This window comes from Apium graveolens, chromosome 5, assembly GCF_009905375.1.
Source record: "Apium graveolens cultivar Ventura chromosome 5, ASM990537v1, whole genome shotgun sequence".
Taxonomy (NCBI): domain Eukaryota; kingdom Viridiplantae; phylum Streptophyta; class Magnoliopsida; order Apiales; family Apiaceae; genus Apium; species Apium graveolens.
Genome location: NC_133651.1, coordinates 314,556,370 through 314,628,458, shown reverse-complemented (window position 1 = coordinate 314,628,458; position 72,089 = coordinate 314,556,370). Strand labels below are relative to the sequence as shown.

The window sequence follows — 72,089 nt, the reverse complement described above, 5'->3', positions numbered from 1 at the left end:
AACAAAAACAGAGACTTATAAAAGAGAATAAAATCATCACATATGTCATTAACATAATAATAAAAACACTAATAATAATATCTCATAAAATAAATAAACAGTTACATATTAACAATCTTTTATAAAAATAATACACATAATTAACTATTTTTCATATTTATCACGTTAACAACATAATTTAACAAAATCATATAAAAGGAGTTAACCAGAAATATCACATGTACATAATATTTCTTTTCACAAATCATTCTCTTTAAAATTAAAGACTACTTTTAAACAGAGCATTAAGTATTTAACAAAATATCAATGTATAATAAAATATATAAATCAACAAGCACATATATTAAGTATTAAAATAACTTGACCATTACATAAATGAATACAGTACAACAATGAGTAACCTAAAACACACACGTTGAAAAGAAAATCGAGAGAAAAGAAAAGTACCTGAGAAAGAAGAGAGCTGTACAAGAAACAAATGAACTAAATTACATCTATTTATTTACAAATCTAACGTACTGTACTCCTAAGTTAACGCGTACTTATCAGTATCACCCTCCACTATTTTCAAAACTAACTCATATCTGTATTTTTAAAGTTTAACTCATATCTTATCTATTAGTAACAGGTTTTGACCAAGTAAAGAAAACAACTAAACGTTTCAAATTATGTACACTTTTTCTTTTTCTTTTTTTAAAATAAAGTACATTAACATTTTTACTACTTGTATATATTAAATCACTAGACTTACATAAACATATATATTTAATAAAAAACTGGTTTTTACATTCTACCCTCCTTAAAAAAAATTATCCCCAAATTTTAACAAAACATAAATCAAAGTGTAACACATAATCATTGAAAGAAATTGATCGCGTACCTCAATCTTGCTTAGGTGTATGCTGATACACCCGTCCGTAATTTGGTCCAATAAGAGATGCCAAAGTGGCCTTATTTGTATTGTCTTTGTTACGATTTGGATCACGCTTTGGACATTCAGAAATCTTATGTCCCTTCTCTCCACAACTAAAGCAAGCTCCTGTGTTCCAACGACAGTCTTTATCCAAGTGATTTTTGCCGCACCTTGAACATGTCACCTTGTTCGCTGAAGCGTTTCGAGAAAAATTTCCACCATTTCCTCGATTATTGAACTTTCTCGGGGGATCATTCTCGTTAAATCCACCTGTAGGCTCATATCTCTTCTTAGCCTCAGAGTCTTTCTTTCCTTCGTCTCCCACTAGCCCCCTCTCGACTACTAAAGCCTTGTTCAACACCATCTTGTAGCTGTTTAGCTCAAAAGCAGCCACATGCCTCTTAATCTCATTACGTAATCCTTCCTCAAATCTATGTGCCCTACTAATCTCGTCCGCCACCAAAGTTGGCACATACTTAGCCAAACGGGCGAATTCAGCCTCATACTCCGAGACAGTTTGCTTTTCTCCTTGTTCCAACCTTATAAAATCGCGCTCCAACTTAGCTCGTACCGTCCTGGGAAAATACTTGTCCTTAAATGACTCCTTAAAAGTTTCCCAAGTGTATGCTCCGGAAGCCTCTTCTTCATTATTTTCAACGCGTCTTTTCTCCATTAGCCACCAGTCGTAAGCACTTCCTTGGAGTTGGTAGCTTGCCAAATTAACCTTCTGCTCGTCCGTACTTCCTAGTAACTCAAAAATCTTCTCCATCTCTTGTAGCCACTTATCCACTTCTGAAGGATTTGTAGATCCTTCAAAAATGGGTGGACTTAACTTCTTAAATTCGGATATCAAGCTCCTAGGTCCACCTTGCTAGTTCCCCACCAACGTTGCCAATGTTTCAGCCAATTGAGTCATCACGTTGTTAGTATTCTGACGAGGCATGGTTCCTACATAATTCATTTAAAACTTGTTAGGTCACACACACTGTAGAGGGGGTGAATATAGTGTAAAGTACAATCAAATCGAACTTTAATATCTCAAGTAACAGAAAACAAACTTTATTGAAACAATAAACTCTGTTACAGTATGGAACTGTTACCTCACAATGATGAACAAATATCACGAGAGCTGCTAGGGTTACAATGAATAATCTTCTCGAATATGATAACACTTCTAGTGTAAACCCTATGTCTGTGTTTATATACTACACAGTTACAAGATAATCGCTAATTGATATGGAATATAATTCTGCTTCCTAAAATATATCAATCAGATATCTTTTCTTCCAAGTATTCTATTCTTCATAGAACTCCTTCTTCATGCATATCTCTTCTTATGTTTATCTCGATCTTCTTTCCTTTAATCAGCTGTTGTCCTTATCTGAACGTCCTTCAGCACTTAAGTTCTGATATCCATCTTCTGATGATTATCTCCTGATAATATAAGTACTGATATCCTTAAGTCCTGACTTCCAGTAAGTATTGATTTATCCTGTTTAAGTAAGATCTGAAAACTAAACATAAATCATATTAGCCATGACATTATCAAATATATCTAACAATCTCCCACAACTTGTAAATTAGCATAATATACAAGTTTAATAAATATTTGATGATGTCAAAAACATTAAGTAAATGCATGAGAATTAGACTAGATAACTACAACTTACAGTCCTTAAAGCTTTACCAATATTTAACTTCTGATAACAGCTTCAGTCTGTACAAATATCAGAATTTAATCAGTTGTAGATCATGACTTGGCTTCATCTTCTGATCTCTCTTATGTCAGGAGTTGTTCTGAGATAGTTCTTTAACAAACATATCTCAGCATATCTAAGTTCATCAATCATCCTCCTTTTAGCATCTTTAAGTTCTGCAGTATCTTCACCAATTTGAAAGATTGCAGCCCTGAGATCATTAATCTTAGCTTTTCTTATATCATGATCCAGTCTGATCAAATATGTCTTATCAGACTCAAGATTGAATTCCACAGCCCTGTAACCCAGAAAGGTAGTTATAATCTTAGCAGTGTTGGGCTTCATTTCAACTATATCACCTTTGTGATCTCTGTACTTTAAAATATATGTGCTGTCAGACTTAATAAAATAAAGCCTTTTATGTCTCTGAATCTGATCCTTTAAATAGTTTGCAGCACTTCCTGTCAATCTGTCATCCACTTGAAGTAAGAATAGTACATGCTCCAATTCTTCAAAATACTTCAATGGAATGACATTTTGTCTTATATGATAAACCCTGCCATCTGTCATGAAGTACAACAAGATGTATTCTTTCAAGTAGGTATGGTAAACCATTTGTACAGATTCCAGTTGATTCAATCTCTCAGGAGTTGCTCCAATACCTGGTTCACTCAAGGAAGTTGGATCATTGGTAGTGTTCTATATTCTTCTTTCATCAGCACTTCCCAATCCAGTTTTATCTCTTGCTTCCTTTCCAGTAACTACTCTTGCTTCAAAACCACTTGCAGCAGTCTTCAAAGGTTGAGTCTGTTTTGCTTTAGTGAATCCTGGTAGGAGTTTCTTTGATCTATCTTCTGATATCAAGTTAACTTGAGCTGTGTCAGAGGTTACTTGCTTCTTCAAAATATCAGAACTTACAGTCTCTTGACTCTGAACAACTTGAGCCATTTTTCTTGAAGTCAGTGCAAGATCATCATTTTCATCAGTGATTTCTTCATTCTCAGGAGGCACATAAACCTTGATAGGTTCACCAACCTTTTCTTTACCCTTGGATCTTGGATCTATCTGCGGTTGTGATTTAGCCAATGTTGCTTCAGTATTTGTCCTTTCTTTTATCACAATGCCTTTGAGTTTTGGAAGTGTCTCTTTACCAGAAGCTTCAGATTTAGATGTGACTTTCTCTGATTTAAGTCTGGCTTCTTCTTCCATTAAACTCTCCAAGTCCATTCCTGGATTTTCCTGAAGAAATAACTATCTTGACATTTCTTTATCAAGATCTAAAAGTTCATCAGAACTTATCCTTTTACCAGTAGCAGAACTAATTCTTTTCCCAGTATCAGAACTTGTCCTGTGACTTGTGATTTCAGCTTTTCTTGATGAGAAACCTCTACCTTGATTATGACCTCTACCCATTCCAGAGTTTCCTTGATCATCCTTTTCATCATCCTTCACTTTCAATGTCTTAACAATCTTGCATTTGGACTTAATTACTTTCTCCCCCATTTTGGCATCAGCAGGTAATAGAAGAGAGACAAGCAATTCCACTGAGGCTTGGATTTCAGTAAGTTGTGATTGCTGAGAAGCTTGATTTTTCAGAATATCATCAATTTGAGCTTGTTGAGTCTCTTTGAGTCTTCTCAATATAAGCAATCCTGTCAAAGGTAGGTTGGAAGAACTTTTTCTTATCAATCTTTTGAACTTGTTCTTGTTTAATGAATTCTTCCTGAATCTTGTGTAGCTCTGCATGAGTAGTTGAATGGAGACCTTGTAAATGTTTAGTACTCAATGCAGTGACTCTAAGCTGTGTTTTGAAATTATCAGAATTTAACATCTCATCAGCTTTAGTCAAGTGCTCAGCAAGATGCTTTGCAGATGGAGCACAGGTGACTGAATTCCATTCCTTAGTCCACTTCTGTCCTGCAGGAGTTTCACTCCAAGGCACTGGTGCTTCTCTTGTAACAAACTGCTTAACAAGTTCAGATTTAAGAACAGTTTGTTGAGGGGCATGTCCTGAAGGACCTGCTGCATCAGCATCTGCATTTGGAGCAGCATCACCAGTATCTCCAACATTTGCAGCATCAGAACTTACATAATCAGTATCTTCTGATAAAACAACAGTGTGAGTAGCAATGGAGGCTTCAGCATTCTCTAATTGCTGATCTGGTTCCAAGTTCTGATCAACAGCCATATCCTGATACTCACCTATATTCTGATCATCAACATCTAGATGCAGAGAAGGTGTAGTAGATAATTCTGGAGTTTGAGCAGCATCAGTAACAGGTGTTGTTGATGGATTAATTGCTGTTGGAGCTTCTAAGAAAATGACTTCAGGCACAACCAAGGTCTGGATATCTATATCAGCACTTGTGCCTGTATTAACAGGAGATATAGACTTTTGAACAGGAGACATAGATGGTGTGTTGGCCTTTTCAGCAACAGCTTCCTGAGTTGGAGTTGATGGAGAAGTAGTGACTGTAGCAGATTCTTTTTCTTGTGAGATCAGAGATTCCTGATCTCCTTCCTTAGCTGCTGCTTCTTCATCATCTGAAACTGGCCTTTTTGCCCTCTGTTTCTTGTATCTCTTTGAAGATATGGAGTCCTTGGGAGTTTCATCAACAGTCATTCTTCTAAGCCTTTTGAGAAGCCTAGATCCCCCAATTGCAGAATCCTTCTGAGAAGTCACTTCCTCAGCTTCTTTTACAACAGGTTTTGAAGTAGGAACCTGTTCCTCACTATCAGATTCATCTCTTAAAGTAATCCTCCTTCTCTTTTGAGGTGTTTGAGGAACAGTCTTTGTCCTCTTTGGCTTGGAATATGAAGGCTTCACAGGAGGTTCTGAGGATGAAGATTGAACTTTCTGTGAAGTGGTGAGATATGATTTGAGATATTGCCTGAGAGTGGGTTGAGTAGTATGGGTGGTATTTGCTGATGGTTGTTGTAGTGGTTGGGATGTGGTTGTTGGTTGGACATCAGGATAAACAGATCTATAAGAATCAGGATCAGCATTTACTAAGATCTGTTTTACAGACTGAGGAATCTGTAAAGGTCTAACCACTTGTTTCTTAGTGTCAGCATTTACCAGGTCATTAAAGTAATGTTTTGCAACTTTGAACGGTGGAGTTAAGGTACTGGCTAGTCGAGGTGCATCAGTACAAAAAGTATATATAAGTTGACAGAATCTAGCAAAGTAGACAACATTCCTATCCTCTGTCATCCTATCCCCAATAAAACCTATTACAGCAGTTGCAAAATCAAAATGAGTTTGGTTAATGATAGCATACCCGATGTGCTGACTCATTATAGGGATGACATCAAAGTTTGAACACTTGTTCCCAAACGCTTTAGTGATGCAGTCGAAAAAGAAGCTCCATTCCCTCCTGATATGAGCCCGTTTCAACTGCCCAAGCTTAGCCAAACTCTGCTCATACCCCAAACTGGCCATTAACTCCTGAAGAGCTGATTCCTCTGGAGTTGAAAAAGTACATCCTTCTGGTAGATGTAGTGCCTTGCGTATTGTATCAGGAGTGACTGCATATGGAGAATCACCCACTTCGAAAACAATACTAGGAGTACCATTTTGACCACCATTATCAAAGTTTCCAGTCCTCCAAAAAGTCAGAACTTGTTGGCTTGAGAAGACTGAAGGTTGGGTCAATACATACCCGATTTCACTGTGTGCAAGAAGGTCTTGCATAAAATGCAACTCAGACGGAGCTTCAGCATTATCAAGAATTGCAGCATAGTTGTTTGGAACAAATTTAGCTCCATCAATGATTAAATCCTTAGGTGCCATGAAATTAATCGAGATTTATAAGTGCCCGTTAGGTGTTTGATAGAATGTCTATATGAAAAACCAACGTTAGAAGAAGAAAGAGAGTAAAAGCAAATAGAGAGAAAAAGTATAAAAGGGAATAAAAGATTAAAAAATCCTCTCTCTGTCTTACTTATACTTTTGAAAAAAAAAATGTAACCGTTGGACACCTGTCAGACATGCAGTAAAAATGAATAGTTAATGGGCACGAGAAAACAGTAATCATTACTTACCCACTTGCAATTTTTCAAGGAAAAAAAACCGTTCCACTTACCCAGTTATTCCATTAATCAAGGTAAATCAGTTTTAATTCAAAATTGAAACTGTTCCCACTTATTCAATTTCAACACCAATATTCTAAAAAAAAATTCGAGTGAAAATGACCAAAATAAATCAGATGAGCAAGTACTGATAAAGTAAGATCAGAACTTAATTTAAAACAAAATTTATATGGTCAACAGAATATGAATATGTATCAGGATTTATCAATGCATTACAAAATATCTCAGAGACAAGATCTTGAAAAAAAACAAATTTCATTAATATATCAAGAGAATACATTCATGAAATTTAAATTACATCAGAACTTTTACAAGATTGCCCTAAGCTACTAAACCTAACGTCAACAGCCTTTGTCATAGCTCAAGAAGTAGGGCAAGGCTGATGATGAAGAAAAACAGGAAGAAGAAAGTAAATCATTTCTTCTTCCTACTCTCGACAAACAGAATAACGAGTCGAATGATTCGCTCTTGCTGGCGGAGAGCTTCCAGCCTTTCCTCCTCCAATCGCTCCAGATGGCGATGATAGTCCATATAGAAGAACAGGAGGTGGGTAAGTACCTCCTGGGGAACGGAGTCCCATATCTCATCAGGAATGGCAGTGACGTGCCATTCCTGCTGCCAATCGGCACAGCTCAGCTCCATGTTAAATGTGTCATAGTTCAAAAACATATTATAATTGACCATGTTGTGTTTGATAGAAAGATTATAAAGGTGAGTTTGTGATAAAAGATTTGATGGGAAGACTGATGTGAAGTGGTTGTTTATATAGGCAAGAGAATGTCAGGAGACGCAAAGAAATTTAATGCTGACAGGTAGAATTAATTCTACCTCGTCTCCCCAGACTTGAAAAAAGAAAAACAGTCATTGGAAATGTAAAACATGGTTTAATGCGCACAAGTAGCAAGTAAAAATTGACTATGCATGTACGAGTACCACTATCCCTAAATATAGTGACTGTTAATCTTCCACTTCAACATATTCTGGTTTAAACTGAGACTATTTTTAAATTGAATCCACAAATAAGGCAAGTAAAGAATCGGATTTTAATATCAGAACTTAGACTTATATCAGAACTTAAAAGTCATCAGAACATGATTTCTTAACTCGAAAAATGAATGCCTATCTTAGTAAGTCCTCACATAAGTTCTGATATAGATTCTTCAGAACTTAATCATCAGAACGTGCAATCAGAACTTGTCCTCAGAATTTGTGCAATGTGACACAATTACTGTTCATCTAAAATAACATAGATCACCCCAGTAATTTTCATCATTCATATTGAGTGTTTAGTGTGTGCATTAAGCCAAATATCAGACAAAGAGTAAAGTCTGATTCACTTCAGTACATCTTAGAAATAAGGCATAACTAAAACTTTACTAAAAATCTGTCATTATTCTGAAACCTACTGTTGAATGAGTTCATGCTGGAGTCCACCTCAACTATTTTGTGCTAATTTTGTGCATCTTTTTAAATTCCATTTTACAGTGGCTTCTCAGTGTAAGTGAGTCACGACTGCTTATCAGAATTTATGTTATTATCAGAGTATTTCTCCAGTAATCATAGAATGTGAAAAGTCACCAAGAAAATATTTTGCTTTTCTGATGCATATTTACTTAATACCAGCAATGCACTTGGGTCGTTCCTTCCACATTTGTACTCTAGATCTCAAAGGAGTACCTGAATTTTAATCCTTGATTCTTTTTCTTTTTCTTTTGATAAGTGAGGTTTATCAGCACTTAGTACATCCAAACAGATTTACTAGCATCAGAACTCAACAGATGAGAAGCAATATTCTAGTTTGTGACTTAGTAATAAGATAGACAAAGTAAACTCAACTAAGCTCAATATCAGAATTTGCTTGTGTCAATGAATTTTCACAGAAATAATTACTTCTAACATGGGATCCCTTGATTATTGAAGACTACTAGGTCAGCATCTAGCACAATTATCCTCACAGGATTGAATAGTTACACAAACAGTCATATCATTTTTAGAGTTTAGAAACATATATCATATAACAGTCAGTACTTAAGCACATTTTTCAATTAAGCACATAATACACAAGGAGAGTAAATTCTGTAAATAATGATCATAAAGTCTGATGCATCAGAACAAAACTAAGCAGATTTAGAGAAAGAACCTGAAACCATTCCAAGTTCATTTACCAATCTTGTAAAAGTAGCTTCACACAATGGTTTTGTGAAGATATCTGCTAGTTGTTGATCTGTTGGAACAAAGTGCAATTCCACTGTACCTTCATCCACATGTTCCCTGATGAAGTGGTACCTGATGCTGATGTGCTTTGTCATAGAGTGTTGAACTGGATTACCTGTCATAGCAATAGCACTTTAATTATCACAGTAAATAGGGATTTTAAAATATGTTAACTCATAGTCCAGTAACTGATTCTTCATCCAAAGAATCTGTGCACAACAGCTTCCTGCAGCAATATACTCTGCTTCTGCAGTTGATGTGGAAATTGACTTTTGTTTCTTGCTAAACCAAGAAACCAATCTGCCTCCAAGAAGTTGGCAGCTTCCACTTGTGCTTTTCATGTCAATTTTGGAACCTGTAAAATCTGCATCTGAGTAACCTATTAGTTTAAAATCTGATTCTCTGGGATACCACAATCCCAGATCAGCTGTTCCTTTAAGATACTTAAAAATTCTTTTCACAGCTGTTAAGTGAGGTTCTCTTGGATCTGCTTGAAATCTTGCACAAAGACAGGTAGCATACATGATATCAGGTCTACTAGTCAGTTAGATAGAGTAGAGAGCCAATCATACCTCTGTAATCAGTAATATCTACTGATTTACCAGTATCCTTATCCAGTTTTATTGCAGTGGCCATGGGAGTGGATGCACTTGAACAATCTTGCATTCCAAATTTCTTCAGCAAGTTTCTGGTGTACTTAGTTTGACAAATAAAAGTGCCTTCTTCATTCTGCTTGACTTGAAGGCCCAGAAAATAGCTAAGTTCCCCCATCATACTTATCCGATACCTTGACTGCATCAGTTTGGCAAACTTCTTGCAAAGTCTGTCATTTGTAGATCCAAAAATGATATCATCAACATAGATCTGCACCAGAAGTAAGTCATTTCCATGGTTGAGGTAGAACAGTGTTTTGTCTATTGTTCCTCTGTTAAATCCACTTTCCAGAAGAAATTGAGCTAAAGTCTCATACTGTTAGATATATTTGATAATGTCATGGCTAATATGTTTTATGTTTAGATTTCAGATCTTATTTGAACAGAACAAATCAGTACTTAACTGATCAGTACTTATACTGGACGTCAGAACTTAAGGGATATCAGTACTTATGTTATCAGGAGATAAGCATCAGGAGATAGATATCAGAACTTAAGTGCTGAAGGACGATCAGATAAGGACAGTAGCTGATTAAAGTTAAGAAGATCAAGATAAACATAAGAAGAGATATGCATGAAGAAGGAATTCCGTGAAGAATGGAATACTTGGAATAGAAGATATCTGATTGATATATATTAGGAAGCAGAATTATATTCCATATCAATTAGCGATTATCTTGTAATTGTGTAGTATATAAACACAGACATAGGGTGTTATTCCTAGAGGACTAACAATGAGATTTACAGAAGGGGGGTTGAATGTAAATCTCAAAACTTTTTCAGGTTTTGAGAAGTTTATTAAAGCAGTGTGTTCTAGATGAACAAGTGTATGAATTGCTTTGAGCTAATGCAGACAGATATATATTCAAACACAAAATGTAAAGAACACAACAAACTTTAAAAACTTTTCTGGTGGATTTGTTGTTCCACCAGAGATGGTATATTAGAAAATCTGTGTTCAACAATGTTGATCACAGCTGCATCCTAGTACAAACTAGATGAATTTTCTCTCAAGATATTTCTTAACAGCTCTGGAAAATCTCTCTCTAATTACTAGCTTCTTCTTGGTTTATATATTACCAAGTGTACAAGTGAAAAACAATATAAAATTACAATAGTAAAATAAGTTCTTCACTTGCTTATTTTCCTGTTCACTCCAGTACTTTGTTGACTATTGCATCTTTGTACTAAAGAAGAACGGCTGCTTTTTCTGTTGATCCTGAAATTCGGCTGCCACATCTCAGTTTTCTCTGTCAACCCATGTGCCTCTGTCTGTAGGTACAACTACCACTTATCAACGGCTAATTAGCAGAACATCCGTTGAAGCTTTCATCCGTTAATGACTTCATCCGTTGAAGGATGTTATCCGTTGAAGCTTTCATCCGTTGATGCATTTATCCGTTGATGCTCTCATCCGTTGAAGGATGTTATCCGTTGAAGCTTTAGAGACATCCGTTGAAGCTTAGCTTCTCATCCGTTGAAGGTCTTTAAGTCATCCGTTGATACCACTTCATTTATACAAAATTACAAGGCATGAAATATTTACAATTGGCCTTCCTATCTGCATATCATCTAGTAGTCAACATGACTTATAGTTTCTCTCAACTTCTAAGAATTACATTTTAAATACAGAGACTGAAATATGCTACAATACTAGACTTATTTCTAAGTAAAGCTACACCATCAACGGATAGCCAAAGTGGTCTTATCCGTTGAGGCTACAGACACTAAATTTCTACTTAAGTATTTTGTTAAACATATCATCAAACTAATGCACATATATTCCTAACAATCTCCCCCTATTTATGTCTATAAGAATTGTAGGCATAAATTCAGGGTTAACTTGATGATAACAAAACACTTAACAAATATTTGAATTGAAACTAAGTAGAAATATAAAAGTGCTGCAAAAGTGTATGTACTAGGAGATAATTGAAGATTTACAGTATTTCCAAGGGTGCTCCTCTAGCCTGAGCAAATCATTATTTTCTTCTTTGTTCCCTGGTTTTCTTTCCTAGCCCTTTGTCATTTTCCTCAAATTGGAGTTGGAGTTGTCTGAAGAATTCAGCTTCATCTTCATCACTGATATCCAACTTAGATTGCATTTCTTTGAGAGTTTCATTGCTGGCAATCTTGAGTTGGTCTTCAAGTCTGAAAAATCTTCTGACTCCTTTGTCATCTCTAAATTCCATCAACCAATGAGGTGATTTGTGAATTTTAGTTCCCCTTTCTTGTATGAGTAAGGTTCTGGGCAAAGCATTTGGTTCCCTCCAAGTCTTCCTTATGTTGGCAATCTTGTTGAGAATTTCAGTCTTGGCTGTTCTGGTAAAGCCAGAATCCTTTTTGATGGCTGAAAAGACTCTGATCAAGGTAGAGTAGCCTTCATTTAGAATCCTGTAGAGAGGCCATGTTCTTTCCCCAGCTCCCTTATATCTGAAAACCAATCTCTCTGGTAGCTGTCTGTAGGCAGCTATTCCCCTTACTTCCTCCAGCTCATCCAGATAGAGATTAATGTCTGAAGCTTCTTTTATGTCACAGATGTGAACATAATCATCTTTAGAAATGGGTGGCTTAGGGTTAGGTTTTTGTTTTTGAGTGAATTTCTTAGAGGTTAGGGGAGGTGTAGATTTAGATTTTCTTTTCTGTTTCTTTGGTAGTGGTAGAGTGGTTAAAAAGGTAGGCAATGTGATGTTGTCCCAATCAATAGGTTCCTCTTTTGGAATGATTGGTTCACCATGGATATTTATAGAGGGATCAGCAACAAAAGGTTTAGGTATGGAAGGTAGTGGTTTAGATATAGATTTGGTATCTTCAGGGTTATCTTCACTCCTTCTGTGTGCCTTGGCCTTTCTTCTGTTTCCCTTCTTCCATTCCTCTCTTTCTTCCATATTTTCACCAAATATGCTCCCAAGAACCTCATCTAAGTTAGCAATCTTTTCTTCACCCCTGACTTCAATTCCTTTCATTTCTTCAACTTGGCTTGACTTTAGCTGTTTTTCAAGCTTTGCTTGTGCTCTTTTGTCAGCCTTGAGTTTTACAGCTTCTTTCTTCAACCTTCTGGTTTCTTCCCTTTTGGCCTTTAGAAATTTGGGATGTCCTTGCATCACACAGATACTCTTTCCCTCTCTATAGATAAAGGCCATGTCCATTCTCTCACCCTTGTCCTTGGTCTCCTTCTTCTTTATGATGCTTGCACTTAGAACTTTGTCTCCATCAGGTTTTGGAAGAGGAAAGTCTACTTCCTGCATCTGAGCAAAGTCTAGGGGATTCTTTGTGGAGTCCATACTGGATCTAGTGTTAGGCTTTAGAACCATAGGTTTTAAATTCTTGAAAGAAGTCTCTCCAACCTTATTTCTCCCTACTGGCTTGAGCTCCATGTTGATTGGTTCAATCTTTGTGCTAAATTTCACAGATGTTGATTTATTTTGTGTAGAACCAAACACCAATTGCAACCTTTCATCAATTCTCCTCCATTGTTCTTTCATTTGTATTTCAGCTGCTGCTAGCTGAATCAAATCAATTCCATCAGGTTTTCCCTTGATTTGAATGATTGGAGAGGTAGTGATGGCAGGAACTAGCACTTTAGATATCTGAATCTTTGTAGAGGGCTCTCCTTCCCCTTCCCTTTTATTCTCCCCCTTTTTGTTATCATCAAGGAGAGGGGTCAAGCCTTGTGCTTTTGCCAGCTGCATTAGGAGATTGGTTTGAGATTGTTGGTTGAGAAGAAGGGTGGCCACAGAATCTTCAATTCCTTGAACTCTGTCTTCCAACTTGGCCAGCCTTTGTTCAGTAACTGATTCCTTTTTCAATCTCGAAACCAAGTCCTGCAAAGTACCATAGGGCATGACTGAATCCAATTTTTCTGAAGTGAAGGATTTCAAGTCAGCAATATCTTTCCTGAGATCATCTAGACTCATATCTTGCTTTACTTTCTGCAACTTCATGAGATGCAGTGAGTCCAGGTGAGCTTGGAGGATAGCCTTGATATTTGCATTTGAAGTGTTCTGAATGGCCTGTTGAATAGTGATGATTTGTTTGACCAAGTGGACATTGAATTCACCTGTTCTATGCTCCTTAGTCAAGGCCCATTCAGGTAGATTAGGAATGGAATTAGGGTCTTCATCTCCCCCTATGTTCATGCTTCCATCAGAAGAAATAGAGTCATCATCATCAGAATTTACTCCAAATTCCTCAGATGGCTCACCAGCTGTAGAAGGCATCCTGTTAATAGCAGCTTTATCCCTTTGAAGAGATTCTGTTGAGTGCACTAGATGTAGTGTCCTCTCTGCCTCCTCATTGCCCTGAGCAGCCAACAGTTGATAGGCTGTCACAGGATGAGTAAAAGTGTCAGCATCCAAGGAAATGTTATCAATTACAGCTTTGTAATGTTGCTGAAATTGTCTTTCCTTTTCAGCATCATCCACAATCATTGACTCATGAGCAATGGCTGGTTCCACCCTTGTATCAACTGTACCTGCTTTTCTCTCTTTTTCTCTATGTTCTTGCATCAGGGGCTCCCCCTGGCTCACACATCTCACTCCCTCACCTTCACCTTCTAAGGTGGTACTCCACTCACTGACTTTTGCCATGCTGGAAGAAATAGCATGCATTTTTGTGCTCTCAATCTCTCCTTTTGCCTGGGAGCAACCCAGCCTCTCACTCAAATTTTCACTCCCTGCCCTCAATCCTAAAAGTGATTGCACAGTATTCATGTCTTCTACACTTGGAATCATTTCAGTTATTTGTGTAGAGACTATCAACGGATGTGGAATATCCGTTGAAGTTGAAACTGTTGTTATCAACGGATAACTGCTGTTAAGCTTATCCGTTGAAGAGCAACCACTTGTCAACGGATGAGTGATATCCGTTGAAGAAGGAAAAGAAGATGAAATTGAAAGTGATATAATTGTTGAATCTGTATAGATTGATTTGATATGTGTTGATACAGATCCTTCAATTATATCTGAAAGAATTTGCGGGTGATCCAACAAATCATCTAAAAGATGATGATCACCTGTATTTGAGTGGGGCTCCTCCCTGAGTTGTAAAGAGGGAGAATCAGGAATTGATGGGAATAACATATCCACATCCAGAGATGGTGAAGAAGTATTTGGTGATTGATGTGTAGTTATTGTGAGAGAATGGGGCTGTGACTCCACATTTATTGGAGTCACATCAAACTGAGTTTGAGAAGGCACAGAGACAGATGGATGTATCTGTGCAGTGTGTGCACCCTGTGTAGAAGATTGGGTTCTAGCCTTCTTCCTTCTAATAAAAGCTTTTGTAGGTGAGTGTTTGGCTTTAGTGTCCCTCCCTCTTTTGTTCTGTGTTCCTGGTTGGGAACTCTTTTCAATAGTAACATCCTTTTGGGAGGATGCTACTAGGGATGTGCTAGAAACCTTTTCAACCACCACAGCTTTTTGAGAAACTGGGGCTTGGCTAGCTTGGGAAGCACTCAACTCTCCTTCCTTATCCTGGGGGTTTCTTTGATGTTCACCCCTCCCCTCACCACTCACACCCTGTTCACTTCCCTCAGGGTTAATGGTTGTTGTTACAACTGTTGTCTTTTGAGAAACAACAGAGGTGGTTTTCTTTGTCTTGGATTTTGAAAGTTTAGATTTGGTGACCTTGGTAGAAATCTGTTGGGGCATTGACACAGATTTCATGGCCACACTAGAAGATAAAGAAATAGAGGGGTTGGAAGAAGTAGGAGTTGTAGAAGCAATTACCTCACCTACCTGGGGTGCATTCATGATTGGTAAATATACCAATTGCACACTGCTGTTTAGATCCATTCTCTTCAAGTCTGCAAGAACTCTTTTCTCTTGTGCCCAGCACTTGAGTTTATTATTCTCATTGATTATGACTAAACCTTCAGCAACATGGTTAGCCAATAACATAAAGAATCTAGCATAATAGATGTTATTAGGTCTATTAGCTTTGTTACCTAATCTAGTACCTAATTCTAGCATCACATAGTTGCTAAAGTTAAAGTACCTATCAGAAACAAGCATATAGAACATATTAACAAGAGATGAAGTTATGGCATCAAAATTACTAATTTTCCCAGAGAAAACCTTTATGAAGGCATCCCCAAGAAAACTCCATTCTTTCCTAAGGCCTTTTCGTCTAATACCCCCTAAATTAGCAGAGTTAAGAGAGTAACCTATGGAATCTAACATGCTGGATACATCACTATCAGTGTGTGGTGTCATGGCATTGTTCTCAGGTAATTTAAAACATGCTTGTAAGTCATCACAGTTAATACAGTGATTTTTACCTTTGAGAGTGAAGGAGATAGTCATATCCATGGAGTTGAACTCAGCAGTTGTCCAAATCTCCTCAACTACTTCACAGAAAATCGTTGGGGCTTCCAGCATTGCATAGCTAAGTTTACAGTTTTTGATGAAGTCCATCATTTTGTGATAATCTGAGTGGGCTTCATTCTTTTCTACCAGAGCTATGAAATTGTTCTTCTCGTAGATGAACCCAGATTGAGACATAATCTTCACGACTGGTGCCATTGTTGTGAGTAGAAATTGCAGAGAATAACTTGAAGGTTTTGCAGAGAGAAAATGGTAAATGCTTGAAATTCTAAGAAAGCGTAAAGTAATAATGAACAATCAGAAGGGCTTATATGCTTTCAAAGAAAAAGAAATAAATAAAGGATTAATCAATAAGTAGGTGTTAGTGAATTTCAGCCGTTTAAGAATAAACTGTAAGTATTCTAATAACTACCTTTAAAACCAATACATACAGATGTATGTATGGTATCAACGGTTAAGAAAATAGAATCAACGGCTGTGAAACACCTCAAACGTCTGATGTGACATTTCAACGGATAATGTAAATTGTCATCCGTTGAAAGGTACTTCAGTTTTATCCGTTGACGGATAAAAGTTCCAGAGATATACTTGTCTTTCAACGGATAATGAATATCCGTTGATAGAGCAATTTTGACTTTCAACGGATAGGGAACATCCGTTGATGGAATAAACTTTGTTAAAAGTCAAATTTGTTCTAGCAACTAATATATTTCAGGCTTCTCATCAAATTGCAAAGAAGACATGAATTTTAAGAGTAATTAAGCATACCTAGCTCACTTACCAATCTTGTGAATGTTGATTCATCAAGTGGCTTGGTAAATATGTCAGCAATTTGTTGTTCACTTGGAACAAAATGTAGTTCCACTGTACCATTCATGACATGCTCCCTAATGAAGTGGTACTTGATATCAATGTGCTTGGTCCTTGAGTGCTGTACAGGATTCTCTGTTATGGCTATGGCACTTGTGTTGTCACAAAAGATAGGTATTCTATCAACATGAAGTCCATAATCAAGGAGTTGATTCCTCATCCATAACATTTGAGAACAGCAACTTCCAGCAGCAATGTATTCAGCCTCAGCTGTAGAAGTAGAGACTGAATTTTGCTTTTTGCTAAACCATGATACAAGCTTGTTTCCCAGGAATTGGCAGGAGCCTGTTGTACTTTTCCTGTCTATTTTGCAACCTGCATAGTCTGCATCTGAATAACCAATTAGATCAAAGCCAGATTCTCTAGGATACCAAATTCCTAAATTTGGTGTACCCTTGAGATATCTGAAAATTCTCTTGATAGCAATTAAGTGAGACTCCCTAGGATCAGCTTGAAATCTAGCACACAGACATGTAGCAAACATTATATCTGGTCTGCTAGCAGTTAAATATAAAAGTGAACCAACCATGCCTCTATAACTTGTAATGTCCACAGACCTTTCAGTCTTATTTAATTCAAGTTTGGTGGCAGTGGCCATGGGAGTTTTTGCAGATGAGCATTCCATTAAGTCAAACTTCTTTAAAAGATCATAAATATATTTAGTTTGACTAATGAAAATTCCATCACTAACTTGTTTAACTTGTAAACCAAGAAAATAGGTTAGTTCTCCCATTAGGCTCATTTCATATTTACTTTGCATTAGCTTAGCAAACTTTTTGCAAAGTTTATCATCTATAGAGCCAAATATTATGTCATCTACATAAATTTGAACAAGTATACTAGAGCCATTAACATCCCTAAAGAAGAGAGTTTTATCAACAGTACCTCTAGTGAAGTGATTCTCCAAAAGAAATTTTGATAAGGTTTCATACCAGGCTCTAGGTGCTTGCTTCAGTCCATAGAGTGCTTTCAACAGATAATACACATAGTCTGGAAAATTTGGATCTTCAAATCCTGGAGGTTGACTTACATAGACTTCTTCCTCTAATTTCCCATTTAGAAATGCACTCTTGACATCCATTTGATAGACTTTGAAATTGGCATGGGCTGCATGGGCTAGAAATATTCTGATGGCTTCAAGTCTTGCAACAGGAGCATATGTTTCATCAAAATCTATTCCCTCTTGCTGAGAATAGCCTTTAGCAACCAGTCTGGCTTTATTCTTTATGATAATGCCATTTTCATCCATCTTGTTTCTGAATACCCACTTTGTGTCAATAGGACTCTTGTTCTTTGGTTTGGGTACCAGCTTCCAAACTTGGTTTCTCTCAAATTGGTTTAGCTCTTCCTGCATAGCTAATATCCAATCTGGATCCAATAGAGCTTCTTCCACTTTCTTAGGTTCCTCCTGAGATAGAAAACTACTGTACAGACATTCATCTTGAGTAGCTCTTCTTGTTTGCACTTTAGATGATGCATCACCAATGATCAGTTCAAAGGGATGATTCTTGGTCCATTTCCTTTGTGGTGGAAGATGTGCTCTAGATGAGGTGGCCTCAGTATTGTCATGATGTGAGACAGAGTGTTGACTAGTTGAAACTCCCCCTGAGTTGTTGGTCCTTTGCAGGGAACTTGGAGTTCTATCAACTGATGATGTAAATCGATTATCCGTTGATGAACTATGATCAACGGATGCTTCATTTTGTACTTCAACGGATGGTGCACTATGTCTTTCAACGGATACTGCATTGCTTCTATCAATGGATGCAGTATTTTGTGCATTATCCAGGGGCATGTTTTGAATCCCTTTTGAAGTGTCATCTCCATCAGTCTCCTCTTCACTATCATCACAATATATCTCAATATTGTCAAATTTGAGTCTCTCATTATGTCCCTCATCTGTTAGTCCATCAATCTTTTTATCATCAAACACAACATGCACAGATTCCATAACAATGTTGGTTCTTAGATTGTAGACCCTATAAGATTTTCCAGCTGAATAACCAACAAATATTCCTTCATCAGCCTTTGCATCAAACTTCCCTTTATGGTCAGATTGATTCCTCAGTATAAAGCATTTACATCCAAAGACATGAAGAAAGTTTAGAGTTGGTTTTCTTCTCTTGAACAACTGATAGGGAGTCATGCCTTTAGCTTGATTGATCAAAGAAATATTCTGAGTGAAGCAGGCACAATTAACAGCTTCAGCCCAGAAATATGTTGGTAACTTTGATTCTTCAAGCATTGTTCTGGCAGCTTCAATTAAAGATCTGTTCTTTCTTTCAACAACCCCATTTTGCTGAGGTGTTCTTGGAGCTGAGAACTCATGCATGATTCCATTTTCTTCACAGAACAGCCTTAATGTCAAATTCTTGAACTCAGTTCCATTGTCACTCCTGATATTTCTAACCTTCAAGTCAGGATGATTGTTGACTTGCCTGATGTGATTGATAATGATTTCACTTGCTTCATCCTTTGATCCAAGAAAACAGACCCATGAGAACTTAGAGAAATCATCTACAATCACTAAGCAATATCTTTTTCTTGCTATTGACAATACATTGACTGGTCCAAACAAATCCATATGTAGCAGCTGTAATGGTTCATCAATTGTTGTTTCAAGCTTCTTCTGAAATGATGCTTTCCTTTGTTTGCCTTTCTGACAAGCATCACACAGACCATCCCTTGAGAATTCAACAAGAGGAATTCCTCTTACTAAGTCCTTTTTGACTAGATCATTCATTGTTTTGAAATTCAAATGGGATAGCTTCTTGTGCCATAGCCAACTCTCAACTGAACTTGCTTTGCTGAAGAGACAAGTAATAGATTCTGCATCTGTAGAGTTGAAGTCAGCTAAGTACACATTTCCTTTTCTAACTCCAGTTAGAACCACTTTGTTGTCTTCCTTACTAGTGACAACACAGGCTTCAGAATTGAAGGAAACTGTATTCCCTCTATCACATAGTTGACTGATACTCAGTAAGTTGTGCTTGAGACCATCAACTAATGCAACTTCTTCAATGATGACATTCCTTGTTGAAATCAAGCCATATCCCATAGTAAACCCTTTGCTGTCATCTCCAAAGGTTATGTTGGGGCCAGCTCTCTCTTTAAACTCTGTGAGCAGGGAGAAATCTCCAGTCATGTGTCTTGAACAGCCACTGTCCAAGTACCATAGATTTCTTCTATTTTCCTGCACACCACAAAATCAATCAATTTGATTTTGGTACCCAAGTTTCCTTGGGTCCATTCTTGTTAGCCTTTCTCCTAGACTTCATTCCTCCTGCATCTTTAGACTTAGGTGAGTTTGAGTCAACCTTGGTCTTAGATGTGGTTGGTTAAGGTGTAGGGTTAGTCACAACATTATCCATCACATTTATAGAATTATTAGGCATGGATTGTGCATACATGTTATTCCACATTGGCATATTGTATGGCATTTGAGGCATACTGAATGCAGCAAGATAAGGATTGTTAAAATATGGCATGTTTGCAAAATGTGCATAAGGATTTTGTTGAGACATAACAGGCATAGCATGTAGAGGTGATACAGACATGTTAGGCATGGAAGAGGGTACAGTTATGGGAGATTTCTTAATAGATTTACAGTTAGCAGATAGATGATTAACACTACTACAATGCACACAGCTTTTTCTAGGAGCATACTTGTCAGGTGTGTAATTGTTATGTTTGTTAACTCCTACCTTCCCATTTCTGTTGGATTTCCTTTTGGATTCCTTTTTATCCTCAACCATCTTGAGCCTATTGTTTAACTGTTCTAAGGTCATGTGCCCTACATTCACCTTTCTGACATCTTTGGATGTGCTTGCTCCTTCTTTGACAAAGTTCTTTGAAGTTGAACCAAACTTTTTGTTGAGTTTCTTTAGATTTTCTCTTTTAGAAACATCTGCCTGTTTTAATTGAGGAACCTTCAACGGATGTTCCTTTTCTTCCTTCAACGGATAACTTTCATCATCCGTTGATTCCACATCCGTTGACAGTCCATCAATTAATTCCAGTTTCTTTTTATTTTTATCCCAGGCAGTTTTACAGAATGATTCAATTCCTTGGACTTTGGCAATTTGAGCACTTACATCCCTAGATGTTTTCCAGGCTTTAATCACCTCTTGCTCTTTCTCTAATTGATTGGAAAGTATTTCTACTTTCTTAACAGATTCAGCTAGTTCATTTTCAACAGATATACAATGCAATTTGGTTTTCTCTAGGTCAATCAACTTATTTTCTAACACAGTATTTCTATTACTTAAAAACAGATTGTTCTCTTTGATCCTACTATTTTCTTTAGCAAGAGATTTAAGAGACACACGCAAATGATTCAATTCAGTAGACATGTCATTGAAAGCATCATTGCACTCTTCTTTAGTAAGCTGTGTTAAATCAGTAGTGATTACCTGATTGCTTGATGAACTAACTTCGTTTTCTTCAGAATCAGCCATGAGAGCAAGGTTGACATAATCCACATCTTCATCCTCTTCATCTCCATCAGCTGCCCAGTCCTTTTCTTGAGTAATGAAAGCCCTTTCCTTCTGTTTGAGTAGATCAAAATATTTCTTTTTGTAATCTACTTGTTCAAATTTCTTCTTTTCAGAGGTTGGCTTTCTGCACTCACTTGCAAAGTGTCCACTTATACCACAGTTAAAACACTTGAACTTGGATTTGTCCACCATGTTCTTATAGGGTTTAGTGGCTCTAGTGTTTTTCCTGAACTTCATCTTTGCAAATCTCCTGGACAGAAATGCAAGATGCTCATCAATACCATCAGAGTCATCTTGACTGGAGTTGTCTTCATTTTCAGCAACTTGCTCTTTACCCTTGTCTGATTCTGGATTTCTTACACCATCTTTGGAGCTTGATGTAGATCTCACAGTTTCTTTTCTGCATTCTTTCTCATTTTCAGCTACCAATGCAACTGAACCTCCTTTCTTTCTCCCCCTCTCCAATACCTCATCCTGTTCCAACTCTAGTTCATAAGTCTTCAAGATTCCATACAATCTTTCAAGAGTAAAGTCCTTATAATCCTGAGAGTTTCTTAAGGAAACAGTCATGGGTTTCCATTCCTTTGGTAAGGATCTCAAAAATTTAAGATTTGAATCCTTCACCTGGTACACTCTACCATACAGCTTCAGTCCATTCAACAGCTTTTGGAATCTATTAAATGTGTCATTTAAAGATTCATTCTCTTCAAAATGAAAGTACTCATACTGTTGAATGAGAAGCTGCATTTTGTTCTCTTTTACTTGTTCTGTACCTTCACACAGCAACTGAACTGTGTCCCAAACCTCTTTGGCAGTTGAACAATTTATCACATTATCAAACATATCCTTGTCAAGACCATTAAACAAAATGTTCATAGCCTTCTTATCCTTGTGGACTTCTTCTGTGTCTTCCATTGTCCATTCTGCTCTAGGTTTTGGAATGGATTGACCAACAGCAATTGTGGCCGTAGCAACTGTGGCTACTTTGTGGGGAATGTGAGGACCATTCTCAATGCAGTTTACATAACCTTCATCTTGGGAGAGTAGATGAAGGTGCATTTTCACCTTCCAGTGGTGATAACTGTCTTTGTCAAGAACTGGGATCTTTACTCCAATATCCTTCTTACTCATCTTTGTTAGATTCCAAGATCTTTAAACTCTTTGTGTGTCAAGAGCTTGCTCTGATACCAATTGTTATTCCTAGAGGACTAACAATGAGATTTACAGAAGGGGGGTTGAATGTAAATCTCAAAACTTTTTCAGGTTTTGAGAAGTTTATTAAAGCAGTGTGTTCTAGATGAACAAGTGTATGAATTGCTTTGAGCTAATGCAGACAGATATATATTCAAACACAAAATGTAAAGAACACAACAAACTTTAAAAACTTTTCTGGTGGATTTGTTGTTCCACCAGAGATGGTATATTAGAAAATCTGTGTTCAACAATGTTGATCACAGCTGCATCCTAGTACAAACTAGATGAATTTTCTCTCAAGATATTTCTTAACAGCTCTGGAAAATCTCTCTCTAATTACTAGCTTCTTCTTGGTTTATATATTACCAAGTGTACAAGTGAAAAACAATATAAAATTACAATAGTAAAATAAGTTCTTCACTTGCTTCTTTTCCTGTTCACTCCAGTACTTTGTTGACTATTGCATCTTTGTACTAAAGAAGAACGGCTGCTTTTTCTGTTGATCCTGAAATTCGGCTGCCACATCTCAGTTTTCTCTGTCAACCCATGTGCCTCTGTCTGTAGGTACAACTACCACTTATCAACGGCTAATTAGCAGAACATCCGTTGAAGCTTTCATCCGTTAATGACTTCATCCGTTGAAGGATGTTATCCGTTGAAGCTTTCATCCGTTGATGCATTTATCCGTTGATGCTCTCATCCGTTGAAGGATGTTATCCGTTGAAGCTTTAGAGACATCCGTTGAAGCTTAGCTTCTCATCCGTTGAAGGTCTTTAAGTCATCCGTTGATACCACTTCATTTATACAAAATTACAAGGCATGAAATATTTACAATTGGCCTTCCTATCTGCATATCATCTAGTAGTCAACATGACTTATAGTTTCTCTCAACTTCTAAGAATTACATTTTAAATACAGAGACTGAAATATGCTACAATACTAGACTTATTTCTAAGTAAAGCTACACCATCAACGGATAGCCAAAGTGGTCTTATCCGTTGAGGCTACAGACACTAAATTTCTACTTAAGTATTTTGTTAAACATATCATCAAACTAATGCACATATATTCCTAACATAGGGTTTACACTATAAGTGTTATCATTATCGAGAATATTATTTACTGTAACCCTAGCAGCTCTCGTGATATTTTGTTCATCACTGAGAGATAACAGTTCCAGATTGTAACAGAGTTTATTGTTTCAATAAAGTTTGTTTTCTGTTACATAAGTTCTTGAAGTTTGATTTGATTGTAATAAACACTGTATTCACCCCCTCTACAGTGAAAGTGTGACCTAACAAGTGGTATCAGAGCCTTCTGTTAACACACATACAGTTAAAGATCCAAACACAATCATGTCTGACACAGAAACTCCAACTAAGCCTACCAAAACTGAGGAATCATCAAAGACATCAACTCAGAGTCGATATGAGACTATCAGAGTTCCCATATTGAGACCATCTGAATATCCCATATGGAAGGTAAGGATGACCATGTTTCTGGAAGCAACAGATCCAGAATACCTTGATAGAATCAAGGAAGGGCCTCACAAACCTACCAAGCTCGCTGTTGTAGTTGCAGGTGAAGCAGCAAAGACCGTACCAAAGGAAAAGAGTGATTACACTGCTGAAGATATAGCATCTATTGCTAAGGATGCCAAGGTACGACACTTATTGCATAGTGCCATTGATAATGTAATGTCAAACAGGGTAATCAACTGCAAGACTGCTAAGGAGATATGGGATGCACTGGAGACAAGGTGTCAAGGAACTGAAACAGTTAAGAAGAACAGGAAGACAATACTCACTCAAGAGTATGAACACTTTGACTCTAGGACTAATGAGTCATTGACTGATGTATATGATAGATTTGTCAAACTCTTGAATGACTTGTCATTAGTAAATAAGGAGTATGATCTTGAAGATACAAACCTTAAATTCCTGTTAGCTCTTCCTGAATGTTGGGATTTGAAGGCAACAACAATAAGAGACAACTACAATCTTGATGAAACAACTCTTGATGAAATCTATGGAATGCTCAAGACTCATGAACTTGAGATGGAACAAAGAAGCAAGAGGAAAGGAGGAAAGTCAAGGACAGTTGCTCTCAAGGCTGAAGAGGAATCCCCCAAACCACCTTCCTCAAAGAAAGACAAGGGTAAAGCTCTTATCATAAAGTCTGATACTGAGTCATCAAGTTCTGAGAGTGATGATGACTCAGATTCTGAAAGCTTGCCTGAAACTGATGCTGATGAGGAGATGATGAAGCTGTGTGCTCTTATGGTGAAAGGAATCACAAAGATTGCATACAGGAAGTTCAGGAAGGGAAAGAAGTTTTCCAGGAAAGGCATAAGTTCTGATAAGAAGAATTTCAGAAGATCTGAAGGAAGAGGAGGAAAGTCTGACAGAGGAGATTACGCTAATGTTAAATGTTATAATTGTGGTGAGAAAGGCCACATATCTACTGATTGCAAGAAGACCAAGAGTGACAAAGGCAAAGCTCTTGTCACAAAGCAGAAAAGCTGGACAGACACCTCAGACTCTGAAAGTGAGGAGAACTATGCATTGATGGCAAATGCTGATAAATCAAGTTCTGAGAGCAGTTCTGAAGCTGCTGAAACAAAGGTACCTCAGACTACTTATGCTTTTCATACTGATGATATTAATGAGTTGAGAAGATATCTTAAAACCATGTTTGTTAGTTATAGAGATCAAACTTTAACATGTGAAAGATTAACTTCTGAAAATCTTGCTTTTAGGAAAAGAAATGATTTCTTAGAAAAAGAGTTAGTTATGTTCCATCAAACTCAGCAGGATAGAGATGATGCTTTTTATGTTAGGGATGAAGTGCTAAAAATGAATGAATCTCTAAAAACTGAGTTAGAAAAGGAGAGAGAGATTATCAGAACTTGGACTAACTCTGGCAAAACAACTCAAAATTTGCTAAGCAGTGGAAACTGGAAAGAGGGCTTAGGTTATGGAGAAAATAAAAATGAAAAAGGAACTGTAGAAATTAAGCCTGTTGATAAGCAAAAGCTGAAGTTAAAACCTGTTAAGTTTGTAACTGAAAAATCTGAAAATGAGAAATCAGAAGTTAAAAAGGAATTAGCTTCTGACAAACTAAAACAGGAAAAGACAGCTGAAGTTAACATAGGCTTAATGACAAAGAAGCAGCTTAAGCATAAGCTGAAAGATGTTAAGAATGCAAACAAGGTAAAATCACCTAGGAAAAACAGGAATGGAAAGGAAGGTGTGAATAAAAGCAATAACTATAAATCTGTTCCTGATGCTCCTAGGAAAGGTGTCATAACTGTGGAAGTTCTAACCATCTGGCTTCTTTTTGCAGGAAGAATAAGAATATTAACTCCTTATCTTCAAAATCAGGAGTTAAGAGTCAGTCTGTTAGATACAAACCACAAAATCCTTGTTTTCATTGTGGTAGTTTATGACATTCCATTTATACTTGTAAGGAATATCATAGTTTGTACTATGATTATTATCAAATAAAACCTTCTTTAAAGAAAGTTTCTGTTGTTCCTTCTAGTGTAAGTTCTGATTCAAAGTCTGGTAGTATAAGTTCTGATAAGAAAACTGTTAACATAAAATCTGATGCTAAATCCGCTGCAAATGTTAACAAACCTAAAAAGGCCAAAGGATCCAAGCAAGTCTGGGTCCTTAAAACTAATAATTAGTGGTCTTTTTGATTGCAGGGCAACAGGAAAAATATTTTAGTTCTGGACAGTGGATGTTCAGGACATATGACTGGAAATAAGGCCCTGCTATCAGACTTTGTGGAGAAAGCTGGCCCAAGTGTTTCTTATGGAGATGGCAACATTGGAAAAACTTTGGGATATGGCAATATCAATCTTGGGAATGTCATCATTAAAGATGTAGCTCTGGTCTCAGGACTTAAACACAACTTACTGAGTATAAGTCAAATCTGTGACAGAGGTTATCATGTTGATTTCTTTGCAGAACATTGTGAAATAGTTAGTAAATCTAAAGAAAAAATTGTTCTGAAGGGATTCAGGCGTGGTAACATTTATGAAGCTAAGCTTTCAACAAGTCCTGATGGTTCTGCAATCTGTTTAGTGAGTAGAGCCTCAACTGAAGAAAGCTGGAATTGGCACAAGAAACTCTCTCATTTAAACTTCAACAAGATAAATGAACTGATCAAGAAAGATCTTGTGAGAGGACTGCCAAAATCAGTGTTTGTTCCTGATGGTCTTTGTGACTCATGTCAGAAGGCTAAACAAAGAAAATCTTCGTTCAAGAGCAAGACTGAATCATCAATTCTTGAGCCTTATTATCTGCTTCATGTTGATCTATTTGGTCCAGTGAATGTCATGTCTATTGCAAAGAAGAAATATGCGTTGGTCATAGTAGATGAGTTCACCAGATACACATGGGTGTATTTCTTGCACACAAAAAGTGAAACTGCATCTATCCTGATTGATCATGTCAAACATCTGGATAAATTGATCAAAGATTCTGTGAAAATTTTGAGGAGTGATAATGGCACTGAATTCAAGAATCTGATAATGGAAGAGTTCTGCAAAAATCATGGAATAAAGCAGGAATTTTCTGCTCCTGGAACTCCACAGCAAAATGGAGTTGTTGAAAGGACGAATAGAACTCTCATTGAAGCTGCACGAACAATGCTTGAAGAAGCAAAGCTTCCAACCTATTTCTGGGCTGAAGCTGTGCAGACTGCTTGTTTTACTCAAAATGCAACACTCATTAACAAGCATGGAAAAACACCATATGAGATGGTGAAGAACAAGAAGCCAAATCTCAAATACTTTCATGTATTTGGATGTAAGTGTTTTGTTCTCAAGACTCATCCTGAACAGCTATCCAAGTTTGATCTAAAAGCTGATGAGGGAATCTTTGTTGGATATCCACTTTCTACAAAAGCCTTCAGAGTCTATAATTTGAGAACAAAAGTGGTCATGGAATCTATCAATGTCTCTTTTGATGACAAGAAGATCACTGGACTTGAAGATTGCATTGATCATGATCAGCTGAGATTTGAAAATGAAGATTCATATTCTGATACCTCAAGTCCTGACAGTCTAAGTCCTGATACTGTAAATTCTGATGGATTAAACTCTGATGTTATTGAAACTGTGGTGACTACGTCAAAGGAAGATGCACCAATGCAGGGGGAGCATACTCAAGATATTATCACATCTCAAGAAGCATCAGAACATACATCTGGCTCTTCAAATTCTGATTCGTCAAGTTCTGATAAGCCAAGTACTGAAAATCTAAATACTGAAGGATCCAACTCAGAGAGCATAGTTTCAGGGGGAGCATCAGAAAATGAAACCGAAGACAGCATGAATGATGGGAGAACTCAGTTATTTTCTGGGCCTTCAAGTCAAGCAGAGTAAAGAAGGAACTTTTATTTGTCAATCTAAGTACACCAGAAACTTGCTGAAGAAATTTGGAATGCAAGACTGTTCAAGTGCATCCACTCCCATGGCCACTGCAACAAAACTGGATAAGGATACTGGTAATTCAGTAGATATTACTGATTACAGAGGTATGATTGGCTCACTTCTCTATCTAACTGCTAGTAGACCAGATATCATGTTTGCTACCTGTCTTTGTGCAAGATTTCAAGCAGATCCAAGAGAACCTCACTTAACAGCTGTAAAAAGAATCTTTAAGTATCTTAAAGGAACAGCTGATCTAGGATTATGGTATCCTAGAGAATCAGATTTTAAATTAATAGGTTACTCAGATGCAGATTTTGCAGGTTGCAAAATTGACAGGAAAAGCACAAGTGGTAGCTGCCAGTTTCTTGGAGGCAGGTTGGTTTCTTGGTATAGCAAGAAACAAAAGTCAATTTCCACATCAACTGCAGAAGCAGAGTATATTACTGCAGGAAGCTGCTGTGCACAGATTCTCTGGATGAAGAATCAGTTACTGGATTATGGGTTAACATATTTCAAAATCCCTATTTACTGTGATAATCAAAGTGCTATTGCTATGACAGGTAATCCAGTTCAACACTCTATGACAAAGCACATCAGCATCAGGTACCATTTCATCAGGGAACATGTGGATGAAGGTACAGTGGAATTGCATTTTGTTCCCACAGATCAACAAGTAGCAGATATCTTCACAAAACCACTGTGTGAAGCTACCTTTACAAAATTGGTAAATGAACTTGGAATGATTTCAGGTTCTTTCTCTAAATCTGCTTAAACTTGTTCTATGTTATCAGACTTTATGATCAGTATTTACAGAATTAATCTCTTTGTATATTCTGTGCATTAATTGATAAATGTCTTTAAGTACTGACTGTTGTCTGATATATGTTTCTAAACTCTGATAAGTGATATGTCTGTTTCAGTAACTGTTCAATCCTATGAGGATAACTGTGCTAGATACTGATCTAATAATCTTCAATAAACAAATGATTCCATGGAAGAAGTAATTATTTCAGTGGAAATCTTATGACACTAGCAAATTCTGATAACTGAGCTTAGTTAAGTTTACTTTGTATATCTTATTACTAAGTCACAAATTAGAATAATGCTACTCATCTGTTAAGTTCTGATACTAGTAAACTGCTGAATGTACTAAGTGCTGATAGACCTCTCTTATTAAAAAAAAAACAAAAAAAAAAACAAAAAAACAAAAAAAATAAAAAAAATAAAAAAAATCAGGTACTCCTTTGAGATCTAGAGTAAAAATGTGAAAGGGACGACCCAAGTGCATTGCTGGTATTAAGTAAATATGCATTAGAAAAGCACAATATTTTTTCTTGGTGACTGTTCACACTCTATGATTACTGGAGAAATACTCTGATAATAGCATAAATTCTGATACGCAGTCGTGACTCACTTACACTGAGAAGCCACTGTAAAAGAGAATTTTAAAGATGCATAAAATTAGCACAAAAACAGTTGAGGTGGACTCATGCATGAACTCATTTATCAGTAGGTTTCAGGATAATGACAGCTCTTTAGCAAAATTTTAATTATGACTTATTTCTAAGATGTACTGAAGTAAATCAGACTTTACTCTTTATTAGTTATTTAGCTTAATGCACACACACATCACTCCATCTGAATGATGAAAATTTCTGTGGTGGTCTATGTTATTTTAGATAAACAGTCATTGTGTCATTTTTGCACAAATTCTGAGGACAAGTTCTAGTTACACGTTCTGATGATTAAGTTCTGACGTTCATAACTAAGAACTTGTATGAGTATTTACTAAGATGAGCATTCCTTTTTCGAGTTAAGAAATTATGTTCTGATGATTGTTAGGTTCTGGTATAGGTCTAAGTTCTGATTTCTCAGTCTAATCCTTTACTTGGCTTATCCTTGAATGAAATTTAATAACAGTCTCAGTTTGTACTCGCATATGTTGAAGTGGAAGATTAATAGTCACTATGATTAGGATTAATGGTTTTGTACTTGAACAGTCCACTGTTTCTTGTGTCTTGTGCGGTCTAGACCATGATTCCTCTTTCCAATGACTGTTATTCTTTTTCAAAGTCTAGGGAGACGAGGTAGACTTAACTCTATCTGTCAGCATTAAATATCTTTGCGTCTCTTGGCATTCTCTTGCCTATATACACAGCCACTTCACATTAGTCTTCTCATCACACTTGTATCACAAATTCAGTCTTGTTTTTCATTTACTATCACAAATGGCTGAATTTGGCTGGTTCTACAATTACGGTGATGAGACTGTGCATGTCTTTTTGAATGGAATTCCAACTCCCTACCCTATCACCAACATCCCTCACAATCTCTGGATTCAATTTCCAGAGGTTATCAAACGTGATCTGGTGGCCATTCGAAGAGACCTTCACCTTCGTCGTATCCGTCAGCAAGAGCGAATCATACGACTCGCCATCTTGTTTGTCGAAGATAGGAAGAGGAAGATGACTTAATCTCGTCTTCTTCCTGTTCTTCTTCATCCTCAGCTTTGTCAGGCTTCTTAGCTAGGACTAAAGCTGTTGACGTTAGGATTAGAACCTTAGGGAAAATCTTGTATTGATGTAATTTCTATTTCATATATGTATTGACTTGATATATTAATGAAAACTGTTTTTACTTCAAGATTTTGTCTCTGAGTTATTTTATCTTGTGTTGTTAAATCCTGCTTTACTTTGAGAAGCATTACTTTGAGAGATGAATCAGATTCTGAGGATCAGATTCCCTCTTCAGAACCTGTGGTAAATGAAGCTGAGAAGGCAACTTCTCAGAAGGATTCTGCAATTAGGGGTTCTAGGCTTCTCAAGAGGCTTAGACGTATGACGGTTCCTAAAACTCCCAAGGAATCCAAATCAACAAGGAAGTACAAGAAACAGAGGGCACAAAGGCCAGTTTCAGATGATGAGGAGGAAGCAGCTAAGGAAGGGGATCAGGAATCTCTGATCTCACAAGACAAGGAATTTGCTCCAGTCACTTCTTCTCCATCAACTCCATCTCAGGAACCTGTATCTGACAAGGCTAATTCACCTTCTATGTCTCTTGTTGATCCAGGCACAAGTGCTGAAATTGATATTCAGAACCTGGTTGTGCCTGAAATACTTTTCTTAGAAGCTCCAACAGCAAATAATCCTTCCACAACACCTGTTACTGATGCTGTTCAAACTCCTGAGTTATCACTAACACCTTCTCTGCATCAAGATGCTGATGATCAGATTTTAGGTGAGCATCAGGATATGGCTGTTGATCAGAACTTAGTATCAGATCAGCAATTAGAGGATGTTGAAGCCTCCATTGCTACTCACACAGTTGTCTTATCAGAAGATACTGATTCTCTAAGTTCTGATGCTGCAAATGTTGGAGATACTGGTGAGGCTGCTACAACTGTAGATGCTGATGAAGCAGGTCCTTCAGGACATACTCCTCCACTGACTCTTCCTAAGTCAGAACTGGTAAAGGAGTTTGTTATCAGGGATGCACCAGTACCTTGGAGTGAAACTCCTGCAGGTCAGGAGTGGACTAAGGAATGGAACTCAGTTTCATGTATTCCAAATGCTTTACATCTTGCTGAGCACTTGACTAAAGCTGATGAAATGTTACATTCTGATGATTTTAAAACCCAGCTTAGAGTCACTGCATTGAGTACTAAACATCTACAAGGTCTTCATTCCAACACTCATGCAGAGCTACACAAGATTCAAAAAGAACTTTATCAAACAGGAACAAGTTTGGAAAATTGATAAGAAAAAGTTCTTCCAACCTACCATTGACAGGGTTGCTTATATTGAGAAAACTCAAGAGAAGCAACAAGCTCAGATTGATCAAATTCTGACAAATCAAGCTTCTCAGCAATCGCAACTTACTGAAATCCAGACCTCAGTGGAACTACTTATCTCTCTTTTATTACCTGCTGATGCCAAAAAGGGGGAGAAGGTAATTAAGTCCAAATGCAAAACCAACAAGACACTGCAAGGAAAGGATGATGGAAAAGATGACCAAGGAAACTCTGGAATGGGTAGTGGTCATAGTCAAGGTAGAAGGTTTACATCAAGACAAGCTAGTCACAGAACAAGTTCTGATACTGGGAAAAGAATAAGTTCTGCTGCTGGTAAAAGGATAAGTTCTGATGAACTTCTAGATCTTGATGAGGAAATGTCAAGACAGTTATTTCTTCAAGAAAATCCAGGGATGGACTTGGAAAGTTTAAAGGAAGAAGAAGCCAGACTTAAATCAGAGAAAGTCACATCTAAATCTGAAGCTTCTGGTAAAAAGTTACTTCCAAAACCTAAAGGCATTGTGATCAAAGAAAGGATACATACTGAAGAAACTTTGGCTAGATCACAACCACAGATAGATCCAAGATCTAAGGGTAAAGAAAAGGTTGGTGAACCTATCAAGCCTTATGTACCTCCTGAGGAAGAAGAAATTACTGATGGAAAAGATGATCTTGCTCTGACTTCAAGAAAAGTTCTTAAAACAACCTCTGACATGGCTCAAGTTGTTCAGAGTCAAGAAATTGTAAGTTCTGATATTCAGAAGAAGCAAGTAACCTCTGACAGTGCTCAAGTTAACTTGATATCAGAAAATAAATCTAAAACACTCCTACCAGGATTCACTAAAGCAAAACAGACTCAATCTTTGAAGACTACTCCAAGTGGTTTTGAAGCAAGAGTAGTTACTGGAAAGGAAGCTAGAGATAAAACTGGATTGGGAAGTGCTGATGAAAGAAGAGTACACAACACTACCGATGATCCAACTTCCTTGAGTGAACCAGGTATTGGAGCAACTCCTGAGAGATTGAATCAACTAGAATCTGTACAGATGGTTTACCATACCTACTTGAAAGAATACATCATGTTGTATTTCATGACAGATGGTAGGGTTTATCATATAAGACAAAATGCCATTCCTTTGAAGTATTTTGAAGAATTGGAGCATGTACTTTTCTTACTTCAAGTGGATGACAGAATAACAGAGACTGCTGCAAACTACTTAAAGGAACAGATTCAGAGACAGAAAAGGCTTTATTCTGTTAAGTCTGACAGCAGATATGTTCCAAAGTACAGAGATCACAATGGTGATATTGTTGATATGAAGCCTAATACTGCACAGATCAGAACATATCTTGGTATTAAGGGGCTTGAATTCAATCTAGAGTCTAACAAAGCTTATGTCATAAGACTAGATCGGGAGTTGAGAAAAGCAAAGATTAATGATCTCAGAGCTGCAATATTTCAAACTGGTGAAGATACTGCAGAGCTTAAAGATGTCAAACGGAGAATGATTGATGAACTCAGATATGCTGAGAAATGTTTGTTGAAGAATTATCTCAGAACAACTCCTGACATCAGAGAGATCAGAAAATGATGAAGCCAAGTCAAAGATCTACAACTACTTAAATTCTGATGTGTATACAGACCAAAGTTGTTATCAGAAGTTGAATTGGTAAAAGCTTTAAGGACTGTAAGTTGTAGTTATCTTGTCTATTTCTCATGCATTTGTACTTAATGTTTTTGACATCATCAAATATCTGTTAAACTTGTATATTTTGCTAATTTACAAGTTGGGGGAGATTGTTAGATATATTTGATAATGTCATGGCTAATATGTTTTATATTTAGATTTCAGATCTTATTTGAACAGAACAAATCAGTACTTAACTGATCAGTACTTATACTGGACGTCAGAACTTAAGGGATATCAGTACTTATGTTATCAGGAGATAAGCATCAGGAGATAGATATCAGAACTTAAGTGCTGAAGGACGATCAGATAAGGACAGTAGCTGATTAAAGTTAAGAAGATCAAGATAAACATAAGAAGAGATATGCATGAAGAAGGAATTCCGTGAAGAATGGAATACTTGGAATAGAAGATATCTGATTGATATATATTAGGAAGAAGAATTATATTCCATATCAATTAGCGATTATCTTGTAACTGTGTAGTATATAAACACAGACATAGGGTTTACACTATAAGTGTTATCATTATCGAGAATATTATTTACTGTAACCCTAGCAGCTCTCGTGATATTTTGTTCATCACTGAGAGATAACAGTTCCAGATTGTAACAGAGTTTATTGTTTCAATAAAGTTTGTTTTCTGTTACATAAGTTCTTGAAGTTTGATTTGATTGTAATAAACACTGTATTCACCCCCTCTACAGTGAAAGTGTGACCTAACACATACCATGCTCTAGGAGCTTGCTTAAGTCCATAAAGTGCTTTATCTAGCCTGCAGACATAATTTGGATATTTGGAATCTACAAAGCCTGGAGGTTGTTCAACATATACTTCCTCCTCTAATTCTCCATTGAGAAAAACACTTTTCATATCCATTTGAAAGACAGTAAATTTTTTGTGAGCAACATTAGCCAAAAATATCCTTATGGCTTCTAACCTAGCAACTGGTGCAAATGTTTCATCATAATCAATTCCCTCCTGTTGAGAATATCCTTTTGCAACCAGCCTTGCCTTATTTCTTGTAATTATGACATCACTGTCAGCTTTGTTTCTGAATACCCACTTTGTACCAACAACAGATCTATTCTTTGATCTTGGCACTAGAGTCCAGACTTTGTTTCTTTCAAATTCATTTAACTCTTCCTGCATTGCTTGCACCCAATCAGCATCTTGAAGAGCTTCTTCCACTTTTTTTGGCTCAGTCTGAGAAAGAAAAGAATTGTAAAGACATTCATTTGAAGTACCTGTTCTAGTTCTGACACCTGCATCAGGATTTCCAATTATCAAATCAGGTGTATGTGATTTAGTCCACTTCCTTGCAGATGGAAGGTTTTCTCTAGAAATGGATGCTCCCCCATGATCCATGCTTTCTTCATTTTCATTTTCTGATACTCCCCCTGAAACTATGCTCTCTGAGTTGAATTCTTCAGAATTTAGATTTTCAGAACTATCAGAACTTGGCTTATCAGAACTTGACGAATCAGAACTTGAAGAGCCAGATGTATGTTCTGATGCTTCTTGAGATGTGGTAAGATCTTGAGTATGCTCCCCCTGCATAGGTGCATCTTCCTTTGGCGTGGTTACCACAGTTTTAATAACATCAGAGTTTAATCCATCAGAGTTTACAGTATCAGGACTTAGATTGTCAGGATTTTCAGTATCAGAATTTGAGTCTTCATTTGCAAATCTCAGCTGATCATGATCAATAAAATCTTCAAGTCCAGTAATCTTCTTATCATCAAAAGAGACATTGATAGATTCCATGACCACTCTTGTTCTCAGATTATAGACTCTGAAGGCTTTTGTGGAAAGTGGATATCCAACAAAGATTCCTTCATCAGCTTTTAGATCAAATTTGGATAGCTGTTCAGGATAAGTCTTGAGAACAAAACACTTGCATCCAAATACATGAAAATACTTCACATTTGGCTTCTTTTTCTTCACCATCTCATATGGTGTCTTTCCTTGCTTGTTAATGAGTGTTGCATTTTGAGTAAAATAAGCAGTCTGCACAGCTTCAGCCCAGAAATAGGTTGGAAGCTTTGCTTCTTCAAGCATTGTACGTGCAGCTTCAATGAGAGTTCTATTCTTTCTTTCAACAACTCCATTTTGCTATGGAGTTCCAGGAGCAGAGAATTCCTGCTTAATTCCATGGTTTTTGCAGAACTCTTCCATTATCAAATTCTTGAACTCAGTGCCATTATCACTCCTTATGGTTTTCACAGAGTCTTTGACCAATTTATCTAGTTGTTTGACATGATCAATCAAGATAGATGCAGTTTCACTTTTTGTGTGCAAGAAATACACCCATATGTATCTCGTGAACTCATCTACTATAACCAAGGCATATTTCTTCTTTGCAATAGACATGACATTCACTAGACCAAATAGATCAACATGTAGTAGATGATAAGGCTCAAGAATTGATGATTCAGTCTTGCTCTTGAATGAAGATTTTCTTTGTTTGGCCTTCTGACAAGAATCACAAAGGCCATCAGGAGCAAATACTGATTTTGGCAGTCCTCTCACAAGATCTTTCTTGACTAGTTCATTTATATTGTTAAAATTTAAATGAGAGAGTTTCTTGTGCCAATCCCAGCTATCTTCAATTGATGCTCTACTCAACAGACAGATTGCAGAACCATCAGTACTTGTTGAAAGCATGAAGCCAAGCTTTCAACAAGTACTGATGGTTCTGCAATCTGTCTGTTGAGTAGAGCATCAATTGAAGACAAATGGGATTGGCACAAGAAACTCTCTCATTTAAATTTTAACAATATAAATGAACTAGTCAAGAAAGATCTTGTGAGATGACTGCCAAAATCAGTATTTGCTCCTGATGGCCTTTGTGATTCATGTCAGAAGGCAAAATAAAGAAAATTTTCATTCAAGAGCAAGACTGAATCATCAATTCTTGAGCCTTATTACCTACTACATGTTGATCTATTTGGTCCAGTGAATGTCATATCTATTGCGAAGAAGAAATATGCTATGGTCATAGTGGATGAGTTCACCAGATACACATGGGTGTATTTCTTGCACACAAAAAGTGAAACTGCATCTATCTTGATTGATCATGTCAAGCAACTGGATAAATTGGTCAAAGATTCTGTGAAGATCATAAGAAGTGATAATGGCACTGAGTTCAAGAATTTGATTATGGAAGAGTTCTGCAAAAACCATGGAATAAAGCAGGAATTTTCTGCTCCCGGAAGTCCACGGCAAAATGGAGTTGTTGAAAGAAAGAATAGAACTCTTATTGAAGCTGCACAAACTATGTTTGATGAAGCAAAGTTGCCAACCTACTTTTGGGCTGAAGCTGTGTAGACTGCTTGTTTTACTCAGAATGCTACACTCATTAACAAGCATGGAAAAACACCATATGAGATTGTGAAGAAAAAGAAGCCAAATCTGAAGTATTTTCATGTATTTGGATGCAAGTATTTTGTTCTTAAGACTCATCCCAAACAGCTATCCAAATTTGATCTAAAAGCTGATGAAGGAATTTTTGTTGGATATCCACTTTCCACAAAAGCCTTCAGAGTCTACAATTTAAGAACAAGGGTTGTCGTGGAATCGATCAATGTCTCTTTTGATGATAAGAAGATTACTGGACTTGAAGATTTCAATGATCATGATCAGCTGAGATTCGAAAATGAAGTTTTAAATTCTGATTATGTAACTCCTGACAGTCTAAATCCTGATACTGCAAACTCTGATGGATTAAACTCTGATGTTATTGAAACTGTGGTGACTACGTCAAAGGAAAATGCACCTGTGCAGGGGGAGCATACTGAAGATCCATCCACATCTCAAGAAGCGTCAAAACCTATAACAGACTCTTCAAGTTCTGATGGGTCAAGTTCTGATAATTCTGGAAACTCATGTTGTGATATTTCTGGAAACTCAAATTCTGAAGGATCCAACTCATAGAGCATAATTTCAGGGGGAGCATCAGAAAATGTTGATGGAGACAGCATGGATCATGAAGGAGCATCAAGTTCTAGAGAGAACCTTCCATCTGCAAGGAAGTGGACTAAAGCACATACACCTGACTTAATTATTGGAAATCCTGATGCAGGTGTCAGAACTAGAACAACTACATCAAATGAATGTCTCTATCATTCTTTTCTATCTGAGACTGAACCAAAAAAAGTGGAAGAAGCTCTTCAAGATACTGATTGGGTGCAAGCAATGCAGGAAGAGTTAAATGAATTTGAAAGAAATAAAGTCTGGACCCTAGTGCCAAGACCAAAGAACAAGTCTATTGTTGGTACAAAGTGGGTGTTCAGAAACAAAACTGACAGTGATGGCATAATTACAAGGAACAAAGCAAGGCTGGTTACAAAAGGATACTCTCAACAGGAGGGAATTGATTATGATGAAACATTTGCACCAGTTGCTAGATTGGAATCCATAAGGATATTTTTGGCTTATGATGCTCACAAGAAGTTTAAAGTCTTTCAAATGGATGTGAAAAGTGCTTTTCTCAATGGAGAATTGGAAGAAGAGGTATATGTTGAACAACCTCCAGGCTTTGTAGATCCCAAATTTCATAATCATGTCTACAGGCTTGATAAAGCACTTTATGGCCTTAAGCAAGCTCCAAGAGCATGGTATGAGACTTTAGCTCAGTTTCTTCTGGAAAGTGGATTTAACAGAGGGACTATTGACAAAACACTGTTCTACCTCAACCATGTAAAGGACTTACTTTTGGTGCAAATATATGTTGATGATATAATTTTTGGTTCTATAAATGACAGACTTTGTAAGAAGTTTGCCAAGCTGATGCAGTCAAGATATCAAATGAGTATAATGGGAGAACTTAACTATTTTCTGGGCCTTCAAGTCAAGCAGAATGAAGAAGGAACTTTTATTTGTCAATCTAAGTACACTAGAAATTTGTTGAAAATTTTTGGAATGCAAGATTGTTCAAGTGCATCCAATCCTATGGCCACTACAACTAAGTTGGATTAGGATACTGGTAAATCAGTAGATATTACTGATTACAGAGGTATGATTTGCTCTCTACTCTATCTAACTGCAAGTAGACCTGATATCATGTATGCTACCTGTCTTTGTGCAAGATTTAAAGCAGATCCAAGAGAACCTCACTTAACAGCTGTGAAAAGAATTTTCAAGTACCTTAAGGGTACAGCTGATCTGGGATTGTGGTATCCTAGAGAATCAGAATTTAAGCTAATAGGTTACTCAGATGCAGATTTTGCAGGATGCAAAATTGACATGAAAAGCACAGGTGGAAGCTGCCAATTTCTTAGAGGCAGATTGGTTTCTTGGTTTAGCAAGAAACAGAAGTCAATTTCCACATAACTGCAGAAGCAGAATACATTGCTGTAGGAAGCTGTTGTGCACAGATTCTTTGGATGAAGAATCAGTTACTGGATTATGGGTTAGAATTTTCTAAAATCCCTATTTACAGTGATAATTAAAGTGTTATTGCTATGACAGGTAATCCAGTTCAACACTCAATGACAAAGCACATCAGCATTAGGTATCACTTCATACGGGAACATGTGGATGAACGTACAGTGGAATTGCATTTTATTCCAACAGATCAACAACTAGCAGATATCTTCACAACACCACTGTGTGAAGCTACCTTTACAAGATTGGTAAATGAACTTGGAATGGTTTCAGGTTCTTTCTCTAAATTTGCTTAGTTTATGTTCTGATACATCAGATTTCATGATCAATATTTACAGATATTACTATCTTCGTGTATTCTGTGCTTAAATTGAAATTTGTTTAAGTGTTGATTGTTGTCTGATATGAATTTCTAAACTCTGATAGTGATATGAATGTTTCTGTGACTATTCAATTCAATGAGGATAACTGTGCTAGATGTTGACCTAGTAGTCTTTAATATACTAAAGATCCCATGTTTGAAGTAATTGTTTATATGGAAATCTTTTAACACAAGCAAATTCTGATATTGAGCTTAGTTAAGTTTACTTTGTGTATTTTATTACTAAGTCAAAAACTAGAATAATGCTTCTTAGCTGTTAAGTTCTGATGTTAGTAAATCTGGTGGATGTACTAAGTGCTGATAAGCCTCACTTATCAAAAGAAAAAGAATAGAAAAGAAATAAAAATCAGGTACTCCTTTGAGATCTATAGTAAAAATGTGGAAGGGAAGATCCAAGTGCATTGCTGGTATTAAGTAATATGCATTAGAAAAGTAAAATAAAAAATTTCTTGGTGACTTTTCACACTCTATGATTACTGGAGAAATACGCTGATAACATCATAAATTCTGATTAGCAGTCGTGACTCACTTACACTGAGAAGCCACTGTAAAATGGAATTTCAAAAGATGCATAAAATGAGCACAAAACAGTTGAGGTGGACTCATGCATGAACTCATTCTAAAGTAGACTTCAGAATAATAACAGTTTTTGAGTAAAGTTCTTAGTTATGCCTTATTTCTAAGATATACTGAAGTGAATCAGACTTTACTTTTTGTCTGATATTTAGCTTAATGCACACACATACACTCCATATGAATGATGAAAATTACTGTGGTGATAAATGTTGTTTTAGATGAACAGTTTATGTGTTAGATTGCATAAATTCTGAGGACAAGTTCTGATGGAAGTTCTGATGATTAAGTTCTGATGAAACCATATCAGTATTTGTGTGAAGAATTACAGGAATAAACATTCACTTTTCGAGTTAAGGAGCCATATTCTGATGACTTTTAAATCCTGATAATAATCAAGTTCTGATGCTGACGTGGCAGTATTTATTTACTTGGTTTATTTTTTGTCATTACTTGAACGATAATATTTTTACAGAATATTGGTTAATGTGAGATAAAACGGTCATAATCAGTATGGGTTAGTGGTTAACGTGTATGTCCTGAAAAACTGCATGTGCACGGTAATTATTGCTTATTTTACGTGCCCATTAACTCTTTTTCTAACCATTTACTGACTGTTCACATGGTGCCAGGTGTAAAGTGTATCCCATGCTTCAAAAATACAACTGTTGAGTGGAGAGCATATATATATGAGAGATAAAAGATTTACTAATCTTTTACTTATTTTTCTATTCTAAATCTCTCTCTCTTTTTTATTTTCTAAAGTTATTTTTCTCTCAGGACTTTTTACAAACACTTTGCAAACATTCTCTTATTCACTTAATTTCTTATAGAGATGGCACCAAAAGACGTAATTTTTGATGGAGCTAAGTTTGTTTCTAATAACTTCTCCACTATTCTTAGCAAGTCAGAAGCCTCATCAGAACTTCACTTCATTCAGGACTTTCTTGCTAGTTCTGATATTGGGTACGCTCTGATTGAACCTGATGCAGTCTCTGGTACTCAAGTGCTGGAGTTCTGGAGAAGCGGAGTATATGATGATGGTGGTGCTCAAGGGTCCCCAAGTATTATTTTTTCATCAGGGGAGGATGAGCATGTCGTGACATCGGCTACGGTTCGACAAGCACTGCAGCTGCCTGAGAACTGTGTTTATTCTACTGTTGAAGAGCCAGTTCTTCAAAACATGATGGCCAGTCTGGGGTATGAGAAGACATTGGAAAAGCTGGGTCAGTTGAAGAGATCTTACATAAGGAGGGAATGGAGTTTCTTCTTTGACTGCATAACCAAGGCTTTTGCAAACAAATGTTCTAATTTCGATGCAATCCCCATATTCAGCCAACAAATCGGGTATGCTCTCATAAATCAAACTGATTTTGATTATGCAAGTGTTGTCTTAGGTTTTATTGGGGATAGAATGATTGAAGATAGAAATACTGTTTACTTTGCTAGATTCTGTCAGCTTATCTATAGTTTTTGTTGTGATGATAAGCCCCAATCAGCTAGTGAATTAATTTCATCATTCAGACTAGCTAAAAGAGCTTTTAATGACTTATTATCTACTGATAATAAGAAGGTTGTGTTACGACCCCTCCTAGTTCCTTTATCTGTCAAACAAGCCTTAATAACCTACGATCCAGTTAAATACACTGAACTATATCCTGATGTCCAACCATCAGAACCTCATCCATCAGCACCTACCACCTCTACACAAACACCTCAAACTTCTCAACCTCAACCTTCAGATCCTACAGTGAAGCCTTCATCTTCCAAACCCAAGAGGACTAAGAAAGTACCTCAGCCTCAACAGAAGAGAAGGAGAATTATTCTGTGAGATGAATCAGATACTGAGGAACAGGTTTCCATATCAGAACCTGTTGTAGTAGAAGCTGAGAAGGTTTCTTCTCAGAAAGATACTGTAACTGGGAGTTCTAAGCCCCTCAAAAGGCTTAGAAAGTTAAATTTTAACGATAAAGCTCCTACAGTGTCTCCACCATTGAAGAAATTAAAGAAACAGAGAGCTCACAGGGACATAGTTGAGTCAGATTCAAATGTAGTGGAAGCAGCTAAGGAAGGGGATCAGGAATCTCTGATCTCAACAGAACCAATTGTTATTAAATCACTTCCTTCTGCACAACCAGAAACTGCTCAAGACAGAATGCCTATACCTCCTATGTCACCTATAGTTGATCCAGTACATACTGAAGAACCGGGTACAAGTGCTGAAATTGATATTCATAACTTGATTGTGCCTGAGGTTTTGTACTTGGAAGCTCCACCAATTCAACTCACTCCACCAACAACATCAATTTTGGATGTTGATCAGAACCTGGATGCAGATCAGAATTTAGAGGATGATGTTGAAGCCTCTATAGCCTCATATACTGCTATTTTATCAGAGGATGTTGATACTGCAGGATCTACAAGTTCTGATTCTGCCAATGAAGAAACTACTGGTGAAGCTGCTGCTAATTTAGATGCTGATACAGCTGGTCCATCAGGACATGCACCTCAACAAACAGTTAATAAAGCTGATTTAGTCAAGAAGTTTGTTACAGGGGAAGTACCAGTACCTTGGAGTGAAACTCCTAGAGGAAAGGAGTGGAATAAGGAATGGAACACAGTTAGTTTTATTCCTTCTGAAAAGATTCTTGCTGAGCATCTGGCAAAAGCTGATAAAATGCTGATAAATGATGATTTCAAGGCACAGCTGAGAGTTACTGCATTGAGTACTAGGCACCTTCAGGGTCAACACTCAACAACCCATTCCAAGGTGAATAAAATTCAAGAAATTTTGATCCAGCAAGATATGAATGTCAAACTTGAAAAGAACAGATTTTTCAAGCCAGCCTTTGACAGAATTGCCTACATTGAGAAAACTCAGGAGAAGCAACAAACTCAAATTGCTGAAATTCTGAAGAATCAAGCTTCTCATCAAAATTAACTCAATGAGATCCAATCCTCAGTGGAATTGTTTGTCCCTCTTATTTTACCTGTTGATGCCAAAAAGGGGGAGAAAGTAATTAAGTCCAAATGCAAATCTATTTAGACACTGAAAGGAAAGGATGATGGAAATGATGATCAGGGAAACTCTAACAAGGGTAGAGGTCAAGGTCAAGGCAAAGGATTTTCATCAAGTAAAGCTAGAATTACAAGTCAAGGAACAAGTTCTGATACTGGGAGAAGAATAAGTTCTGATACTGGTAAAATGATAAGTTATGGTGAACATCTGGAACTTGATGAAGAAATTTCAAATCAGTTATTTCTTAAAGAAAATCCAGAAATGGACTTTGAGAGTCTAAAGGAAGAAGAAGCTAGACTCAAAGCAGAAGGTGTCAAGACAAAATCTAAAGCTTCTGTTATTGAAAAGAAATTTCCAAAGCCTAAGGGTATTGTGATAAAGGAAAGAACAAGTTCTGAGGCAACCAAAGCCAAATCACAAGTGAAAATTGATCTAAAGTCCAAGGGCAGAGAAAAAGTTGATGAACCTGTAAAGGTTTATATGCCAGTCATGGATGAAGAAATAATTGATGATGAAGAAGATGCTAATCTTACTCTGATGTAAAAGAAGATTTTTCAAACAACCTCTAGCATGGCTCATGTTGTTCAGAGTCAAGATGTAGTATGTTCTGATATGACAGTGAAGCAAGCAACCTCTGACATAGCTCAAGTTGGCTTGATATCAGAAGATAAGTAAAAGGAAACCTCTGACATTGCTCATGTTAAACCTTCAAAGATACTCCTACCAGGATTCACCAAAGCTAAACAGGCTCAACCTTTGAAGACTACAACAAGTAGTTTTGAAGCAAGAGTTGTTACAGGAAAGGAAGCAATAGATAAATCTGGATTGGGTAGTTCTGATGAAAGAAGAGTACATAACACTACCAATGATCCAACTTCCTTAAGTGAACCAGGTGTTGGAGCAACTCCTGAAAGATTAAATCGACTTGAATTTGTACAAATGGTTTACCATACCTTTTTGAAAGAATACATCTTGTTATATTTTATAACAGATGGAAGGGTATACCAGATTAGGCAGAATGCTATACCACTGAAGTATTTTGAGGAACTGGAACATGTTCTATTCCTACTTCAAGTGAAAGACAGATTAACAGATAGTGTTGCAGGTTATTTAAAATCTCAAATTCAAAGATAGAAGAAGCTTTATTCTGTAAAGTCTGACATCACATACTGTCCCAAGTACAGAGATCACATAGGTGATATTGTCGAAATGAAGCCTAACTCTGCTAAGATTATAACTACTTTTCTGGGTTATAAGGCTGTGGAATTCAATCTAGAGTCTGGCAAGGCATATCTGATCAGACTAGATCAGGAGATAAGAAAAATTAAGATAAATGATCTCAAAGCAGCTATTTTTCAAATTGGCGAAGATACAGCTGAATTGTTATCAGAACTTAAGTTATCAGAAGATATTTATCAGGAGATAATATTAGGACTTAAGGAGACTTTCAGATAAGGCAGGCGGCTGATTGAAAGAAAAGAAGATCGAGACTAAGACAGAAAGAATTATGCATGAAGAAAGAATTCTATGAAGAATAGAATACTTGGAAGAAAAGATAACTAGTTGATATATTTTAGGAAGCAGAATTATATTCCATATCAATTAGAACATTATCTTGTAACTGTGTAGTATATAAACACAGGCATAGGGTTTACACTATAAGTGTTATCATTATCGAAGTTATTATTCTTTGTAACCCTAGCAGCTCTCGTGATAATTTGTTCATCACTGAGAGAGGACAGTTCCGTATTGTAACTGAGTTTATTGTGTTGAATTAAATCTGTTTTCTGTTACTTAAGTTCTTATATTCGATTTGATTGTAGTAAACACTGTATTCAACCCCCTTCTACAGTGTGTGTGACCTAACAAAGTAGTCAATCAAATATGTTAAATTTTTTTCTAAAATATTTATCATATCACTAAAATATATAAATCTTAATATATATTTCGCGAACAGCTCGGTTCACAAATAGCTCTAATGAAATCCTTGTGCACTTTTTTTGATCCAACTTTTGTTGTACAAAATTATCAAGGTACTCAATTAATTTATTTAAAAACAATAAATTCTGAAAATAATAAATATAGCCGAATGCAACCATAATAGATAAATACAGCTGATTTCTACTAAAATTACAATTTTCAGAAAAGCGGAAAATCCCCCCTTGCAACCAATGTTTTGAAAGACTAACTTGATAATTCGACCGCAATCAATTGAATTTAGGAGTGTCAAAAAAATTGGCTGGCAGTAAAATTTCCGCCATTTTTTTTGGTAAGACTAACTTCAACTGGATACGGTCGAATTGAGAACCACGGCTAAATTCAACCACGTATGGTCAAATTTGTCATTAAATTCGACCGCATAAATACGACCATATATAAATATGACCGCATGCGGTTGAATTTAGTCGTGTCCTTAAATTCAACCAAAAGTGGTTGAATTTGACCCATAACTGCTCTTGGTCATAAAATGTAACAGCACAAACCACGTGAACTGCAGCATCAATATGTAAGGATCATATCCTAGTTATTATATCTTCAAATTTCAGGAGGCCAAGGACCCCTCTGAACCCCGGATCCCTCTGCACACGAATATTATATATTTATTAGATGTAAGATCGATCAGCTCAGCAAACACTTCGATAACATATAATTGTTTCAAAAATTTGGGACTAAGTTTTCAAAATATCAAAAGTTTCGTGATCCAACATCAAGCTGTGACATAAGCATATACAGAAGATAACTACAAAGTAATAACTTGATAGTTCCAGAAAACACCAGCTCCTTTCTGGAACACACCAGCTCCAAATAACTCACCTCTCGCGTCATCACTCATCCTTTATCCATTCCTGTTTCTCCTCTGCAAGCTACTTTACTCTATAAATACACAACCACTCATATAATCTCCTACTAATTATCAAAACATGGGTGAAATGGTGGACAACAAGCAGATTGTTCTGAAACACTTCATAAGCCGAGGTTGCCCTAAAGAGAGTGATATGGTTACTCAAGTTTCGAAAATGAGCTTGAAAGTGCCGCATGGTTCTCATGGGGTTGTTGTTAAGAATCTGTATTTGTCTTGTGATCCTTACATGCGTTCTCGTATGACTGATACAGAAACTGGCTTCTATGAACCTTTCACTCCTGGTCAGGTACTTTTTTATATTTACAAAATGATGCCTGCAGAAATTATCGATTTTGCTGATTAATCACTCGATTAATCGTTATAAAATGCTCCCCCGGTTTGGTTTTTATAATTTAATTAATTATTATACATTTATTTATACTATTATATTTACTAGTTGGTAACCCGTGTGAAGCACCAAAATTAAAAATAATAGTATCACATTATCATTTGCATAAAACTAAAATTAATAATTTGTGTAAAATACAGATCTAAATATAATATATAAAATGTTGTTAAAATATGTAGTTAAAAAAATCGAAATTAAGTATAATTCTAAAATTTCACTTTATAGTTATAATTATGCATGCACCTAATTACTTACTTATATAAATCTGACATGTTAACTTATAACTAATACGATTATTTTAAAGTAAAACGGCGCTTGGATGTTCAGCAAAAAATAAAAATTGAAGGAAAATAAAATTTACATAAAGTATAAGTTAATTTTTGTCGGTTGAGATTTATTACATAAAATTTTAAAAATAGTTGTATAATTTTTTAGGGAGTACCAAAATTTGGGACCTAAACATAGTTTCGTTAATTAGTATAGATAGTTGATAACCCGTGCGAAACACGGGCCCGAGACTAAATATCAAATTAATAATTGTAGAGAATTATTCATAATTCGTGCGAAACACAAATTAAAATTAATATATGAATATCAAATATTAAATTGTTACTTGCAAAAAATAGTTATGTGGTTTAAATAATCGAATCAGTTATGAAATTTTCCACTATAATTCTAGTTTTGTATTGTTTTACTTGATATAGAAATCTAACATATAAGTTTTATTTTTGTGAAACGAATTGTATTCTATCTTATGAACCAAATATTGTTTTTTAGATAATTTAATATTAATTAATATAGTTTAATAATTATCTTATAATTAGCCTTTTCAATATAGTTTATTTAATATTATTTAATTATTGATTAACACTAACTAAAAACAAAATAAAATTTACAAAGAATAAAAGTCGATTTGTGTTAAAAACAAAGTATCAGGTAACAAAGTTTATAGAGAATAGAAGTTAACTTATGTTAGGTAAGTACCAAAATTTTGGTAATACCATACTTTTAACACCAAATTATACATGGTTTCGTTTATTAATAAAGAATATAGATACTATTATGTTAAAGACATGACATTAAAAGTTTGGTTGGTAGTCGTCTTTTCACTCTATTAAATTATTTCATAAAATCTGATAAAAATTAGATATAATTTTAAAAATTAAATTATATGAGATATAAAATTTGGATCACACCAGTAATATTAAAAATTATAATTAATATTTTATAATGATGAATAATCATGCATGACGTGGGTTTTAGACTAGTTTTTCTTAAACTAATTCATCAGGTTGCAGAAATGAAATATTATTAGATTTTTTAACTATATCCACTTAGTAACCCTGTTATTTATTTGAACTAATCACTGATTACTTATTGATCATTAGACAAGGTTTCCGTTTGAATTTTCTTTAAAAATTAGGAAAATACTATAATTACAAAATTGATTCTGAAATATTTACAAATGTCACATGTTAGATTATTATTTGTTAAATTAAAATGAGTCAGTATATCACACCAATATCACAAATTAAATTATTACATACCGTCACATTTTTGTAACAATTTTTGTACATTATGATATAGCATTAGTCTAAAAAATACTTACTCCGTCTCATTTTGACTGACCTTGTCTGAATATTAAGTTTTCTTTAAAACATTTATGCTTGACTTCGGTTTTAGTCGGGTAAAAGAGATAGTGAATATTAAAATAAGTGTATTATGTGAATGTGTGATTGTGATAATTTTAAATAATGTTATGAATGAGTGAATATTAAAATAAGTGTATTATGTGAATGTGTAACTGTGATAATTTTAAATAATGCTATAAATGAGTGGTTTATTTCTTTTGGTACATTTAACAAAACGGATTTTCTATTATGTGCACATGGACATAATAAGCGTGAAAACTTATAATTTAATTTCAGTAGATCTAATTTGTTTATTTTATAAGCATTCACATCAGTCTCATCATAAATTATAAAGTTTTCGCATTTATCATGTATCGTGGGCGGGACTAGGAAGTAAGTATCGAACATTCAAGAATAGTGTGTGTGAACAATGTGATAACTGATAAGTATTGAACATATAAGAATAGTGTGTGTGAAGAATGTGATAAAAAAAAAAGAGAGAATAATGTGAACAAAAAACAAAATCAAAGAGATGATTCCAAAGCAATAATAACTTGATAATCCCATAAACCAATCCTTCCTTGTACACATTACAACCCCAAGTCACCAGAGCGTCATCAAACTTCACAACCAACACCAGCCCAGCGCCCACCCTCCACACCCCTATATTCACATCTGTTTTTCCCACTACAAACTTCACTATATAAACACCCCCACCCATCTCTCATTCACCATACAATTTACTACTAATCATGGCTGAAATGGTGGAGAACAAGCAGATTGTAATGAAAGACTACATAAGCAGAGGTTACCCTAAAGAGAGCGATATGGTTACTCAAGTTTCGAAAATGAGCTTGAATGTGCCACATGGTTCTAATGGGATTGTTGTTAAGAATCTTTATTTGTCTTGTGATCCTTATATGCGTTCTCGTATGACTGAATCAGAAAGCGGTTATGTTGAAGCCTTCACTCCCGGGCAGGTATCAATTTGTATCTACTTTATTATATTTATGCTCGTGCCCGTTACTAGATAATTGTCGGGCAGGTATCAAATTTATATATACTTTATTGTATTTATGCTCGTGCCATAATTGTTGATTGATTGTATTATTGGGGTACTTATCACCGGTATTTGTTTTTTTAGTTCAGTGCTTGTACAGTAGAACCTCGGTTAATTAGGACTTGGGAGTAGTTTTTAATGGGGGAAAACAAATATCAATTTGTTGAGGTTTATCTATACACAGTGACAGTATCATAATATCATTTGGGGGTATATGAAGTTGTATGAGTTATTAAAAGTATAATTTCATAGAGGGCGATTAGATAGCCCAAGGGCTTATCCTATGTCTTCTCGGGTCATGAGTTTGATTCTCGCTCATTCTTAGATTTATTAAAGGATGGGTAAGACTTGTTAGATAACAAGCTATCAATATTTGAAAAAAATCATATGATATGTTGCAATGTGAAGTTCTACTGGTGTGTTTTAGTGTGTTCGTCATAAATATTATGAAATAATGCTTCTAGTGATTTTGGGGACATTGTTTTGTATAGGCGCTCTATCAACAATGTCAACATAATTTGTTGGATATTGACATTTTTATTATGATTTATCGATTTGATCAATTGATAGGTATGTTGAGAATTGGTCCTTAGAAATCATGTAATTTTTCTTAAAAATAATATATTTATAATGGTGGCAAAGATTGGAGATTGGTGTATTTGATGTTTAATCAAGTGTATCTTTGAATAGTAACCTTGCTGGTAATAAATGCAGCCTATTACGGGATATGGGGTGGCAAAAGTGTTGGATTCAGGGAATCCGAAGTTCAAGAAAGATGACTTGGTTTGGGGATTTACTGGATGGGAAGAGTATAGCCTCATTACTAACACAGCCGGTTTGTTTAAGATAGAGCACACAGATGTGCCTCTTTCCTACTACACAGGGTTGTTAGGTATGTCATTTACTTACTGTGTTATGCAACATTGATTTCGAATGGCAATGTTCTGGATGAATGCTTTTTCAGTAGTAATCGTTTCTGTTCATTCATCATTTAATTTACTTTCACCCTTTCTTTTGTTGAAGCCATTTGTGTCTGTGTGTGTGTGTGTTTTATTTACAGATTTTGTTTATGAGAACATGAACTTCAAATTGAGTTGGAATCTGTCGGGCATCATTTTTTATTGGGGCTTCTTCCCTGTATTGGGAGATTTAAATCCTTTAGGATGCTGGAGTAGACCTATATTTTGTTATTTCTTTCAAATTTAGCAAAATGCATATCAGATTTTTAAGGGTCTGCCCGTACATAATGACGTTTACTTTGATACCGGCGAATGGGTATGGTGGTTTTATATTTTAATTAGCTATTATTTTATGACTGACCAAATTAAGATCATTTGCTATATACCCATAAGAACCAGTACTGATATTCTCAGTTTAGTTACTGGTCCATCATGTTCTTTACCAGTCTTATACAAATGTGAATCTCTGGTAACTCGATCAGAGGTTATTAATATTCTCTTGTCAGTAGTAGATGAAGCTTGCTGATCGCTATTTCTATTTACATGTATGCAGCCATGACTGTTAATTATTTCAGGAAAAATCTAGTAGTTGAAACGTTTTATCGTCATTCTTATAGGTATGCCGGGTATGACTGCTTATGCTGGTTTTTATGAAGTGGCTGCCCCAAAGAAAGGAGAATATGTTTTTGTTTCAGCAGCATCTGGAGCAGTTGGTCAACTTGTTGGACAGTTTGCAAAGCTTATTGGCTGCTATGTTGTTGGCAGTGCTGGAAGCAAAGAAAAGGTGGGTACCTATGTTCTGTATTAGAAATTAAAGCAATCATACTGAACACATTTTTGTGCCTAAAACTTTTATAGAATTTTAGAAGTTGACATAAATGTCAGTACATTTGAGGACACGTATAGGCTATATTTCTGAATATGAAAGCTCTGTCTGCTAAGATGTATTCTTCACTATATGAATTTTACATTTACTAACCTGTCATGTTTTCTGCATTGTATTTTTTCTTGTTAAGGTTGACCTTTTGAAGAATAAATTTGGGTTCGACGAGGCATTTAACTACAAGGAAGAGGAAGACCTGGCTGCAGCATTGAAAAGGTCTGTTATTTTTCTTTAACTTTCTTAACTATATGAACATTAAGACAGTAATGAAAAGCTTCTCCCGCAATTGAATGATTAAATTCATATTGAAGGTCTTGTTTCAGCGTGAAATTTTTTGTCAAGTAAAGCATGAAAACTTGATTCATTGATAAACTCAACTTGGATGGAGTACTAGTTTATAACCTCTGTCTTCCTCGAGTTGCCAAACTAAGATACAAATTCCCCCTTTGTTTTGTCATTGCTTTTCCAACAGGTACTTCCCTAATGGCATTGACATTTACTTCGAGAATGTTGGAGGAAAGATGCTTGATGCAGTGCTTGTTAACATGAGGCCCAATGGACGCATCCCTGTGTGTGGGATGATCTCTCAGTACAACCTTGAAAAGCCTGAAGGTGTCCACAATTTGACGTTCGTTGTTATGAAGAAACTTCGCTTAGAAGGGTTTCTTGTATTTGACTACTACCATCTTTATCCCAAATTTCTGGAGTTGGTTCTGCCGTTTATTAAGGAAGGGAAGATAAATTACCTGGAAGACACAGCTGAAGGCCTGGAGAGTGCCCCAGCAGCTCTCATCGGGCTTTTCTCTGGTCGTAACGTCGGTAAGCAGGTGGTGGTCGTTGCTCGTGAATGAAACTGTCAATCATCTGGATCATAGTAGTGCCTGTCATTTTAATGTGAGGTTTGCTTAGTTCTTGAATTTGTGTGCAATGTTCTGTGACAAGAATAATGTATCTGCTGAACTTTGTGTAATAAGCAGATTGTAAATTGTTGTTTGAGAGTCTTATTTCCGTACTAGAGAAAGCACCCAATACACGTTTGACCTATCATATGACCAACTTATAAGCCGAAAAATGTATATATTTTTCAACTTATAAGCTACTTGTATGATTTCTCAAACAGTGTATCATCATATTATATTTCCAGAGCAAACTTTTTATTTCCAGAGCTGTAATAATATGAAAAGACAAAAATACCCCTCACATTATTTTTTTTATTCTTTTGCTGTTATTGTATGCAGGGGGCAGTTTTGTCTTTTCATGCTTTATTTGCTCTGAAAATTAAAAATCTTGGAAACAACATTTCCCTATTCATAATTATGAAGTTATATATGACACTTTCATCAAGACTAAATTATAACAATATAAATTATGAAGTTTTTAAAATGTAAGTTTGTAAAATTAGAGAGCTGATATTTAAGGAATGCAGCAATTGGCGGTAAACGAACGATACAAAATGTATGCAAAAACTAAGCCACAAAATTCATTCAAAACAAAAAACACACAAAATATATTTGAAACTACACAGACCCCCTCTTTCCATTTTTTTTTCTTTTTATCTCTCAGATTTTCTGTTTCTTCCATTTCTCGATTTTCTCTGCTCGTTATCGAGAGCTTTGAAGCTCTCGATCTCGAGCCAGGTCTCACAAATTCAGGTACAATTTTCATTTCTCGCAACAGTTTGTAGTCACGGAGGGAATAAAATCTGAGCCGGCCTTAAAATGGCGTTTCCTGCGCAACTAAAGCGAGGAATCTCACGACAATTCTCGACGGGGTCGATGAAAAATGTGAAATTCAGTTTTAAGCGCCAAAACTCACTTGATCCTCGCGCTAAGACCTTGAGGTTTAGCTTTGGTCGTCAGTCATCGCTTGATCCAATCAGGAGAAGTGCTGCAGGAGAAGACGAAATATTGGCTGTGCCTGACAATCTTGATTCGACAATGCAGCTGTTGTTTATGGCTAGCAAAGGAGATGTCGACGGAGTTTTGGAGTTGCTTGATGATGATGTTGATGTTAATAGCATTGATTTGGATGGACGGACAGCATTGCACATTGCTGCCTGTGAAGGACATACGGATGTTGTCGAGCTATTGTTGAGTCGTAAGGCTAACATCGATGCCCGTGATCGTTGGGGTAGTACGGTATGGCCCTGATTATAGACGAGCAAGACCTGTGTTTAGGGTCCAAATATTTTTGAATCCTTCAAACATAAATATATAATATGCGGCATATACAAAAAATAGCCCCCAAAATTTGATTTTTCCTAAGGCCCCGCAAATTTCAGGATCGGCCATGTTTGTATCTTTGTTTAAATTGTCTCTTGTTAAGTTCTCTTATCTTTCATGACAGGCAGCAGCTGATGCCAAATTCTATGGCAATTTCGAAGTTTACAATATCTTGAGGGCACGCGGAGCTAAAACTGCGGTAAACTAAGTTCCTCTATAGCACTGAAATGTTTTTTTTGCTTTGAAGTTATTGATGGATGGATGTATTTGTCTTGTTCCTAGAAAATCAGAAAAACTCCTATGGCAGTTGCAAATCCTCGTGAAGTCCCGGAGTATGAGCTCAATCCCCTAGAGCTTCATGTTCGCAGAAGCGATGGTATCTCAAAGGCATGTTACTTTTCTTTCCTCTTCATACTTAAAAAGCTCTGGTTTCCTTGATAACAAACATGCTACAATGTCATCATGACTTACTTGCATATAGCGCGGTCACAAACTCGTATCTAAGATGAGTCCCTAATACTAAGATGAGTTAAATAGGCCTGTTAAAATGAAGTTGATCATGAAATCACTTTTACAAGCGAATTTATTCAAGGATTTAGACACTTGTACCAGAAAAACTTGATGGAAGATAGTACAATTAACCAAACAACCTCATCAGATTTTTGTCAATTTGCAGGGATCATATCAAGTTGCTAAATGGAACGGCACAAAAGTGTCTGTAAAGATACTTGACAAAGATGGCTATTCAGATCCGGAATACATGTTTGTAGCTCAGCTTTTCTCCGCTGTTATCATTAACAATAATCGATGCATGTCCTTCATTTTGTTAAGTTTTTACCATCATTGCATTTAGTATCACCCAATGTAGCTTAGATATAATGCAGCTATTACATTGTGGCTTATGCTTTTACTGCTCTTATAATCTTTATCTTTTATTGGTATTTGTAATGAGCCAATAAAATTTTCGCTGTAGCATGTAGGAAGGAACCCTTGTTTTTTATAAAAAAAAATAGGAACCCTTGTCAATTAAGCATCTTAATCTCCCACAAACAAGTTACTTTCTGTGCTCTTGGTATGTGCTTAGCATGTACATATAGATTTCTTCACATTTAGGTTACAAAGTTTGGATATAATATTGAACCAAAGAATTGAGTTGAAACATACTTGTTGATAAGCTCTTTTTAAAATTATTAGAGTAGAGTTGAAAAAGGATCTCAGGATATATACATGATGCAATCATTTGGATGTCCAAGACATCTCATGATGTGCTTAATGTTAGAAAAATGCAACCATGGGATAAGTAATACAATCTTTATTAACTCGAGCAAATTTGAAGTTTTAGAAGATAGTAGTCATGTCTTCATTCTATGTTATCGACCCCTCTTATATGATTCACACACTTTCCAGCTACAATAAGATTTCAGAACATGTTCAGAGTATATGATCATCTGTACTACAGGGCAACTTTTTGTTGAACATAAGGTCATAAGGGTGAAAATGTGGTTTTAGATCAAAATTTATGTGAATAGAATACGTTCATTGAGAATTGATCATTTAGCAGAAAACCAGGCTTTGTAGATTATGTTTGTGCCATGGAATGTACTTCTTTGTTGAGCTTGTATATCTGTATGTGGCGTTTAAATTTCCATGGAAGCAAATTTTATTATCTTTTGGTGCAGAAATTCTTTCAAAAATGAGCTAACGATATTGGAAAAAGTAAGACATCCGAATGTGATTCAATTTGTTGGAGCTGTCACCCAAAATATTCCTATGATGATTGTTACGGAGTATCACACAAGAGTAACTCTCTACTCCTCTCTACCCCTCCCATACTTCCTCTTTATGTTAAATGATGTTATTTTGTATTAACATTAGTAGTTAAATGTCGAAGTGCTTATGTACTGAAAGAACTAGAACTGACAGTCCTTCTGCATCTTGAAATTAAGTTTGTGTTGTGTTAAAAAATGTTGGTAACATAGGAGTAATACTTTGTCTGATTCATGTTCATTTATTCATCATAGCTTAATGATATACACTTGCTCTCAAGTTTGCAGTACTAACTTCATAACTTCCTCTCGTATATCAGTAACCAATTACTAATCACTAAATCTGAACCTTATAGCTGTAATGAAGTTCATTAAATTGAACCATTATCTGTTAATTACAAAGTAATTACTTATACATATCTTAAGTTGTTAACTTCTGCTTTCTAAATTGTATTACCATAAGCTTCTTATGGAAAATAATTTTTACATTGATGGCGATTTTCAGGGTGACTTGGAAGCATACCTTAAAAGAAAAGGAAGGCTTTCTCTATCTAAAGCTCTGAATTTAGCTCTAGATATAGCCAGGCAAGTGAACTTATATTTCTATGTCCAAATCTTTGTAACGTCGTTGTAAATATCAATCTTTGCTATTTGTCAATCAACTATACTTATTACTGTATTGCCTATACAACATTGTATATTCTTATTGATCTTCTACAATATCATTGTTGACTTGATAATTATTTTCTAGTTTCTGATATGGTCTTGGCTATTCGTTTTTATCAGGGGCATGAGTTATCTTCACGAATGTAAACCAGATCCAGTTATTCATTGTGATTTAAAGCCAAAGTAATGATTAATGCATTAGTTGAATTTGATGTTTGATTACCTAAACTGAATACTACTTCTTAGATGAAGTGTCTTTAATATCTGAATTTCGATAAGGTGCCAGAAATATTTTGCTGGATAGTAGCGGTCACTTGAAGATTGCAGGATTTGGTGTATTTAGAATGTCAACAATATCTCCAGACAAAGCAAAAATGTTGCAGCCCGAGGTCCTTGACCGTTCCAGTAAGTTTTGATACAAATCGAAGCAATTTTTATTGATTTTTAATACTAAAATTTGAATAACCTATTGCTTGTAGTTCCAGTAGTTCTTCTATTAGCATGCAGCCTAACTTAAAATTTTGCTTGCTGCTTGTAGATTTATACATGGCACCTGAGATCTACAACGATGAGATATTCGAGAAAAGAGTAGATGTTTACTCTTTTTCCCTGATCCTTTATGAGGTATAACTTTTGTTTATGTCAGATCTCCTGGTTGTTGCAACAGTTTTCTTCCACTGGAGTTCTTTAAATGTTGCAGACTTTTGTTAATCACTGTTAGTTATTGTAAAAATGTTGCGTAAAGCTCTAAATTGGTTAAACTAACCATAAATTCAATTTTAGACTGATTTTTAAAGGCTTTTAACCATTTTTTGTAAATTTCAATTCTTTCCCTAAGATTGTCTGATGCAAGAAAGAAAATCGAGAAAATAAAATTAACTGCACACTTGTCGGTGAAATGACACAGATGATGGAGGGAGTCCAACCATTTCACCCCAAATCTCCAGAAGAAGCTCTAAGACTGATGTGTGAAGAAGGAAAAAGGCCAAAGCAAAAATCAAAGTCTTATCCACCGGATCTAAAAGAGTAAGCCAAATCTATGATCTTTATAAATTTTGAATAGAAAATATGATGTCTGAGTAATAATGTGTCAGCATTTACTTGATTTCCTCGTGTTAATTTGAAGAAAATCAGAACTGATTTCTCATGATGGTGCTTGCTTCTTTATTGTCTGCATGATATCATTTTGAGTAATAAAATTTGTTCATGCTTTTAATCTTACTGTTGGGGGTACATGCAGATTAATCGAGCAATGCTGGAACCCAGAGTACGATTCAAGACCAAGCTTTTCAGAAGTGATCGTAAGGTTGGACAAAATCATCTTGACCTGCAACAAACAAGGGTGGAAGGACACTTTCAAACTCCCTTGGTAGGCTTCTATTTTAAGACAAATATGGTGTTGATATCCTTTTGATTCTGAATGGAAGAACGATATCTTGATGTAGGTTATGAGAAGGAATTGCAACGGGAATGGGAGAAGCATGGTGGCTTTGTCGTAAAGTCATCTTAAATGTTTCATTATCGATGAAAAGATCAAGAAGGGGTTCCGGAACATTGGTACAAGTTGGAGGCTCTCAGTAGTTCTCCAGGGTCTCAGCCCTCAGGCCAAAAAGTCTGATCTTTAAATAGTTCTGAGTCAGGTCCTTATTGATACTTTTTTCAGATTATGGAACAGGTTTTGTGTGTATAGACTTGTACAACATCTTCATCAAGGAAATAATAAACTAAAAAAGATTTGTTTCTTCCTTTGTAGTCTGTATTTAGCATTAACCAACAAGACTGAAATGTAGATGCTTCAATCACTAGTAAATAGTAAGATTCAAGACTGAATCTTGAGCTTTTAGCATTTTTACCCAGAAATACTCAAAATTTATTCTGTATGCTTCCATCACCGCGGGAAGTCATCTATACTTGGATTGGGATGTTGAAAGTAATGAATAATTGGTTGATCATAAGAGGGAGGAGGCATCTGCAGAAGATTGTGATCAAGCTGCTGAAGGATTGACTAGTGCAAAAGCAGAAACAAAGACTTTGCAAGAATATCTAATAGAACATTATCATAAAAATGTTGACAGGTATCATAAAAATCAAAAGAAGATAGAATACTGATGAGCAGTTGTATATCTAATAGAACATTAGGAAATTCCAAATTGCTACCAGTACTAATGACATTATCTGTCTGTATAAATGGACTGAAGTACCTCTTGTACCACAGAATTTAAAAACTTTAGCCAACTCAAAGATATGAAAGATCAATCAGCAGACCAATCAGCAGACCAATCAGCAGACCATGTTCAGGTAGAGGTGGAAGAGGTCACAATTTCTGCAATGAAATCGTCGATGTTTTTATCAGAGCTTCCACCTTCACTCATTGCCTCCAAAGCCATTTCCTTGAATTTAAGCGCGTTGGCTTTAAGCTCTTCCCTCTTTGTTCCCTCCATGACATCTTTCACAGACTTAGTTACGTCCTCCCTTGTGATTTTCTCCTTGTCATGTGCTTTTACTCGAACACCAGTTTGCCACACGTCCACAATGTACTTGGCATTAGTTGTTTGATCTGTCCACTGAGGCACTACCATCATTGGCACACCCAAAGACAATGCTTCCAGAGTTGAGTTCCAGCCACAATGCGTCATGAAGCTCCCTACGGCCTTGTGAGCCAAAACTTCGAGTTGAGGGGACCAATTCACAATCAGGCCTCTGTCAGCAGATTCTTCTACAAACTTCTCTGAAAGCTTACTCTTTTCAGTATCTCTAACTACCCATATAAAGCTGCATTTGCTATCCAACAAGCCCCAAGCTATTTCATCCATGTAGTCTTGCTCAAGATTGGCTAAGCTCCCAAATGACACGTAGACTACTGAGTCACTATCCTTTCCGTCTAGCCACTTGATGCAAGCGTCTCCATCGGGTTTGAAGAGACTGAGGCCATAGTCTCTGTCATCAGCTAATCGCTTGTCTAAGAACATTGATGGAACTGATGGTCCTATGGTCATAATCTTCCATTTGCTCGACAGCCAATTCACAACCTGAAACAATATGTCTTACATTGATTACAAACATACTAAAATTAAGAATTCTTGTTTTCCAGATTAGTAACAAATGATCAGATCAAATGTACCGATAAAGACTTAAACATTGTAAAGAAGTATGACATCTAAATAACACAAAGACTGAAACTTGGCTAGCCATTTCTTCTTCTCCCTAGCAAGTTTATTGCATCTCCATAGTCAATTACTTGGCCTAAATGTACTACATGTTTCCTAACATAACGTCGTTCCATGGTAGAAAGAACCCTAATTTAACAGAGCTCGCGGCACATTTTGTTGCTGCTTGCTCTTCATTGAACATACTTAAAGTCCTAAAACAACTCACCTCATAAGCAAGACTCATCAAAAACAATCAAATAACAAATGTCACACAGAAAGGGCCTAAAATTAAAATCCAAGCAAACAAACACAACCTTACCTCATTCTCAAGATTGTCAAAACTATTAAAAAACAAACAATCAGCCTCTTCAAAATTAGAAAACCTATCAAGAACAAGCTTCAACACGCCAGGATACGAATCCAAATCCGATACAAAAGAGGGCAAATCACCCATCTCCAAACACGAAATCGAAGGCAAAGAAACCACATTCCCATTCTCAACCGGAATTCTCAATGACCCTTTACTTGTATGATAATAAATTGTGGAAACAACACAAGAATGAGTAAAAAATGACACCCCATATAACCCAAATTTCTTACTTATATCCAAAACCCAAGGCATAAATGAATCATACACTATGGCAGAAACAGGGTACTCTGTTTTCCTCTGTTTTTCGATAAGTTCTGGTAAGCTCTTAGATGATTCATTCTTGAATGTTTCAACAAAATCAGCAATCCCTGATGGCTTTTCACCGGAAAATCCATCAGAAATGTAATCAAACAAGATGGTAGGGTTTGTGGGTTGATTCTCATTCAGATTCTTGTATGCAGAGGTGGTGATCAATGTGACTCTTACATTTTTCGATGCTAACCGTTTCGAGAACTGTAGCATTGGATTTATATGGCCTTGAACTGGGTACACAACTACAAATACATGAATTTTCGTAGCCATGATTTCAATATGATACCCTAAAATGAAGAATAAAGACTACTATCTACGAAATTGTATATCGGGATATATTAAGCGCGATGAAATAACCAAATAAGATTCGATTCTCGTTCATCCAAAAACGCTATCAAAGAATATCATATATACAAATGAATACACAAAATATATAGATAATCAATGAAATTATGTAACGAGATTATATTACGCAGCGAAATGATCAGATTAGATTCGATTCTCGTTTATACCGAAAACGTTATCCAATACTGTTATATGTACGTGGATACATAAATGAGTTTGTCTTTAATTTAGGACCACCCAACTAATCTTTGACTTTGTTGTCAGATGGGTCAGAATAAATTGCTCATTGTCATTGCAAACGTAAACATTTTTGTATTCTAGTGGTGTAATCAAATTACACTTTCACATGTTTGAATTTTGATTACGAATAATTTTGAATTTTATCAATCTGACATACTTCCCGATAATGTTTGATTTTTACACGTAATTTAAGGTGCATTAATTATATTTTTCTATTAATTATTTTTCAAATTTATGTTGCGAATAAAAATTTAAGATTTAAATTTTTATTCACAAATATAAAATTTGAAAAATGGTCAACAAAAATATACGGTCAAAATATTTTAAAATACACGTAAAAATCAAAACGGACATGTATTTGGGACGTAGAGAGTAATTTATAATAAAATTTTAATATTATAATTATATAAATTTCATAGTGGGGCCCGGAGCTCTGCGAAAATTTTTCGCGATTTTAATATGAGGATCACATCACTCTAGACACGCCTAATTGAAAAAAAAATCGAAAACAAATGATTTGTCAACAATTGCTCAACATGAATGGGCTCTTCTATGTTCAACAAAAATTACCTCATTTTCGAGCTCAAGAAAGGTGTTAAAGAGGATCCAATCATCTTTTTGAACATGTGAAAATTGGCCCGTAAGCAGATCCGAGACTCCTGGATGCACACCCAGAAGGTCTTTAGGAAAATCCCGGATCTCTGTTATAGGTATCGAAGACGGGAGGAAGGATAAACCGGATCCTTCCTCCACGGGAACCATGAATTTCCCTTCAAACGCAAGATAATAAATCGTGGAAACCGCACACGCTTGAGTAAAAAAAGAAGCCACTCGTAAACCATGTTGATGTCCCAAATCCACTGCCCATGACATAAGTGAATCATGCACCAGGACATCAAATGGCTGACCAAGGCCTTTCTGTTTTTCCATGACTTCAACCAACTTATCCGATGCTTGTCGTTCGATATTCGCCATATATTCCTCCGGGTTTCGTGCTTTTCGATCATTTTTGTAGGTGACGTACTCGATGTTGATCGAGTCTTTAAGCACAATGGTGGAAGAGAGACAAAGAAAGGTGACTTGAAGGCCTTTGGAGGCTAATGTTTTAGTGAATTGCATCATAGGGCTAATGTGACCTTGAAACGGAAGTGAAATTAACAAAACGTGGGGCATTTTCGTCATTTTTCAAATCTCAACTCACAGATCACAATGCTTTATAATCTTCTTTGTTTTTTGCAGAACTCAGACAGCAGTAGTATTTATGTATTTGTTCTTATGTTGGTGATGAATCTTTGACGGACACTTCTAGGACCATTCAAAATATTGAACTTATCTCCCGGGCCGGCAAATTTACTTAGCTTTCATAAGATATAGTGCGTGTTTAGTGAACAAAGACGGGTCAAACAAAGGGTTAGTGCAGTGGTTGAGTTTTTGTCCCTCTTGCGGGAGGTCAAGCAAAACGGTTTTCATGAGATATAGTGTGTGTTTAGTGAACAATGACGGGTCAAACAAATGGTTGGTGCAGTGGTTGAATTTTTGTCCCTCTTGCGGGAGGTCAAGCAAAACGGTTTTCATAAGATATAGCGTGTGTTTAGTGAACAAAGACGGGTCAAACAAAGGGTTGGTGCAGTGGTTGAGTTCTTGTCCCAGAGGTCAAGCAAAACGGTTTTCATGAGATATAGCGTGTGTTAAGTGAACAAAGACGGGTCAAACAAAGGATTGGTGCAGTGGTTGAGTTCTTGTCCCTCTTGCAGGAAGTCTAAGCAAAAAAAAAGTGAACAAAGACAAGTAACTAATCTGACAAAAACTTAAGAAAGTACTAACCTCATCTTCCAGTCCAAGAAAAGTATTGAAGAAGATCCAATCAGCATTATCAGCATTCGAAAACTGATTTGCCAGCATTTCTAACGTACCCGGGTAACGTTCATGGTAAAGGTCGTACGGCAGATCCTTAACATGACTAATCGGTATCTCGTCAGGAAGGAACGATAAATCCGCTCCTTCCTGAACCGGACACCTTATTTTACCTTGGTACACAAGATAATAAACTGAAGAAATCGCGCAAGGCTGAGTGAAAAAAATAGCCGTTTTCAAACCATGTCGATGTCCAAAATCAACCCCGAATGGCATCAGTGAATCATGCACCAGCACATCAAACGCCTGGTTTTCGACAACTTCAAGCAACTTCTCTGAAGCTCTGGTTTCAATATTGGCCATGTAATCTTCAACTGTCACAATATTCTGGCCTTCCCCGTGGTCATACGAGACGTACTCGATGTTTATCGACCTGTTTCTGTCATCGTCGGAGATTAAATTCGCTGAGAACGGAGTAATAACCGTGACTGCAGCTCCTTTCGAGCTCAGCCGCTTTGCGAACTGCATCATGGGACTGATATGACCTTGGTACGGTAGAGAAATGAGCAAAATGTTCGGTTTTTTCGACATTTTATCACCATTGTTCTCCATTTCAATGTCACTCTCAGCTGCAATTTTCTTGATTTGCTCAAAGATGTTTAGAGATATCTTTAACACACAAAGATTTATGTTTATATATACAAAAGAGAATGAGAATGAGACCAAGAGATACCTGAGATGATACCAGCTAAGGAGTCTATTACTATGAAATAAAAACTATATTTCCTATTCTGTCTGGTTACTATTTGTTTTGTACAAAGATACCTATTTAAAAGGAAATTTCATTTATTTCGAATATATTATTCCTTGTTGTCTGAATCAAACATATAGCAGAGGTGCATAACCATGTATGCATGAAAAAAACAACATATGTGATGACAAAAATCGAGATAATGACACAGGTGTGAATGTAATCGCGAAAGCTGAGATCCTGTATACGAATAGTTATTAAATTTTTCGATATTTATTATAATTTGTACAGTAATTGTCACTCATCTATAAAAAAAACAAATTAATATTCGTATAGAGAGATAATTATAATTTTCCACGTATACCGGTTTCATTTAAATGTTGTGATTTTGTATATATCATTTTATTAATATTTAAAAATTAAAAAGATTGAATATTTTAGTATGATGGAATATCATGGTGACAAATGTATATGCATGTTCGTTTATTGTTCATTACGAGATTTGTTAGAACAAGTACTCAAAACCATATGAATCTAATTATGTTTCCTCCAAATAATGACATAAGTGTGAATGTAATCGTGAAAGCTGAGATCATGTATACGAATAGTTATTAAATTTTTCGATGTTCGTTGTAATTTGTACAGTAATTGTCACTCATCTATAAAAACACAAATTAATATTCACATAGAGAGATAATTATAATTTTCCAAGTATACCGGTTTCATTGAAATTTTGTGATTTTGTACATATCATTTTATTAATATTTAAAGATTAAAAAGAATGAATATTTTAGTATGATAGAATATCGTGGTTGCAAATGTATATTCATATTCGTTTATTTATTTTTTTTATCGTAGGTAACCCGCAGCCGCTCACGTAATAGCCTACAAACCACGTGAATCAAAATAAACCGCATTTAAGCGACATACATAATCATAAATTCTCCTGCCGTGGAATTGGAACCCGTGACTAAAAGGATAGTTATCCCTTTTTGACCAACTGAACCAACCCTTACGAAATTTGTTGGAACAGATACTTTACGACATAAGAACCTAAGTATATTTTTCCTCAAAAAGGCTAAAATTCTAGAACAACCAATGTATGTGTTCAAAATTATAATAATCGATCTATTAAAGCTTCTGTTTGTTTTTAACGTAGAGTGTATCAAAGAATTGGTAAGCAACATTCTCAGCAAGAAAACAATCTAAGCCTTATAGTATATGTTATCTTTTATCTGTTTGTCGGATACTCCTGTCTTTAATTTTTATTTTATTCTTCATTTACGGTGGCTATTTTCTTCCTTGGCCAATTGTTAGTAATCGGAGATACCATACTCAGCCAACAACGGGTTATTGTAACCCGTTATTGTAGTGGTTAAGCTCTTATTTTCCTTACGAAAGGTCAAAATTCTACTTGTAATGCAAGCAGAGGCGGAATCACAGGATAGCTGGGTCATGTGGCCACCCAAATTTTTTGTGATGTTCTATGATAAATAAGTAAAGTTGAGAAATTTGTTTTCTTTGATTCTTTTCCCACCCAAATTTTTACTACAATTCTGCATATTTTTAGATACAGTTTATTTTGATCTTTAAAAATGATGTGTGAATTAATTATAGTTGGAGATATATACATATATAGAGAATATACTATTTTTATCAAGATTTCACTTGCAAAATCAAGGAGAAAGAAAAAGATAAGTTCAATGGGGCTTGTTCGGATTTTGCATTTTATTTTAAAGTTCACTACAGGGTACAAGATCACATACCATTTATATACGGAAAATTTAATATCCAGAGCAACATTTTTAGTTCCAGAGCAACACTTATTGAAAAGACAAAACCGCCTCTATGTTAGAAAAATAATAAAAAGCAAATAAAAAATAATGAGAGTATTTTGGTCTTTTCAATAACTTTTTGCTCCACAAGTTAAATTTTTGCTCTGAAAAAAATACTACCCTTTATGTAATTGGCCCCTCTTATCGTCATTTTCTTGTTACGCGATTTAGTGCATGTATAATTAATTTAAAAGTAAATGAGAAAGTACTAACCTCATCTTCAAGCCCAAGAAAAGTATTAAAGAAGATCCAATCAGCATTATCAGCATTCGAAAACTGACTTCCAAACATTTCTACCATCCCCGCATAACTTTCATGGTAAAGAACAAACGGCGGATCTTTAACATGACTAATCGGTATGTCGTCAGGAAGGAACGATAAACCCGCTTCTTCATGAACCGGATTTTACCTTGATGCACAAGTTAATAAACTGCGAAAACAGCGCAAGTTTGAGTGAAAAGAATAGTTGTTCTTAAGCCATGTTGATGCCCAAAATCTACTCCCAATTCCTAACGTTTTTTAAGTCAAAGGTCTTTTACTACCAATTCCGTACTCGATAGAAAATGCAAGTCATTTCCTACCGATGGGACCCATATTGACTGTGATCATATTCATTTCCCCTCAATGTCATTTCCCACTTGGGAATTTCCTATCGTTCCTTATCGGTAGGAAATGGGTCATTTCCTACCGATTTTGGGGCATTTCTTACCGATTCCTCGGTAGGAATGCCCGTTTTTCTTGTAGTGATTTGAAGCAACTTATCAATTGTCTTGTTTTCGAGATTGGCCATGTGATCTTCAATCGTTGTAATTGGTTGTCCGTCGTGATCGAATGAGGCGTATTCGATGTTGATCATCGAGTTAATTTTGTCGTCGGAGATTAAATTTGCGGAAAATGGAGTAATAATTGTGACAGTAGCTTGTCTGGAGCTTAAACGCTTTGCAAATTGCAGCATGGGACTGAAGTGACCTTGGTAGGGTAAAGGCATGAGCAAAATGTTTGGTTTTTTCGACATTGAATCGCCTTAATTATTCTAGCAACGTCAGATATACAGTTCTAGAACTGGAGTTTGATGAGAAGATGGATGATCCAGCTATGAACTATGGAGTATATTATAAAATAGGAAGCATTGACTCATTTGCTTAAAAAACTTGATTTAAGGGAGTCGGAAAAAGATCACTGCCAAGTCACTTTAATTTGATTTCATCTCATTCTTGGAACGAAAAAAAAAGCACTGTCAAATCATTTTAAGTGGATTTCATCATATTTGATGTTCGTTTATTTATTTTTATCTTCATTTATTTTCCTTCCTATTTAAGTTAATAAAATTATCAGACCAAAATTTTTGGTTTTGAGAGGGTTGAATCTATACTTTCTAATAATAAAAAAATACTATTATTCCGGTCAATAATAATAATACCAAAATATCACATTTTGATTATCACTCAAACTCAGTTCGATTCCTTCAACTACGTTATTATTCAAGATTTGTTTATTTAATTTAAATCTATTCATTTTTATTATATATTTAATATTTATTTATATAGACGTTCATCCTAATTTCTAGTTAAGTTCTCTCCGATAACATAGTTAGATATAATACTATTAATTATATTTATTTTCAATAATTTATTAAATTTAATTTTTAAGATTAATATTCTAATATCGAATGTGTGGTAATTAGTAGGACCTGTCATTATGGAGTTATACGAGTGATGGAGACGGGAGGGGGCGGGCACCGGGCAGTGTGGGGTAATCGAGCCGAGCCTAGTCGAGCGGTGTTTCATTCGATTTTATTATACTTCTGCGATAATTAGCTACTGGTCATTAGGTTGTAAATAAATTGAACCCCGCATATTTAAATTTAAGTCCCACGAATTAAAAACTATCATGTATAATTCGGAAATAAATTTGAATTTTTTTGGTATCAGAAGCATTGCTCTAAATTAAATGTTTATCCTAATACTAGAAAAAATAAAAATATTGTCATTTTATTTTGTCAAATATATAAGGCAAATATCATATTTGATTTACATATGTTTTCTATACTACAATTATTACTTTTCCTTAATATAATTGTAATTTTTATTTTTGACTGATGTCTAGTTTTTTATTCCAATTAATTCCCTAAAATTATTTATAAAGATTAAATTATGTATAAATAATAATTATTACGGGGAGAAACTGGTATAATAATATATTGAAGGTTTATCTGTTGTTTGAATTGTTAGAGCATCTCCAATGGGATGAGTTCTTAGCTAAAAATGTGTCAAAAATATCATAAATATATATTTTAGATATTATGTAAAAAATTATTCGCGCATTCTTTTTAGCTAAAAAATTAGTTAAACTCTCTACAATGCCTATATTTGTCAAAACTCTAACCGTAGTTAAATTACACATAATCTGTTATCATATTGGCTATATTTGTCGAAGTTTTAACTGTAATTAAATAAAACATAATTTGTTATCATATTTAAATAATATATCCTATTTATAACAACATAGAAATAATAACTAAGATACTATTTTTAAAATATAGACGTTCAGTAGCTTTTGGATAATTTTTATTTTAAATTATTTGAGCTAACAATTTTCTTTTTTATTATCATAAGTAACCCGCGCCGCCGACGGGGTTATGTGCACCATTATTCACACAAACCTTTCAACGAAAACCTACTCTCTCATCCGATAGACTGCAAATCAAGGGACAATTTTAACAATAGCTTTGGAGATGTTCTTATTAACCTCATCTTCCAGCCCAAGGAAAGTATTAAAGAAGATCCAATCAGCATTATCAGCATTCAAAAACTGCCGTACCCGAAACACGTTCATGGTAAAGATCAGACGGCAGATCCTTAACATGACTAATCGGTATCTCGTCAGGAAGGAACGATAAACTCGCTCCTTCCTGAACCGGATCTAATCGGTATCTCGTCAGGAAGGAACGATAAACTCGCTCCTTCCTGAACCGGATACTTAATTTTACCTTGATGTACAAGGTAAAAAATTGCGGAAATAGCACAAGCCTGTGTGAACAAAATAGCTGTTCTTAAGCCGTGTTGATGTCCAAAATCTACTCCCCATGAAAACACGGAATCATGCACCAAGACATCAAAGGGCTGTTTTTCGAGGACTTGAAGCAACTTATCGGTCGCCTTCTTTTCGAGATTCGCCATGTGATCTTCGACCGTTGTAAACGGTTCTCCTCCGTGATCGTACGATACGTATTCGATGTTGATCGACTTGTGTTTATCGACGGAGCTTAAATCTGCGGAAAATGGAGTAATAACTGTGACTGCAACTTGTTTGGAGCTTAATCGCTTTGCAAATTGCATCATGGGGCAGAGATGACCTTGGTATGGTAAGGAGATGAGCAAAATGTTTGGTTTTTTCGACACTGAATCACTGTTGTTCTTCATTCCAATGTCAGGCTCAACTAGAATTGTCTCCTTTCGTTCAAACCAATTAAAGGATGTGTTAGCTGAATATTTATTGTACTTCCTGTCGCAATAGGTTTAGTTGAGGAGTTAGCTGGAAAGGAAAGCCTATACATAACCACGTAATATTTCGAATTATACTCCCTCCGTCTCATTCACCGTGGCCACATTTTTTATCATGTATATATGTCCCAAAACCGTTGTTCATTTTGAGTTAATATGGTAATTTAAGTGTTAATATTTTAGAAAAGTAATATAATTTTTTTTAACTATCGGTTTGTTTAATATGATTGAATAAAAGGTGGAAATATGATTGGTGACAGAATAAGTGGGACGGAGGGATTATATATAAATACTTAATAGAATTTGTTTCTATACCCACAAACATAAAAATATTAAAGAGATATATTAACTATAATTTCGCTCAGCTTGAACTCGTTATCAATCGAATTCGAACTCGAACTCGAACTCGCATATCCATCAAACTCGAATATTGGTCTGAACTCATTTTACCAAATGAGTCGAGCCGAGTATATGTCGAACTTGAATAAGCTCGGCTCAAACCTTGAGAACTCGACTTGTCTCGACTCAAACTCGTTTAAATTTACATTTAATTATTAAAAAAAAGTATTTTACTCGGCCCGACTTGTTTAAACTCGAAACGTAGACAGAATGGCGGTGTGGGAGTAAGATTGTAAGAACTTACTAACCTCGCATTCCAGCTTGTCAAATGTATTAAAAAACACACAATCTCCTCTGTCCATTCCCAGGAACTGACTCGCAAAAAGTCTCACCAATCCTTGATAAGACGAGTTGAAGGATTCATCGATACCCTCTGGAGTATCGCCTGGTGATGAAGGCTCATCAACTGAAATGTGTTCGGTATTTATGGAAGACGTGTTGGCATAGGAAAATTTTTGGTTTCGCGGTAGTAATAATTGTCACTTTGATGCCTTTGGAAACCAAGAGTTTTGAGAATTGTATCATTGGATTCAGGTGGCCTTGTAATGCATAAGAAATTAACATAATGTGAGGCTTGGTAGCAACTAAGGTTTTTTGGTTATCAGTTGTGTAGCTCATTCTGTTTCCCTTTTTAGATGAAATGAAATCAAATATCTTTCAGGTTACTCTAAAACCTAAGTCTTCTGTCAGCCCGAGCTCTTATACCATGTCGAATAGTGGATCACGGGCGTCCCTCTTTGGAGCATAAATTTGCCTTTCAAACTTAAGTCTTCAGCCAGCCTGAGCTCTGAGCTCTTATACCACGTTAAGGAAACAGTTACTCTAAAATCTTAAGTTGTTAGAGATATTATTGTAACAATGACACATGACAACTTTCAATTTGAGGGAGCGTATGTATACACGCGAATTCCCGTATTAGTATTAGAAAAGTTATCAACTATACACGTAACACATCAGCATTTCGAGAAATTTTTCGTTAAAAATTGCAGTGTCAGATCAAACAAAGTTGGCAGATAGTTGTTGGGGTTGGCAAATGTGTTTATGGCCGATATAAATGTACCGGGTTGTTTGTCATTTTCAAATTCATACTATTCTGCTAATATATGTTTTCATTGTGTGAGAACTGAGAAGTAACTAACCTCGTGTTCCAGTTTGTCAAATGTATTGAACAGCACACATTCAGCTTTCTCCATCCCCAGGAACTGACTCACAACAAGTCTTGACAATCCTTTATAACTGCCCACATCATACACCAGAGAAGGTAAATCTTTGAATCCTAAGACTGGTAATGAAGGCAACTCAACTGCAGACAGCTCTCCCAAAGAATCAATGTCCAATGTTCTTGAACAGACATGAGTGTAGATTGCGAAAACTGCACTAGAGTGAGTACAAAACACAACTCCCTGGATGCCTTGCTTGTGACAAATGTCTAGAACCCATGGCATGAGCGCGTCGTAAATCAAGATTTTGACAGGGCTTCCATTGGCCTTATGCTTCTCAATGACCTCTGGCAAGCTTCGTGTCATGCCAATCTCGTAAAGGGCTATGAATTCATCGATAATGTCTGAAGAGTCGCCTCTTACTGAAGGTTCATCAACTGAGACATGTTCAATGTTCATGGAAGTGGTTTTGGCAAGTGAGGAGATTTCTAAGTTGGCTGTAGTAACTAATGTTACTTTGAGGCCTTTGGAAACTAGACGTTTTGAGAATTGAATCATCGGATTCATGTGGCCTTGTAAAGGGTAAGAAACGAACATAATGTGAGGCTTGCTAGCAACCAAGGCTTCTTCATTACTCCTCATACTCATTTTGTTACCTTTTCTAAGTGAATATCAAATAGCTTACTGGAAATGTAGTAGTAATCTAGCTCGATGAAGATCAGCTAGAACTCGGGGTTTTAAATAAGCAGCATTCAACTACTCTTTTTGTCGAATGTTTCAACTGTGAGTTCTGTCTTCTTACGTACTATCATATTAGAAGCTTCAGTCTATGCTGACTACAGAAGATGCCTAAGCCTGACAACGACTCAACCTCGAGATCACGGATAATTAGCCGGCTATTTCCTGGCATATATGCTGTTTCCTTGTCCTCTCCTAGGTTTTTTTTAAAAAAATTGTTTTGTGTTTCCTGGTCAGCTATCATTTACATTATTAAAACACAGAATCTTTGAAATGTATGTCCAAGATTAGACAATAAGATCAAAATTTCCGGAAAAGAGATATTTGCTCATATGCAGTCAGCATCATGAGCAACTCAAGTCAAGACTGACTAGCAAGCATACCTGAAGTCTCTACATAGAGTTCATAGAGGCGTGTAAATTGCAGAAATAGAACAAGCCCGAGTAAAGAAAGGAACTATTTCTGAGCAAGTCGATATGCCAAATCTAGTGCCCTAACTTGCACGAGATTCAACAACCGTCTCATGCGAGGATCATGAACTAGGACTAAATGTAACACCCTAGTCTCACATCAAGAAGATTTGGGACTTCTGTTCAGTTTATAAGACAAAGTATTACTACTATGTGCACCAACAAATCATGATCTTTTAAGGGCATGTGGTGCGCTTGTCATAACCCAATTTGGATGCACTCGGGAGAGTATGCTTCGGCTTATTTCGAACTCGTAATCGGGGCTTGACCCGATTTCTGAAAAAGGCTCAGAACACTAAATGTGATAACCGTACCTATTTTGTAAACAATCTCATCGGGATCTTCAGGATTAGCAAAATGTCTGGTTTAAAGAATGAAATTGAGAGGGAATTTGTTGAGATTGAGGATATTTTGTGGCATGTATACTTATTATTGTCGTTGTTTCTTTTATTATATTTTAAATAATTTTAAATTAAACCTGCTGATTTGAACTCTTTAAGAGCAGCTTACAGATTCAAACCTATGACAAGTAAAAAGATCATTCTTAATTCTTACTTAAACTGGTTCTCGCCCTAGTAAATTTTTAGCATACAGGGACTATACATGTTATTACGTTTAACATTCAGCGTGGTTCTCACGTGACTCGTGTTATGATTTGTGCGGAGCGTAATTGCTACTAGAAAACCAGATGTATGTGACAACTTTTGCAGAAATGAAACAATTGGGATCAAGAAATTACTAACCTCGCCTTCCAGTTTCTCAAATGTATTAAACATCAAGCCATATGCCTTCTCCAGACCGCGGAATTGACTCATACAAAGTGTTAACAAGCCTGGATAACTGCCCACATTAGAAAGGTAAGAAGGCAAGTCTTTGAATCCCAGAACCGGTAATGAAGGCAATGTAACAGAAGACAACTCGTCCAACAAGTCGATATCTAATGCCCTCTGATAAACATGGTAATATATGGCGAAAACAGCAGAAGAATGAGTAACAAATGCAACTCCCTGTATTCCAGCCTTATCGCAAACATCCAAAGCATAAGGCATGAGTGCGTCGTAAATCAAGAATTTAACAGGGCACCCGTTGGCCTTTTGCTTCTCAATGACTCCTGGCAGGTTTCGAGTGATGCTAGTTTCAAGAAGCGATAAATATTCATCAATAGCATCGGAACTACTCCTGCCTTCTGTTGAAGGCCTGTCAACTTGAAAGTGTTCAATGGTTATAGAACTAGAATCAGCATGAGAGGAGATGTCAAGACTAGTTGTAGTCACTAGTGTTACTTTGATGCCTCTGGAGATTAAGCGTTTCGAAAATTGTACCATAGGGTTTAGGTGGCCTTGTAATGGGAAAGAAATGAGCATGATGTGAGGCTTGCTGGAGATCAAGGCTTCTTCATTCTCCCCTCTACTCATTTTTCTTAATCCTTGCTCAGGATATGCAATGTGATATTACTCTGCCCTTGCTTCCTTTTATCTTTTGAGCCTCGAGTGAGTCGACTGCGAGTATATCTCTCTCGTTCCCTCTGCACGTGTTCAAATCTTGTCAAATATAAGGTAAATACCCTCCGCACGTGTTCAAATCTTGTCGAATATAAGGTAAATACCCTCTGCACGTGTTCAAATCTTGTCGAACAAATAAGGTAAATACCCTCTGTTCAAATCTTGTCAAATATAAGGTAAATACCCTCCGCACGTGTTCAAATCTTGTCGAATATAAGGTAAATATCCTCTGCACGTGTTCAAATCTTGTCGAAGATAAGGTAAATATGTGAATGCGTTTAACTAG

At 36.0% G+C, this 72,089-nt stretch overlaps 4 protein-coding genes across 9 annotated transcripts; 2 read left to right on the top strand and 2 right to left on the bottom strand.

The window, feature by feature from the left end:
- Window positions 1-881: 881 nt before the first annotated feature.
- Window positions 882-1,682, bottom strand: LOC141661294 (uncharacterized). Its single transcript, XM_074468278.1, has one exon. It carries the CDS (start codon window positions 1,680-1,682, stop codon window positions 882-884), a length of 801 nt encoding a protein of 266 aa, XP_074324379.1.
- Window positions 1,683-45,570: 43,888 nt separating this feature from the next.
- Window positions 45,571-51,525, top strand: LOC141659461 (2-alkenal reductase (NADP(+)-dependent)-like). 2 transcript variants are annotated; one of them, XM_074466344.1, is made up of 6 exons: window positions 45,571-45,886; window positions 48,399-48,599; window positions 49,394-49,571; window positions 50,256-50,422; window positions 50,655-50,737; window positions 50,994-51,525. In XM_074466344.1, exons 1-6 carry the CDS (start codon window positions 45,659-45,661, stop codon window positions 51,370-51,372), a joined length of 1,236 nt encoding a protein of 411 aa, XP_074322445.1. In that variant the 5' UTR covers window positions 45,571-45,658; the 3' UTR covers window positions 51,373-51,525. The 2 variants fall into 2 exon arrangements, with proteins under 2 accessions (XP_074322445.1, XP_074322446.1); XM_074466345.1 differs by lacking the exon at window positions 48,399-48,599 and having other exon boundaries at window positions 45,591-45,886.
- A 357-nt stretch (window positions 51,526-51,882) lies between these two features.
- On the top strand, window positions 51,883-56,920 carry LOC141659458 (integrin-linked protein kinase 1-like). Of its 2 annotated transcripts, XM_074466337.1 has the most exons (12): window positions 51,887-52,659; window positions 52,868-52,942; window positions 53,026-53,130; window positions 53,420-53,505; window positions 54,423-54,543; window positions 55,015-55,094; window positions 55,296-55,358; window positions 55,462-55,580; window positions 55,714-55,799; window positions 56,083-56,201; window positions 56,416-56,544; window positions 56,621-56,920. In XM_074466337.1, exons 1-12 carry the CDS (start codon window positions 52,240-52,242, stop codon window positions 56,625-56,627), a joined length of 1,410 nt encoding a protein of 469 aa, XP_074322438.1. In that variant the 5' UTR covers window positions 51,887-52,239; the 3' UTR covers window positions 56,628-56,920. The 2 variants fall into 2 exon arrangements, with proteins under 2 accessions (XP_074322439.1, XP_074322438.1); XM_074466338.1 differs by lacking the exon at window positions 56,621-56,920 and having other exon boundaries at window positions 51,883-52,659; window positions 56,416-56,548.
- Window positions 56,921-57,205: 285 nt separating this feature from the next.
- Window positions 57,206-71,811, bottom strand: LOC141659460 (UDP-glucosyltransferase 74AE2-like). 4 transcript variants are annotated; one of them, XM_074466339.1, is made up of 2 exons: window positions 71,045-71,811; window positions 57,206-58,204 (listed from the first exon to the last, which is right to left on the bottom strand). In XM_074466339.1, exons 1-2 carry the CDS (start codon window positions 71,714-71,716, stop codon window positions 57,470-57,472), a joined length of 1,407 nt encoding a protein of 468 aa, XP_074322440.1. In that variant the 5' UTR covers window positions 71,717-71,811; the 3' UTR covers window positions 57,206-57,469. The 4 variants fall into 4 exon arrangements, with proteins under 4 accessions (XP_074322440.1, XP_074322441.1, XP_074322444.1 ...); XM_074466340.1 differs by lacking the exon at window positions 71,045-71,811 and adding an exon at window positions 61,416-62,179; XM_074466343.1 differs by lacking the exon at window positions 71,045-71,811 and adding an exon at window positions 60,162-61,247.
- Window positions 71,812-72,089: the final 278 nt, after the last annotated feature.

Excerpts from the sequence above, each read along its gene's own strand:
- LOC141659458 (XM_074466337.1), top strand. The coding sequence starts at position 52,240 with ATGGCGTTTCCTGCGCAACTAAAGCGAGGAATCTCACGACAATTCTCG. Across the intron at positions 52,943-53,025 it reads CACGCGGAGCTAAAACTGCG|AAAATCAGAAAAACTCCTAT; the intron begins GTAAACTAAGTT and ends TCTTGTTCCTAG. Across the intron at positions 53,506-54,422 it reads TATTCAGATCCGGAATACAT|AAATTCTTTCAAAAATGAGC; the intron begins GTTTGTAGCTCA and ends CTTTTGGTGCAG.
- LOC141659461 (XM_074466344.1), top strand. The coding sequence starts at position 45,659 with ATGGGTGAAATGGTGGACAACAAGCAGATTGTTCTGAAACACTTCATA. Across the intron at positions 45,887-48,398 it reads AACCTTTCACTCCTGGTCAG|ATTGTAATGAAAGACTACAT; the intron begins GTACTTTTTTAT and ends GAGAACAAGCAG. Across the intron at positions 50,738-50,993 it reads CTGGCTGCAGCATTGAAAAG|GTACTTCCCTAATGGCATTG; the intron begins GTCTGTTATTTT and ends CTTTTCCAACAG.
- LOC141659460 (XM_074466339.1), bottom strand. The coding sequence starts at position 71,716 with ATGAGTAGAGGGGAGAATGAAGAAGCCTTGATCTCCAGCAAGCCTCAC. Across the intron at positions 58,205-71,044 it reads TTGAGAAACTGGAAGGCGAG|GTTGTGAATTGGCTGTCGAG; the intron begins GTTAGTAATTTC and ends ATATTGTTTCAG.
- LOC141661294 (XM_074468278.1), bottom strand. The coding sequence starts at position 1,682 with ATGGAGAAGATTTTTGAGTTACTAGGAAGTACGGACGAGCAGAAGGTT.